At 37.1% G+C, this 70,690-nt stretch overlaps 8 protein-coding genes and 1 pseudogene across 10 annotated transcripts in view; 2 read left to right on the forward strand and 7 right to left on the reverse strand.

The window, feature by feature from the left end:
- Positions 1–2,729: 2,729 nt before the first annotated feature.
- LOC137744517 (plasma membrane ATPase-like) lies at positions 2,730–4,912 on the forward strand. The gene is made up of 4 exons (XM_068484313.1): positions 2,730–2,795; positions 4,234–4,341; positions 4,518–4,622; positions 4,724–4,912. The coding sequence occupies exons 1-4, from the start codon at positions 2,730–2,732 to the stop codon at positions 4,910–4,912; spliced, it is 468 nt and encodes a 155-aa protein (XP_068340414.1).
- A 19,234-nt stretch (positions 4,913–24,146) lies between these two features.
- LOC137744518 (uncharacterized) lies at positions 24,147–29,773 on the forward strand. Its single transcript, XM_068484314.1, has 10 exons — positions 24,147–24,500; positions 24,636–24,702; positions 24,862–24,983; positions 25,044–25,159; positions 25,784–26,351; positions 26,471–27,213; positions 27,276–27,388; positions 28,085–28,567; positions 28,742–29,577; positions 29,750–29,773. The coding sequence occupies exons 1-10, from the start codon at positions 24,147–24,149 to the stop codon at positions 29,771–29,773; spliced, it is 3,426 nt and encodes a 1,141-aa protein (XP_068340415.1).
- Positions 29,774–40,779: 11,006 nt separating this feature from the next.
- LOC137745799 (uncharacterized) lies at positions 40,780–42,894 on the reverse strand. Its single transcript, XM_068485812.1, has 2 exons — positions 42,492–42,894; positions 40,780–41,585 (listed from the first exon to the last, which is right to left on the reverse strand). Exon 2 carries the CDS (start codon positions 41,469–41,471, stop codon positions 41,058–41,060), a length of 414 nt encoding a protein of 137 aa, XP_068341913.1. The 5' UTR covers positions 41,472–41,585; positions 42,492–42,894; the 3' UTR covers positions 40,780–41,057.
- Positions 42,895–44,460: 1,566 nt separating this feature from the next.
- LOC137746137 (transcription termination factor MTEF18, mitochondrial-like) lies at positions 44,461–46,983 on the reverse strand. Its single transcript, XM_068486217.1, has one exon. The coding sequence runs from the start codon at positions 46,668–46,670 to the stop codon at positions 44,868–44,870; it is 1,803 nt and encodes a 600-aa protein (XP_068342318.1). The 5' UTR covers positions 46,671–46,983; the 3' UTR covers positions 44,461–44,867.
- Positions 46,984–50,396: 3,413 nt separating this feature from the next.
- LOC137744519 (probable amidase At4g34880) lies at positions 50,397–51,014 on the reverse strand. The gene has a single exon (XM_068484315.1). It carries the CDS (start codon positions 51,012–51,014, stop codon positions 50,397–50,399), a length of 618 nt encoding a protein of 205 aa, XP_068340416.1.
- Positions 51,015–54,097: 3,083 nt separating this feature from the next.
- LOC137746152 (pentatricopeptide repeat-containing protein At2g29760, chloroplastic-like) lies at positions 54,098–56,439 on the reverse strand (annotated as a pseudogene).
- A 966-nt stretch (positions 56,440–57,405) lies between these two features.
- On the reverse strand, positions 57,406–60,363 carry LOC137745912 (transcription termination factor MTEF18, mitochondrial-like). The gene is made up of 2 exons (XM_068485945.1): positions 58,316–60,363; positions 57,406–57,721 (listed from the first exon to the last, which is right to left on the reverse strand). Exon 1 carries the CDS (start codon positions 60,128–60,130, stop codon positions 58,388–58,390), a length of 1,743 nt encoding a protein of 580 aa, XP_068342046.1. The 5' UTR covers positions 60,131–60,363; the 3' UTR covers positions 57,406–57,721; positions 58,316–58,387.
- Positions 60,364–61,237: 874 nt separating this feature from the next.
- On the reverse strand, positions 61,238–65,690 carry LOC137745957 (UBP1-associated protein 2C-like). 3 transcript variants are annotated; one of them, XM_068485987.1, is made up of 7 exons: positions 65,483–65,690; positions 65,126–65,246; positions 64,811–64,954; positions 62,923–63,119; positions 62,733–62,808; positions 61,594–61,886; positions 61,238–61,499 (listed from the first exon to the last, which is right to left on the reverse strand). In XM_068485987.1, exons 1-6 carry the CDS (start codon positions 65,617–65,619, stop codon positions 61,617–61,619), a joined length of 945 nt encoding a protein of 314 aa, XP_068342088.1. In that variant the 5' UTR covers positions 65,620–65,690; the 3' UTR covers positions 61,238–61,499; positions 61,594–61,616. The 3 variants fall into 3 exon arrangements, with proteins under 3 accessions (XP_068342088.1, XP_068342089.1, XP_068342090.1); XM_068485988.1 differs by having other exon boundaries at positions 61,583–61,886; XM_068485989.1 differs by lacking the exon at positions 65,126–65,246 and having other exon boundaries at positions 64,811–64,946.
- A 2,884-nt stretch (positions 65,691–68,574) lies between these two features.
- The window catches only part of LOC137744520 (uncharacterized), an 8,254-nt gene continuing 6,138 nt past the window's right edge, over positions 68,575–70,690 (reverse strand). Inside the window, exons 8-13 of the mRNA XM_068484316.1 lie at positions 69,527–69,593; positions 69,335–69,411; positions 69,196–69,235; positions 69,030–69,084; positions 68,861–68,930; positions 68,575–68,742 (exon numbers count right to left, since the gene is read on the reverse strand). Of these exons, the coding sequence (XP_068340417.1) occupies positions 68,575–68,742; positions 68,861–68,930; positions 69,030–69,084; positions 69,196–69,235; positions 69,335–69,411; positions 69,527–69,593 (477 nt within the window). The remainder of the gene's footprint in view (positions 68,743–68,860; positions 68,931–69,029; positions 69,085–69,195; positions 69,236–69,334; positions 69,412–69,526; positions 69,594–70,690) is intronic.

Raw genomic sequence — 70,690 nt, forward strand, 5'->3', positions numbered from 1 at the left:
AAATTGCTTTCAAACTACCATCTTAAAAGAGATGATGGAATAGAGGCAACGTAGCGACATGAATGGAGAACACGACTCTCTCTCTCTCTCTCTCTCCATGGGAACCCACCTAAGCAAGCAAAGCTTGCAGGATGAGTAACGACTAACGATGGTGGAAAACAAGTGCGATTACACAGTGTGGCCTGACATTCTTTCCAACATCGACGTCTCACCTTTTCTGACCTCCAACTTCGCCCTCGCATAGGGTGAAACCAAAATAAACTATGCACCGGCATCCTAAGGCGGCTGATTCTGGGGCCGAACCCTCTTTCCCAAGACTCTGCAAGAATTTTTTTTTTGCCTCACTGTCGATTGCAGCTCTGGCAAACTAGAATACTCTGGCAACGGTGCCGCCCAGGTAGCCACTCTCGCTGAGTTCACGTTTTATGGAGCCAATGATGGAAAGTATAACTCCGTGAAATTGTTTTTGTTTTTTCCGTTAACAGATCAACATCTTAGTTTAAAAAAAAAAAAAAATCCAGGTGTCTAATTCTTGTTGGTAGGGAACACCACCTTGCATATGTGAATTGGAGTTCCTAGAACTCTCAAAAATTTCTCCTAAAGGACAGTCACCTACCATACCATCGAGAAATTTTTCGAAGTTCCCGGAACTCCAACACACATATGCAAGGTGGTGTTCTGCGCCAACAAGAATTAGACACCTGGATCTTTTTTTTGTTTTTTTTATTTTTTTAACCGAGATGCTGATCTGTCAAGGGAAAAAACAAAAACAATTTCACGGAGTTATACTTTCCATCGCTAGCCTTATCGAACGTGAACTCAGCGAGAGTGGCTACTTGGGTGGCACTGTTGCCAAAGCATTCTAGTTTTCCAAAGCTGTAATCGATAGTGAGGCAAAAAAAAAAAGAAATTCGGCGGAGTCTTGGGAGAGAGGGTTTGACCCCAGAATCAGCCGCCCCAGGATGTGGGTGCAGAGTTTATTTTGGTTTCGCCCTATGTGAGGGCAAAGCCGGTGGTCGGAAGAGGCAATACGTCAACGTTGGAGAGAATGCCAGGCCACACTGTGTAATCGCACTTGTTTTCCACCATCGTTAGTCATTACTCATCTTGCAAGCTTTGCTTGCTTGGGTTGGTTCCCATGGAGAAAGAGAGAGAGAATCGTATTAGTCATTACTCATCTTGCAAGCTTTGCTTGCTTGGGTTGGTTCCCATGGAGAAAGAGAGAGAGAATCGTATTCTCCACTCATGTCGTTACGTTGCCTTTATTCCATCCTCTCTTTTTAGATGGTAGTTTGAAAGCAATTTGCAGAAGCCCTTAGAACAATGTTGTCAGCGGCACCCTTGGGGTTTCAAAGTAAACCTCTGTTAGTTTGTGTTTGACGGTTGCACTTCAACTTTTAAGAACTTATTTTAATTAAAGGAGAAAGAAAAAAAAAATCCAGGTATCTAATTCTTATTGATGGGGAACACCACCTCGCATATGTGAGTTGGAGTTTCGGGAACTCTGAAAAATTTCTCATCCTTTAGGAGGCCAAGGACCCTAAAAAGTTAGAAAAAAATATGTAGGTATCTAATTCTTATTGATGGGGAACACCACCTGGCATGTGTGTGTTGGACTCCAATGGTGGACTTAATGCCAAATTTCCCCCCACCCCCCACCCCAAAAAAAAACTCTCCAACCCAAGCTAAAACATTGGGCTAAAAGCCAAATGCTAAAGTTGGGCCAAATACCCCCCCTCACCAAAAAATTCCCCCATGTGCGAATGGACTCGCTGGGAATTGGGCAGTCTCGGCCCGTCCACGCTCCAACATGCCCCACGCGTGCACTTGCAAGGGTTTCCCGACAGGGTGGGCCCCTCTATCAGGTCGTGTGTCGGCCACCCACTTGAGCTCCCAACGGCTATAATTACATCCAAGGGCTGTGATTAAAGGACCGTTGGTTGATCCAACAGTCCAGATTCAAATTTCATTTTTTTATAATATGTTATTTTAAAATACATTGAATCCAACAACTAAGATTGAATATAATCAAATCTAACGGTAAAAAAAAAAAAAAAAAAAATCTAACGGCCCAAATTTAAATCCAACGGCTAAAATAATTAAAAAAAATATTTAACTCAAAATTCACCCAAAAACTCTATAAATACCTATGTATTTGTTCAAACATCCACACAAAACTCAATTTTCTCCTACAATTCTTTCAATTTATCTTTCTACCATTTCTTTCCATTTCCAAATTGTTCAACATGGCAAGAAAGCATATTAGAGGTCGTAATTGGACCTATGAGAAAGATGTTGCTTTATACTTGGCATGAGTTTTTGTTAGCGAAGATGGTGCAGTTGGCACAAATCAAAATAAAAAAGTTTTGTAGGATAAAATCATTGTAAAGTTTCAAGAAAACTGCAACAGGGGCGAGCGAGACGGTGATGGTGTTTATGATTGGTGGAAGACTATCAACAAAGCATGCACTTTATGGAAGGGAAGCTTGGAGAGAGCCGTGGTTGGCATGCCTAGTGGAATGAGTGCTGTAGAAATTGTGAGTTTTGTTCTTGATATTTTATTTGTCATGTACATAATATTAGTTTGCAACGAATTATTTTGATGTATTTTTTGCATAGGGTGACAAAGCAATGGAAATTTACAAGACAAGAGTACCACCAAAAAAATCAAGTTTTTAAGTTGCAACATGCTTAGGACATCCTCAAGGATTGTCAGAGGTGGGGAACCAATGTGGACCAACAATGGGGAAGATTATTTCAACGTGAAGGCGCACAGGCAAATGTCGGAGATGAAGGTGTCGATGAAATGACCCCATCTCCTTCTTTTGCAAGGACCCCGGGAAGAGATAAGCAAAAAGAAGCAAAGAGAAAAGTGAAGTCCCAAGATCCGATGAGTTGACACTTTGCTACCGGAATTGCAAAATTGAACGAAACCCATAGCGCTCGCCAAGAAGAAACGACCCGAATGCGTTTGCAAATGAAGGAAATCTCAGATAGGGAGCAAGAGAGGTTTAAAGTTAATTTGATGATGGATGACCTCAGCAAATACATTATAGAGAGGAAGAAGTTCTTATGTGGTAAGCAAAAGGAAATTTTGCGAAAGTTTGCCTCAAGGAGTATGTTTCAAGATGATGAATCCTCTGAACCCTATCCCCCAATTCAATCACGAAGTCTATCACCAAGTGAAGATAGTGGATATGATTATCAAGTTTATGTAGTGTATGAATTATGTGCTTTATTAATTAAGTTTATTAATTGTCATTTGTATTAAGTTTATGTAGTTTATTAATTATGTGGTTTATGAATTATCGGTTGTATTAAGTTGAAGACTTGCTTTGTGGAAAATTTAGTAATTTTTCAATATTTATCGGAATTTAAATATTTTTAGATTAAAATGTTCATAAAATTAATTTACGATAGTCTACATATATATATTTTTAATTTAATTTAAGAAAAAAAAATAGCCTAAGTTAATTCTTTAATAATTCCGGGCTAAAATTTTAAGCCAAAAGAGTTGGAATAGAAAAATTATTTTTGAATTAAAAGTTAAATTTTTCGGATTAAAAAATTTGGTTTTCAACCTAACTATTGAAGTTGTTCTTCAGAGGCCAAGGACCCTAACAGGTTATCATTAATCCCAGAAGCATTGCTTCCTCTTTGGGGGAATCTTAAAGTGGGTTACTCCCGTTTCTCTTGCTATGTTTGGCATAATTGTTTTGTTTTTTAAGGGGACAAAATGCTTTTATCTTGCTGATTTCCAAAAGAAACCATCTTTTCATACAGTAATTTACAAAAAAACAAAAAAAAAAAAAAAAAAAGACTCACTGAACTGGTTCTCTTTCCTCTTGAAGGAATAATACGGTTTGATTATGTAAGAATATTTTTCTTTGCACGTTGGTCACACTTTTCGAGGACAAATTATTACAAAGCAAAATACTGTGATTACTTGTATCTAGGAATCAAGTAATAATATAGCATTTTGACCAATGACAACTAGGGCTGGAAAAAAATCCCAAAAATCCCAAACCAAACCGAAAAAATCCCGATCCCAAACCAAAAAAATCCCAAACCAAAATTCCCGAAAATTTCGGTATGTCATCCCGAACCAAACCGAAATTTTCGGTATGGGATTCGGTATTACATCTCCATTTTTTCGGTATTCCCATACCGAATAGAAATAAATATTATATATATATATATATATATTATTTTTTAATTGAGGTGTTTGCAAAGGGTGTGGAGAAAGATCATGTCATTCTTCTAGCTGCAAGGTCATCCAGAACTGAAAACCAGGATGCCATTAATGCTGCTATGGTTGGAATGCTTGCCGACCCAAAGGAGGTATAAATCATTTCCAACTTTTCTTGTATGCCCTATAATTGATTCTTCATTAATTCTGGGACGGAATTTTCAATGGATATGCTCATCTTAATGAATTCATTTATACGCAGGCCCGAGCTGGTATTAGAGAGGTGCACTTCATACTCACAGACTAATGAATTGATTTCTGTAATTAGATTTTGGACCTCTGCCTCTGCAAAGAAGATTTCAAGAAGAAGGCTTTTACCATTATTGACAAATATGCTGAACGTGGGCTTCGGTCATTGGCTGTTGCTAGACAGGTTTTATGCTCAACCTTGACGTTTTTAGCATCTCTTGCATTTTTTCAGTTTTATAAGAAGTAGAGCACCGGCTTATAATTGTGATTGGTATATGTTTACAGGAAGTGCCGGCGAAAACAAAAGAAGGTTCTGGTGGTCCATGGCAGTTCGTTGGATTGTTGCCTCTTTTCGACCCTCCAAGACATGATAGTGCAGAAACCATCCGCCAGGCTCTTAACCTTGGTGTAAATGTTAAGATGATTACTGGTAAATCGGTTAATATTCAACCTACTTTAATGGGTAGTGGGTAGATTGAAGCTTAATTTTAGCTCAAAAATATAATATGTCAAATTTTAGCCCAAAAACATAATATGTCAAATTTTAGTCCAAAAGCCCAAAAACATTTCGGGATTCCCGATTTGTCCCGAAATCCCGAAATTATTTTGGGATTCCCGAAAATTGGGATTCCCGAAAATTTGGTTTGGGATTGGTATTGAATTTGGGATTCCCAAAAATTTCGGTTTGGGAATCGGGACAAGGGTTTCGGTATGGGATCCCATACCGAACCACCCCTAATGACAACCAAATATGTAGAAAACTATACCTGTACACATTTTCTAACTCTTAGCTACGGTTTGGCACGTGGGACGGGACGGAACAGAGTGGGACAAGACGTTACGTCCCACATTTGGTGCGTCTAAAGCGGGTGGAACGAGCTGTTCCACATAACGAGTTTTAGGTGAATTTTCGTTCCACCTCACCCCCTGGAACGACTCGTTCCACATCCGTGGAACACAAAATTATAACCTCTCCGTCTCCTTCTTCTTTCTCCTTATTTCCATCCGAGGGTATCTTTTCTCCCGCTCCATTCCGTTCCGTCCTGTCCCGTCTCGTCCGGTCCCATTCCGTTCCGTCCGGTCCCGTCTGCATACCAAACGATACCTTATGTACTACTCTTTATTTTAAATTATCAAATTGAATAAATCAAATATTAATTAAATGTGTGTAGGAAACAAAAAAATATATAGATCTTTTAAGTAAAAAAAGAATTAGTTGTGGGATCAACCTTACATCGAATTTTAACAATCCGAATGTCTATTTGGTAGTAAGCCTCGATTCATAGATTATCGTTGCAAAAATTCAATTCAATTCGAAATCATAGGCCTATTTAATTGTTACAATAAAATTTTATTGTTTCTTATAGAATAAAGCATTCATCAAATTCTTTTTACTCAATTAGATGATTCAAATATTTTTGATTTGATTAATATTTTACAAATACAATCTAAAAGGTGTAATTTAAAAAATAAACAATTCACATCATTGAAATTTTATGTAGTTAGTCCCATGAAATTGAGATTCCTTCTCTTAAAAGCATCACATATAATATATAATTATCGTTTTCTTAAAACCTAATGTGCATGCCATATAGTTTTACTTTTGTTGTCACTCGCTTTACAAAGCATTGTCAGTAGGCACCGCAACATTGTTGTTGTCATTTCTCGTAAGAAAATTAGAAATGCAATGATTTTCTGTGCATTACTGCATATCATGTGTCACATGGGGGAGAAAAAAAAAACAGTGAGAAACTTATTATGTAGGAGCACTCAAATTGACAGTCAATAAGTTAAATACAGCGCAATTTATTTGTTTGGACTTATTCTATAAAATAATTTTATGATCAAAATCGTTTATTTTTAAGTTTTTTTTTTTATTTTTTTATAGGTTATTCTTGCAAACATTGGCTCAAATCTAAAACTATTTAGCTTTACGTTTATTATTGTGAACATATCACTATCTATCTAACACTTTTTGTGTCCATCTGCAACTTAATAATTTCGGATTTAAGTGCATTTTTGCATAGTCGATCTTTTAGTAATAACATAAAAAATAATTAGTTCAGATTATGAAAAATATTGTAAATCTAACTTAGAAAAGTGGTTAACATCAAATTAAGTTACTAATTGAGTAACTACTTAGCGTTATTTAATGAATAATATTGCAACTCAATTTCCCCACGTATCCTTAGTGTAAATATAAAACCTACGTACTAACTAGTATAATATACCGAAAGTGGTTTTTCATAACATTTTAAGAATGTTATAATTGTAGTAGACTAAAGCTCAAGTAAGTGAGGATATTCGGTTATAATTAATAGCGGAGCCACATACAATACTACCATGGGCTATAACACAAGTAGCTTCTAGGGAAGAAAACACTCCTAAATGTAGTTTTGCTTATGTTGAATATTGGTCACTCAAACTGATCCTTGTTGCCCACCAAACTAAACCCAATTGGTAGCAACCTTTTTATGCTCTATTTTGTACCGTCGGATAAAGCAATTGATACAGTTAAGTGAGTAGAGTTCTAAACCGTTAGATGAGAAATAAAATCTAAAATCAGAGTTATTTATGCAATTGGAATTATACAAACACCATGAAAATCATTTATCCGTTGGAGACTTCTATTACAATTTAATGATTTAATGGCGACACATGAGTTTATCCATCAATTTGGAAAATCATCTTCCAATTTCGTGGGTTAACTTTTACCTGAGGAGAATGGAGACTGTTTTGATATTATCCCTTTATTGATGTTATCACAATAATATCCCAATAAGCATGAGATAATATAGCCGCTAGTCAGTTGCGTTGTTGCATGCTTTGAATTGAGTATGTGATGTCGACTCGGAATTGGACTTTGGCTACATAAGGCGCACGTGGTATTTGTTGATGACTAAGACATAAAAAATGGAGATTTGATTGGTGAGGTGATATGGTGGAGATATTAATTATTTATCCATTTAAAGGTTGGTGATAATAATGATGGGTAAGTGTTGCCATGTACGTGGCTTGGTGAGATGCATACATGAGATGAAACTATTGATGAGATAAGAAGCCTAGATAGATGGGCTACGATTTTGCTGGTGATGTGATAAAGCCTAAATAGGCTTTCGATTTGTTTGAAAAGTGCTTGACTTTAGCCTCTATGGCACACGGATCAGTCTTCCTTCCTAAAGTTTGAGTTGCAGTTGAATTCTACATCAGGCCGTGCCAAGCAAGAATGTGACTTCTGTAAATACAAGCTAGAAGAATGAAAGAACTTCAACTCAACACACAAATCTGTTTTGTGCAATTTTTCGATTTACGTAAAACTCTTTTATCTTTGAGAAAAAACTTTAACTTTTCTAACATTGTCAAACATATCTTACAAACAACACTGTACTTGACAATCAGCTATATCTTACAGTTTGTATTGAACAACACTGACACCGTAGAGTCAGACAAATGTAGAGCATTTTCCAGTTTGTATTGGATAATATTACTCTACCTATCCAAGTCTTTATCAACAAGAATTCTTGGAGACCTTGTTGGAAGAGGTCACTTCATCTTTCTCGGCTCAGGTTATATTGTTCGGCACATTGAAAGCCGAACTTATTTTATGATTGGATTCACAAGTACATTTCAGCTAGATATTCACAAGTACATTTCAGAGTTCGACATTTCAACAGCCGAACCACATCTACAATCAAGACACTTATCTCCTTTGAGTATTTGTGTCCATATAGTTTGGTACTAATTTGGCGCACTTATATTTGGACAAACATAATTGAAGCAGCCGAGTCTGTGTAGGTGATTCGTAAACTTCAAAGTAACTACCAACCTTGCCTTCAGGCTCTAAAATCCAGAGATCAAGACGAGTTCTTTCCTTGGTCGCAATCGCAAGATACAGAAGTTTAGCACGTTCGACACCACCACTAACATATTCATTCACTCATCGACTGAGCACAGTCGTCAAGTTGGCATGCTCCGAATTAAATTGTAGGTTAAGTTGTTTGTAGACTCAACACAACCCTATTAAAAAATTTGACTTCGCCATTACTTATAGTATTTTGTATTTGCTTCCATTTCTCATAGTCCCACTTGTATCTTTAGTTGGCACTTGGCAACCTTTTTCAGTGGCTGGCCGTGAGATAAAACATATTTAAGAATATCGATCTATGCAAACCTTAAAAGACGATACTAATTTGCACATAAAAGAAAATCCCATTAAAACCTCCCTCGTACTGTCATACATACATTGGAAGGAAATGCTAAAGATATTCTCTCAAAAAAATAAATTTTTTTGTGAACTCTTCACCATCTTATGTTTTTGACATAATTTCCGATGTGATTTAGATTTTTGAATACTTTGTAAAAAAAGTGCAATCCTATATGCCAAAAGCTTCAAAGGAAACATTACACAGAAGAAAAGTTACTGACTTACTAAACAAGAAAACCATTGACAGATTGCTTTAGGATTGGGGTAAAAAAGAAAAAGAAAAAGAAAAAGAAAAAGAGGTAGGTCCTCCAGCATTTTTCAATGGGTCAATCTCAAGCAAGGTATATTTTTGTTCCACTGTAACAGAACACTCAAATTAGTGCATTAGTAATTTTCTACCAGAGATCAAGAAAATGGAGATTGAACATTTCAGTCACAGACATCCATTGACGTACATAAAAGGGCGGAGAAAGGATGGTTGATTCGTTATTTGCAATGGGTGCGAGGAGGCCGTGGTTGGCCCTTGCTACACTTGCAACCAATGTGTTGATCCTTATTTCCCCTACAACCTGATAGAATTCTAGGGTTTATATGAATATTGATCTGAATATTATTCTTCTCACATAGAGGAATATATATAAGATTATACAAATCTCCGACAAACTAGGAAATAAGTATCCTAAATATACTAGGATATCAATTACATAATCTCATACCCAAAATATCCCTACATTCCTTATTCCTCACAACAACACTCCCCCTCAAGTTGGTGCGTAGATATCACCTAGGCCCAACTTGTCAAGTGAGTCCTGAACACACTTTTGACGACACGACATAAGTTCATTAGCCAACTGATCTTCAAATTTCATATATGGAATATTAATCAACTTGACATCTAACTTTTCTTTAATAAAATGTCTATCCACCTTAACATGTTTTGTGCGATCATGCTGAACTGGATTATTAGCTATTTCTCTCACAGCTTGATTATCACAATACAGCAGCATAGCTCCATGTGGCTTGAACCTAATCTCGATTAAAAGGATCCTTAGCCACAACAATTCACAAATTTCATGTGTCATACCACGGTATTCGGCCTCTGTAGTGGACCTAGCAAACACATTTTGTTTCTTGCTTATCCACGTTACAAGATTACCTGCAACAAATGTAAACTATCCTGATGTAGAGCGTTTATCAGTAATATTCCCAGCCCAATTAGCATATGTGCACCCTTTTACCTCCAGATGCCTATGTTTCCTGAAAATCAACCATTTTTCCAGGTGCACCTTTCAAATAACTCAAAATTCGCATTACTACAGCCATGTGATCATCACTAGGAGAGTGCATGAATTGACTTACCACACTTACAACATATGCAATATCTGGTCTCGTGAGAGACAAGTAGATCAACCTTCCCACTAGCCTCTGGTATCTTTCCCTGTTTGCCGAAACTTGGTTAGGATAAATCGCTAGATGATGATTATGAACTATAGGTATTTCTGCTGGTTTACATGTTAACATCCCTGTCTCAGACAAAAGATCCATAACATACTTCCGCTGTGACAAGTAAATACCCTCACAGGAATGAGCAACTTCAATTCCCAAGAATTACTTCAAGCCTCCTAAGTCTTTCATCTCAAACTTCGAAGAGAGATACTCCTATAATCTTTTCATCTCTTTAGTATCATCACTAGTAACCACCATATCGTCCACATAAATTATTAACAAGGTGACTTTTCCTTCCCTGCGTTTGATAAACAAAGTGTGATCCGCATTCCCTTGTTGGTAACCATATTTCTTCATTGCATCAGTGAATCTTCCAAACCACGCACTCGGCGACTGCTTGAGTCCATAAAGAGCTTTTCGCAACCTACATACTTTACCTGTTCTGTTCGGTACTTCAAACCCGGGTGGAAGCTCCATGTAAACTTTTTCTTCCAGGTCTCCATGTAGAAAGGCATATTTTTACATCAAATTGCTTTAATGGCCAATCAAAGTTAGCAGCTAAAGACAAAAGAACTCGAATAATGTTCATCTTTGCTACTGGGGCAAATGTTTCTTGATAGTCTACTCCAAAAGTCTGTGTATACCCCTTAGCAACCAACCTTGCCTTGTCTGTTAATGGTTCCATCTGCATTGTGTTTTATGGTGAATACCCATTTGCATCCCATTGGTCTTTTCCCTTGTGGTAGTGACTCCATGCTCCAAGTCTAATTTTTCTGTAGAGCCTCAATTGCAACTTCCATTGCTTTTGTCCATCAGGGATCTCGCAAAGCTTCTTCCACTCTTGTTGGGATTTTGATTCCATTCATTGTATTTACCATGGCTTGGTATGTAAAGGACAATCAATGCGTAGAGACATACTTTGCAATAGTATATCTGACTTTTCCATCAGGTGAATACTTGTCAGGTGGTTTTTCGCGATTTTGTTTAGATGGCAAGGTATATGTACTTTCAATATTAGTCAAATTATGAGCTTCATTAGGTTGGGATAAACTTACCTCATAAATATCCTCGGGCGCATGGACGGGTACAACAAGATGAGGGTTATTACTGGAAGTGCCTTGGTCATCCAAATTTTGAAGCAATGGTCGCAACTCACTACTACCATGATCTCGTGCACTAGGCTGTGCACCAACCTGTTCTCTTTCTGTCATGCCTTCAAGTCTATTTCTGGACCGGAGCTGATGTGTTGCTTCACAGGTTTCAAAATTGGTCAAGCCCAGATTGGGCTCAAGCTCCTCAATTGGAACTGATGGCAACTGTCGGCCCGACTGGCAGATGCTGTCACCATGGTAGATATCATGCTGGCAGGTGTCGCACTGCTGGGTAACAGAGTAGCCATCTTCCTGCCCAGTTGGAAGATCAATCCAACTGTAATCTTCTTGCATACTTGTCTTCCCCTGAAGGTTATAGTTGGTTTGATCAGTGATAAAGAACATCTCATGCTCGGAAAACGTCACATCCATGGTGACATATGTATGTTTGGTTGGTGGGTGGTAACACCTGTACCCTTTTTGCTAACCATTAAATCCCAAAAAAATATATCGAACTGCACATGAATCCAACTTACTGCGTTGATTCTTATGGAGATGTACATAGGCCACACACCCAAAAATATGTGGTGACAATTGAAGAGAAGATAGTAATGTCACATGGTCAACAAACCTCTATAGGAGTTCGAAAATTGTGTACTTTGGTGGGCATTCGGTTCATTAGATAAACAGAATATCTGACGGCATCCGCCCAATATAGGTGAGAGGCATGAGCACAAATGATAAGTGCTCAAGTGATTTCCAAAATATGTTTGTTTTTGCGTTAAGTAACCCCATTTTGTTATGGGGTTGCGGGCAAGTAGTCTCATGAAGAATGCTACACTCCTGGAAAAATTGAGAGAGTTTTGTACTGAGATATTCGCCACCATTATCTGAGTGGAGAACTTCAACCATGTGATAAAATTATTGAAATTTTTTCTCAACCTCACTTTTATGTTTCATAGTGTAAAGCCAAGTCATTCTAGTGCAATCATCTACAAAAATAATAAACCAACGGACGTCGTGAATAATAGTAACCGGAGAAATCCTCCACACATCATAATGGACTAACTCAAACGACACTGGTCTTGTATTGGAACTCAAATAATAAGAAGCAAGATGGCTCTTCGCTAGAATGCAATCATTACACTGAAAATCAGAGTCTGAAATGCCACAAAATAAAGACGAAAGTAATTTTTTCAAATAACCAAAAGATGCATACCCCAATCGACAATGTCATAACCAGATTGTCTTATTCCTGTTTGGCTAACTACTGCGCACTTGATTCACTTGGCTTTCCGACACATCATCCGTGTAGTATAATCCTCTCCTCTTAGTATCACGCCCAATGATCGGCCGAGTCTGGATATTCTGAAGTAGGCAGAAATTGGGAAACATTGACACAACACAATCTAATTGCTCAGTAACTTGACCAACAAATAGTAAATGATTGGACAACGATGGAACAAGTAGTGCGTTGTGAATGGACAAAGATGGAGTAAGGGAAATAGAACCGGCTCCTGTTACAGGAGCAACATCACCATTGGCTGTGATGACATTATCTTTAGATGGTGGAGTCATGTGATAAAATATTGATGCACCGTAAGTCATATGATTTGTAGCTCCAAAGTCAATTATCCACCCAATATCTTTTTTGGTGGACGATATTAAAACAATACCAATTTCTCTTGAGTCTTCCGAGTTTTCATTCATTGAAATCTGATTGATGAGAGACAGTAATGGACCGGTTTCATCACTCTTGGATGCTATCTCCAAGGCCTGCCTCGCTGGCTGGGCTTCTGCCGTGACAAGGTGGGACAAACTGGGCCTAGGCTGGCCCGCTGCAACAGCTACAATACCCCTAGTGCTATCAGGTTTGTCTTGTTTGACTTTGGGCCCAACTTGGCCTCCTCCACTCGGTGCCGTCCCTGCTGGATACCCTAGCTTGCCGAGCCCGGGGTTGGACACGGTGTGCACGGGAATCAACTCTGCCTTCTGTTCTCCAGCCATCGTAACAAGTCTCTTGGATAGGTTTGATTAGGTTTCTCGCAGCCTTGATGTTTACAAAGGCTGCAATTCGATTTTGTTTTTTCTAACACAATCTAGAGCTCAGACTGTGAGCGAGTTTACTGTGAGTTTGTTGGCTGTCGAAGGCAGGCCTAACCTGCTCTTGATACCATGATAGAATTCTAGGGTTTTCATGAATATTGATCTGAATACTGAATACTATTCTTCTCACATAGAGGAATATATATATATATATATATATATATATATATATATGTATCTATATATATATATATATATATAACTCAGTTCAAACACATCTTTCTGAGATTATTTTCCAAACACTTGTAATACATATATTATTCAGGATGTCTGCGAGCTCCACCTTGTTTACTTGTTTCATTTGCCATTAGGCAACATCAGTTTGTAATCTGCATTGCAGTAAGTTTTCAATAAAACTTATTTTCAAAATATATCTGCATCATTACATTTAATTCATTATTTTGATATGCTACTCTATTTTTATATGTTTTACTTCCGCACTTTAAATTCTATAGACGGCTTTGCCGCCTGCACTTTAAAATTTATGGACGGCTTTGCCGTCTGCTGATGTTAGTTCCGCCCCATTTGGTATCAGAGCCAAGTGGTTGGTAATTGCATTAGCATCTATCTAATCTGTTCATTGCTATTCACATACTTGTATCTTATATGCATTTCTTAATCGTCGGTCCTCAGTTCTTCTTTCTTCCAGCCAAACAGTAAGACGTGGTCCAAACAATAAGTCTCAGGAGAGGCATGAGCGAAGCGCATGAGCGGGGGAAAAGTCTAGACATACGAGGAAGGTGAATCTTTTAAGTCTTGCATATAGTATACTTGTTTTGTGCATATCATGAGTAGATTATTTAGATCTAGTTCAATGGCCAGCACTAGCTCTAGATCCAACTTAGGAACTATACCTGACATTGTCAATGAAGAACAAAAACTGGATTTTCAAACAGACGAAAGTATTGATTTTTCTGACTGGAACATTCCAAAAGTTTCAACCCAAAATATTTACAAGAAAAAATGGTATTTGACCTCTTTTAAATCAGAACATCACGTCAAAACAGTTGAGAAGACTTATGCTCTTAGCAAAGAACATGAGGCTTTTCAATTATTTTCCCTAGAACAAATCAAAGCGCATCGTAAAAATGGTCATAACTATCTTCATATTGGTTTAGTTCAAATCGCAATTAAACCATTAACACGAAAAGGTCTTAACACTTCTATCCTTTTATGTCTACGCGACGCTAGATTTACTGATTTCAACGATAGTATACTTGGAATGATCGAATCTAGTCTTTACAACGGACCTATCCATTTTGATTGCTTTCCCGATCTCACAATAAGTCTTTCAGATCCACATGTTTTAAAAGCTCTTACTCTTAATATCAAAACCTCCGGGTACCAAGTCCTGGAAGGAACACAACCTTTGGCACTTATTTTTAGAATTTATTACAAAGTCACTGGCACAAACATGAATTTTCAAGCTTTGAACAAAAGTTCTCGCGACCACACTCTTTTGATCCAAACAACCCAAGAAAGCGCAAACATAAGAGTACCAAGAACCATTAGGTGGTCAGACATCAGTCTCCCCTCAGATTGGTGTTTAATTAATGAAAGTAAGCCGGTTTCCGTCCAAAACAGTCTTGTTAACCTTGACAACAGTGAACAATATTTTGACGGCACTGTAAAAATCAATTTTGATAGACCAGCAAGAAAATCTTGTGAATCAGTACATTCACACAAATCCTTTACTCCTAGCAGACAGTCTTTTTCTGGATCCACGTCAACCGATAGACTGGGTCGAGATCAAGATTTGATCAAATCGTTAGTAAACAAAAAGTTAAAAGAGCAGGAAGCTGCACAACAAGATTTAATCAATGATTTGCTCAAATTAAAGTCTGTCGACACTTCTTCACAAGTTGCACATCCTGTTTATCACCCTCCAAACCAAGAAGAACCCACTTTGCCAACTGCTTCTGATTTTGAAACAACATCGGTGAATCACCAATTACTTGTTTTAAACAAACCACATAAAATCCGATGGATGAAGCTTAAAACTGACATCGCTTCTGAGGAAAATATTCCCAGAAGAAATATTTTTAGAAAAAAATATTATGATGAAGAAAAGCTAGCCATATATGCCGAATTGAAAGTTTTTGTAGAACAATACCAATTTGAAATATCTTTCTTTGATTTTATTGAAAAACATTATGAAACAAAAAATAAGGTTACGGTTGTTACCAAAGAAAATTGGGTTAAGGAAGACAAAACTTTGATTTCTTCCAGTCATCCTCCCAAAGAAACTATTTTGATTTCCACCGGTAATACCAACATTCCCGCAACCCCTTTCAAAATTCCAAAAGAAGATTCTGGTTTTAAACCTGTCATTGAACAGAATAATTTTACAAACCAAAGTCTTCATACTATTGGAAAACAGTTAGACAAAATTGAAACCAAAATCGACAAATTGCCTCAACCAAAATCTTCTCAAAAAGAAAAACCTTTAGTAAATTTTACTGATACTGCTTCAAGTTCCACTGCTTTAAAATCTATTACTACTTTACAAAAAATTGATCATATTCTCACTGAGCTCAAAAAAGAGAAAGTTGTTGATGTTTTGCAAAACAATGATGTTTCTGTCGAAGAAGAAAATATATCTGATCCAGATACTTCTCAGGACACGGAAACTAGTTCTGCTATTCAAAATATTGAAAATGTTTTTCAAAACATTGATCTTCAACCAACTTTTGATTTAAAACGGATTCGTACTCATTCAGTCAACCCTACTTCTCTTACAAAAAACTGGTATTCCAGGCCAACTCCTCCTGACCTACAATTTGAAGAACGAAATATCCAAAATCAATTTTCAGTTTCAGCTGACAAACTCTATGAATGGAATATAGACGGCTTGTCAGAACAAGAACTTTTAAACAAACTTCAACACATGTCCATGGTTGCTAATAGCTACATTTCCAATCACAATTTTACACAAACACAAATCGTTGATCTTCTCGTCACTGGTTTCACTGGAATGCTTCATTCTTGGTGGGAGAAGCACTTAACTTCTCAGTCCAGAGATGAAATACGCTTTGCGGTCAAAAAAGATGAGGAAGGATTTTCCATTTTTGACGAAACGATAGGACGGGGAATACCCGACAGAGTAAATACTTTACTTTATACGATTATAGAACACTTTATAGGAACACCCAGCAACGTTACTACGCGTATTCACGACCAACTGAGTAATTTAAGGTGTCCAACCTTAAGTGATTTCAGATGGTATAAAGATGTTTTCATATCCAGAGTTATGCTTCGAGAAGATAGTAATCAACCTTTTTGGAAAGAAAAATTTATCAATGGTTTACCAAATCTTTTTGCTCACAAAATTCGAAATGTTTTAGTAAATGAAGAAGGTGTCATACCTTATCATACCCTTACTTATGGTAACATAGTTAATGTTATTCAAAAGGAAGAATTGAAAATGTGTATCGACATGAAGATTTCAAAACAAGTTCATAAAGATAAATCTATTACTAAATACGAACTTGGAACATTTTGTGAACAATATGGTTTACCTCCAATCGCTCATTCGAGTAAAAAGAAAAAAGCTCAACAAACCAGCAAGTTTTCTAAACATCAATCCAGATTTTATAAAAACAAAAGATCTTCCAACAAACCTTTTCAAACAAATAAATTTTATGAAAAACCATCTTCAAACAAAAAACCTTTTCGAAAGTCTAAAAAGGATTTTCAAAATAAAAAGGGAAAGTGTTCCAAGTTTGGTAAATTTGGTCATTATGCAAATGAATGTAAGGTTAAAAAGGTTATTAACCAACTAAAATCTCTGAAGAAGAGAAATTTCAACTTATTCAGGCTTTAGAAATTAGAAATACCGACTCTAGTCAATTTGATAAAAATCCCGATTTTTCCGTCTCCGACTCTAGCAGTTCTAGCGACGTCTCCTCGACAAACATTAAGTTTGGGTGCACGGACACTTGTTGTAATAAAATTTCAGTGATTAACAAGTAAGAAGAACAAGAAGAGTTTTTAATGAAATTAATTAGTAAAGTCGATGACCCTAATTTAAAATTTTTTTATTTGAAAAAACTCAAAAATTTGATTTCTCCTCATGAACCTGGCACTAGTCAAACTTCTTCTCAAAAGATTTCTCTCAGCACCACTTTGGAACGATTTAATAAACCAAAAAAGGATTTAACCGTCAAGGATTTACAAAAAGAGATTAATCAAATTAAATCAGAAATTAAGTTTTTAAAATCCGAAAATACCGAAATTCGTTCACAACTCAGTAGAGTACGTACGCAAGAGCTCGTCCAAAAACAAGATGATTCTTCCTCAAATTCCGATTCCGACGCTCACTCAGCTAAATCTTCTTCTTCAAAAGAACTTGTTTTAAGTCTTTTAGACAAAATAAGAATTCGAAAATGGTATTCTAAAGTTACGATAGTAATCGAAGATTTTCATTTAAAAACCATCGCTTTAATTGATTCAGGTGCAGATTTAAATTGCATTCAAGAAGGGTTAATACCTACTAAATATTTTCACAAATCTACGGAAACACTTAGCGCTGCAAATCAATCCCCGATGAAATTAAACTATGAAATTCCCAAAGCTCACGTTTGTCAACAAAATGTTTGTTTTAAAACTCCATTTGTTTTGATCAAGACTATTTCTGATCCAGTCATTTTGAGACTCCCTTTCATTGCATTAATCTATCCTTTCAAAGTTCATCATAACTGTATTTCTACCAAGGTTTTTGGCCAAAAAATTACTTTTGAATTTTGCATGGAAACAGATCTTAAAAAGTTAAAACAACTTCAAAAAGATAGTGTTTCAAAAACTCTCAACCAGATTACTGCAAAATCCCAACAAATTGCTTTTTTACAGGAAGAAATTCTTCACAAAAGAATTGAAGAACAATTAACAAACAAATATTTATTAGATTCTATTCGCCAGTTTTCTGATAAGCTTACTAAAGAAATTTGTTCCGATCTTCCAAATGCTTTTTGGCACAGAAAACAACATATTGTTAAACTACCTTATATTAAAGATTTTATTGAGTAAAAAATTCCCACAAAAGCACGACCGATTCAAATGAATCAAGAAGTTTTAGAGTTTTGTAAAACTGAAATTAATCAACTTTTAGAAAAAGGAATTATCCGTAAAAGCAAATCTCCATGGTCTTGCCCTGCTTTTTATGTAAAAAAAAACGCAGAATTAGAACGCGGCGCTCCACGTCTAGTTATCAACTTCAAACCTTTGAATGATGTTTTAGAATGGATCCGATATCCAATTCCTAACAAAAGAGATTTGATAAAAAGATTTTCTCAGGCAACTGTTTTTTCTAAATTTGATATGAAATCAGACTTTTGGCAAATTCAAATTCATGAATCTGATAAATACAAAACTGCTTTTGTAACTCTTTTCGGACACTATGAGTGTAATGTAATGCCCTTCGGCTTGAAAAACGCACCAAGTGAATTTCAAAATATCATGAATGAAAATTTTAATCAATACAACCATTTTTCGATTGTTTATATTGATGATGTTTTAATTTTCTCAAAATCAATAGATGAGCATTGGAAGCATTTGCATGCATTTGCTAGGATCATTAGGTCTAATGGGTTAGTCGTCTCGGCATCTAAGATTAAGTTATTCCAAACCAAAGTTAGATTTTTAGGTTACCATATTTACAGGTCTACCATTCAACCAATATATCGAGTCATCCAGTTTGCTGATAAATTTCCAGATCAAATTATTGATAAAACCCAGCTTCAAAGATTCCTTGGATATCTCAATTATGTTTCAGAATTTTATCCTCATCTGCGTCAACAATGTAAGCCTTTGTTTGATCGTCTCAAGGAAAATCCTCTATCATGGTCACAAAATCATACTTCCATTGTCAAACAGATCAAAAATCATGTCAAGACTTTGCCTTGCCTTGGCATCCCAACTCCCGGCTCTCTCAAAATAGTAGAAACCGACGCATCTGAAATCGGTTATGGAGGTATCCTTAAACAAAAAATTTCTTCCGAAGCTCCTGAACAAATTGTTCGTTTCCATTCAGGAGTTTGGAATTCTGCTCAAGCTAATTATAGTACTATTAAAAAAGAGATATTATCTATTGTATTATGTATTAGCAAGTTCCAAGATGATTTATTAAATCAAAAATTTCTGATTCGGGTCGATTGCAAATTTGCAAAACATATTTTACAAAAAGATGTTCAAAATATTGCATCAAAACAGATTTTTGCACGCTGGCAAGCCATATTAAGTATTTTTGATTTTGATATTGAATACATTAAAGGCAGCCAGAATTGCATCCCAGATTTTCTAACCAGAGAATTTTTGCGGGGTAAGAATGGGTACTAATCCTAACCAGCAAATAAGACTTCCAGCCAACTTTACCCAAAACCCAGCACCAGTAAAACAAGAGTCTATTCCCGACTCTCCATCGGCCCTCGCCATTACAAACAGATTTACTCTCTTATTATCAACAGTACGAAATATCCGACCAAATTACCAAACGGCTTTAGCCACCCCTTATGATCCTTACTCTTCAGTACGTTCTCCAACACCTTCACAACCCAAAACACCTAGCTATGCTAAAACATCTCCATATGTCCGAAATCCCAATTCAGAAAAGCTTTTTAGCATCCCTCTTCACATTAACAAAAACCAACCCCCAGAGCGCATTGCCAAATTACTCCTTCCACCAAATTTTCATTTCTTACCAACTGAATCTTATAAAAGCCTAAAATATTACCAGGCTATCATTTCAGAAACAGAAAGTATTGCTATTAAGTCAATTTTCAGTACCACTCATCAAAACAAAATATTGTATCATTCACTCCATATTGAAAAATTCCTTACCGAACTCAAATGGGGAATTCCCCTTTATCACACAAAACCTCTTCATACTCAGCATGTTCTCAACATTTTTCTCCACCAGACAGAAGACTTTAGTCATTCATGGTTTATAACCTTTGATAAGAATTTCAGATTGCGGTTTCCTGCATGATTTCCAGATTGGTGGGCTTCCCATGGCCCAAGCTCTTCTATCATTCCAGATGACCTTCGTCATGTACTCACAAACAATTTCCAGCCCAGTTTTGACAGAAGTCGTTTCGACAACAGAGTTACTATTTTTTCACTGCTCATGGCCAAGTATAAGATCTCATTGATTCTCAAATGGAATTTTGAAGTAGACTCTGGTGGTATTTACAGAACCCGATGAGTAAAATGGTGGGATAAATTCAATCACCAAAAAATTATTGATCTTGTAAAAATGGAATTTCCCCAACCATCTTCTCAGGCACTGCCAATCAAAGTTTCAACTTCGTCCTCACAAGCTTTGCCAGTTCATCAGCATTTTCCTAAGTTGCTAAAAACCCAGGAGCCAATTCAATCCCTATCAGACATTAGTCCGTCATCTTCCCTCAAAGGAAAACCTTCTAAGTCCTCTAGCTCAAAGAAAAATGAGAAATCTGATAAGTCCTCCCAGCTTCTGGACTTGGCTTAACAGCTCATAGTTGAAGCGGCAATGCTACAAAAAAGAAAAGGTTCAGATTCGGACTCTGATGCTTCTGATGCAGGGTCTCAGCCTCCCGCCAATTGGGCTGATCAAGCGGACCTTCAAGACGCACAAGATCCGTTCGACTATTGAACTGCATTTTTGCCCATGTGATTGTGTCAGCCAAACAACATCATCAGCAGTAGCTGCTATCATCTCTTCCGCAAAAGACAAGGCATTATTCTTCAATAGTTAAAAACAAAAAGGTCACTATTCATTTAACTTTTGTAAAAGAATCAAAGCATCTTCACTATTCATTCAGCTTTTGTAAAAGTAACAACGTGACTCCACAGTAGAGGATCATCAGTCAGCCAGCTTTGCCAGCTTTCTTCTCTTGCCAGCGGGATTCCCGGATCAAAATGGCATTCTTCAATCATTCTCCTCCCTCTATAAAAGAGGAACTCATCTTCAGAAGAAGAATATAAGTTTTTAACTCAAGAACTCAGTTCAAACACATCTCTCTGAGATTATTTTCTAAACACTTGTAATACATATATTATTCAGGATGCCTGCGAGCTCCACCTTGTTTACTTGTTTCATTTGCCATTAGGCAACATCAGTTTGTAATCTGCATTGCAATAAGTTTTCAATAAAACTTATTTTCAAAATATATCTGCATCATTACATTTAATTCATTATTTTGATATGCTACTCTGTTTTTACATGTTTTGCTTTCGCACTTTAAATTCTATGGACAGCTTTGCCGCCTGCTGTTGTTAGTTCCGCCCCATTTGGTATATATATATATATATAAAAGCTTATACAAATCTCCTACAAACTGTAAAATAAGTATCCTAAATATACTAGGATATCAATTTGTTTGGGCCCAAAATAATATTGTTGGGCCGAGCAGCAGGTTGTGCTCGGCTCAAGGCTGTGTCAAATGCTATGGGCCGAGTAATAAATCTCGGGCCAGTTGGCAGGGTCGGTCGAGTCCTATCCTAAGAAGTAGTCCAGATAAACAGAAAGAGTCGAGGAAGTCCTGGTGCGACCAGGATTCCTGGCTGGCAAAGAATAAAGCCTCGAAAAAGGGAAAGTTCAGAGTACTAGTGGGAGTAGGTTGTTCGAGATAGAGTTGAAACGGGACAAGGACTCCCAATCCAGATAAGGATCGGTCTCAAGGAATGGGGTGCTATAAATACAAAAAATCATGCAACAAAAAAAGCCCCTTCAATCCAGTATACAATTGCCCTGCGCAAAGCCTCTCAAATACCTTGAGATTTTTTCCTTTTCTTTTCCTGCCGATACATCTTTAGTTTGGATAAACAGCATTGTGGAGGCACCCGGCGAGCACCTTCAGTTTGGATAAACAGCACTGCTGCCGCAGAATCATCCGACCGAGAAGCACTTTCAGTTTGGATAAACAGCACTGCGTCTAGGCCGACCGGTTACCTATCTAAGTCTCGGCCGAGAAGGGTTTTCGAACCCTTATTGGTAGAGGTCACCTTGCTAGCCTCCTCGGCGTAATCAGATGTTACGAATTGCGTTACTCGCTGGTGATAAGCTCATATTTATATATATTTTATATCAAATTCACTTGTCTTTTCTTAGTTAGTTCCTTATATTTTTGAGTTATTTACTTTGTTTTTGTGTTTTGTAGGATTTCTCAAGTAAAGAAAAAAAAAATAACACAAGTGGAATTTTAAGTAATAAATTCGTCAAAATCGTCTGTGTAGGTCAGCTGACTTTGGAAGCAAGTTGCAGACATCTCAGAATGAATTAGAGAATGAGCATTATATGCTTGGAAAGCTACGGATATCTATTTTCTGGAGCATTTCGTAGATTGTTAATATCATTTTTCTAGAAGAAGTTATGGCCGTTCTAACACTGAAAGGTTCCCAGGAGGCTGAGCAGTTTGTAACTGACAAGAAATCATTGAAAGCAATAAATCCCATAAAACTAACAGCCAAAACTGATGCAACCAAGAACAAGCCAGCTAACACCTATTCAAATATCAGAGGAAATGAAAAATTAAGTGAGAGTAATGGGCATAAAGGCTGCCCAAAGAGTTACAATTGTTTTAGCATTTCCTTCCACTTATTGTCATCACTAAATGGCTGTTAGTGGGATGAGTTATGGAGAAAAAACTGTGGCAGCAGAAAAGAAGAAAAGACCTACAGGTTACAGCAGCAAAGGGGGAGAAAAAGTGTGAAAAAAAATATAGAAAAACAAGGAAGGAAGTAAAGGAAGAAGGAAATCTTGACATTCTCTTCTCTCGGTTTTATCTTCTCAAACTCATGTCTTTCTTTTGGTTTAATTTGAGAATGATGTGTAACTAATTTTTAGTAGTTAGGGGCTGTTTTGAAGCCCCGAATATGATTGCAAGTTTGTTATGACATTTCGTTTGAATTACTTTTACGAATGGATGAAAATTGGTTCACTACTTGTCTCATTGATGAATTCTTTTTGTGTTTTCTACGGATGCATACTTAGTAAGCATATCTAGGATTCTAATGCTATGAATATGTGTGTGCCTGCCCTTGTCAAATGAGGACCTACATATGTTCTAGAATAGTACTTGTTAATTGCGATTAACATGTGAATCAATTTCTAGGATAAGTAAGACAACGCTAGTACTTATGATGCCTTGTGATGACTCAAACTCTTTTCGTTCTTAATGATTTCTACTTGTTAAATCTATGAACACACCATTCTAGATTGCATGTTAGGGACTAAGTTAAGTTGAAAACGCCATTCTCTTAACATATTACATAAGAAAGAGTAATAGGTTGGGTTCTAACATTGAGCCAACTTGAGCATCTTCATCCGGAAATGAAAGGAATTTGAATGAAACATAACATGTTTGCATGATTATTTGGTGGTGGATAGCAATTCCCCTAACTTGTTTTCTTAATTTGCGAACAACTCAAAAATCTGTCTCTGTTCTTTTTTTGTTCGATTTAATTTAGATAGCAAATCAACTCCAAAAATCCCAAAAATTTGTGAGTTAGCTCTGTGTGTCTAGTATCTGCATATAAAATTTCGTAGACTTTAGATAAGTGTAAGTCAGTCTAATAATTATTTTTCGATGGCTGGTCAGTGGGGACAGCAGCCCAGTTTTTGTGACATTTTAAGTAGTTAGATAAAACAATCTTCTGCGGGAAAGACCCTTATTTTCATATGCTACAATTGACAAATCTTAGTGTTAATAAGGAAAATCAATAGGACATTTGTGTGCGACTTTGTGGTGTGCTTTTAATCCTATCAAATTTTTGGCGCCGTGTCGCTGGGGATTGTTATTTCTAATTACTTATTTTTTATTGTTTTCTTTTCTTGTCTAATTAGTGTTTTTGTTTTTGTTTTTATTTCAGGTACTCTTTGTAGTATATGCGTACTCGAAGGTCCAAGAGCATTGATCTAGCTTCCTACGATCCTGAGGTTGAACGAACACTTCGAAAGCTTCGAGGAACAATCAAGCAGAAGCGTGCATCGGTGTCTTTACCACCATCTTCTCCACCACATTTGAGTTCGGAAGAGGAGGAAGAACCACAAGAAGGCATGGCTGATAACCGTACTTTGAGGGAGTTGGCAACGCCTAATACGGATCAACAGCCATTGTGCATCACATATCCAAATGCAGAAGGAGGATTTGAGCCTAAGTCCGGCATGATTCACTACTTGCCTAAGTTCCATGGCTTCTCAACAGAGGATGCCAACAAGCATCTCATGGAGTTTCATGTGGTATGCTCGGGAATGAGACCAGCCAATGTGGATGAGGAGTAAGTCAAGTTGAGGGCATACCCATTTACATTAGAAGCTAAGGCAAAGGAGTGGCTTTATAATTTACCTCTAGGATCAATGAACACATGGAACCAGGTGAAGCAAGCATTCTTGGAGCAATATTTTCCAGCCACAAAAGCTGCAAGCATAAGGAAAGACATATGTGCAATCCGACAACAACATGGAGAGCCATTTGGAGATTAATATGAGCGATTCACACATTTGGTTGCATCTTGTCCTAATCATCAAATTTCAGAGCATCTTTTAATACAATATTTTTATGAAGGATTGTGTGGTACTGATCGTGTAATGCTTGATGCAGCAAGTGGAGGAGCATTCATGGACAAAACACCAACAAATGCTAAGGCATTATTAAAGAACATTGCTGGCAACACACGACAATTTGGAGGGAGAGATGAGCTACCTCTTAAGAAAGTTAACGAGGTAAGTGCTAACTCTAGTATTGAATTACAATTAGCTAACTTGACTAATCTTGTGCAACAGGTTATGGTGGCTCCAAAACAGGTGTGCGGTGTATGTTCAATAATGGGACATGCCACGGATATGTGCCCTTCGTTAATGGATCAAGGTGGTCTTGAGCAAGCTAATGCGTTAGGAAGGTTTCAGGGGAAACAAAGACAAAAGTATGATCCATACTCCAATAATTATAACGCAGGGTGGCGCGATCATCCACACTTAAAGTGGAACAATCAAGATAACGGACAACAATCTATTCCCAACAACTATAACCGACCACCTGGCTTCTTTCAAGCAAGACCACATGCACCATTTCAGCCTCAACAACAACAAGCTCCAAGTAAGTCTCTTGAGGATTTAATTGCTTCTTTAGCTAACTCTACTCAATCTCATCAACAGAAAATAGACAAAGCAATTGAAAACCTTGAGCGCCAAATGAGTTAGTTAGCGAGTTTGATGGGGCAACAACACTAACCAGGAAGGTTGCCTAACCAAACCGTGGTGAATCCAAATGCGGAGCAGATGAATGTTGTGATTTTAAGGAGTGGAAAAGAAGTTTTTGAGCAGTCAATGATGCAAAAGAGGACTACAAAAGATACAAATGAGCAAGGGGAGCAACAAACCAAAAATCTTGAGTAAGATGAAGCTTCAACAGAAATTGAAAAGTCTCCTAAAGATACAGAATTGAACAAAAAAGATTCTGATAAGGTAAGTAAAGAAGTTCAAAGTTCATTTAACTCATGTGTCCCTATTCCTTTTCCTCGCAGGTTTATGAAGTCTAAGAAAGAGCAAACTGATAAGGAAATCTTGGATACTTTCCGAAAAGTCCAAGTGAACTTACCTCTTTTAGATGCCATAAAACAAGTGCCCAAGTATGCAAAGTTCCTTAAAGAGCTTTGTACGAACAAGAGAAGATTCAATGATCAAGAAACTGTGGCATTAAGCGAGGAAGTATCAGCTGTTTTGCAGAGAAAGCTACCACCGAAGTTGAAGGATGCCGGTAGCTTTATCATTCCATGTGTAATTGGAGGGAAAGAGTTTGGGAGAACATTGTGTGATCTGGGGGCATCCATCAATCTGATGCCATATTCAGTGTATGAATCACTAAACCTTGGAGACTTGAAGGAAACAAAGGTAGTAATCCAGTTGGCAGATCGTTCAAATAGATATCCCAAAGGCCTATTGGAGGATGTACTTGTGCAAGTGAATGAACTTATTTTTCCTGCTGATTTTTTTGTTCTTGAGATGGAACATGACCTATGCCTACTGCACTTCCTCTTATATTGGGAAGACCATTCCTTAGAACGGCGCGTACGAAGATTGATGTCTACGATGGTACTTTGACCATGGAAATTGATGGAGAAAACATCAATTTCAAAATCTTCGATGCTATGAGGTACCCTAGTGATTTTGAATCTTGTTTGTCTATTGATGCGTTTGACTATTTTGTGCAGGATTGTTTTAATGAAGGTATGAGGCAAGACAATTTAGAGAAGGCATTAGTGCATAGCATTACATATGGAAAACTTAATTATTCTGAGCACATTGAAGAAGAATTAATCCAGACAGTGGCAGCCCTTAAGTCTCTTTCACCAATTCGTGGTAAGTTTTCTTCCTATTTTATTTATCTTCCTACTTCTAACGAAAAAATTCTTCCTTCTGTGATTCAGGCACCCAAATTGGAGCTTAAACCGATTCCTGAACATTTGAAGTATGCATTTTTGGGAAAGGATGAAACATTACCAGTCATCATATCATCACAACTCACAGCAGAAGAAGGGGAGAAACTGATCCGAGTACTGAAGGATCACAAAACTGCCATAGCTTGGAGCATTGCAGATATCAAAAGTATAAATCCAGCTACATGTATGCATAGGATTCTGCTGGAGGAAGGTGCAAAACCTACAAGGGAAGCTCAACGCCGTTTGAACCCACTCATGATGGAGGTCGTCAAGAAAGAGGTTATCAAGCTTCTTGATGTTGGCATCATATATCCTATCTCGGACAGCAAGTGGGTGAGCCCTGTTCAAGTAGTTCCGAAGCGATCCGGAGTCACAGTTGTTAAGAATGAAGCTAGTGAGCTAGTGCCTACACATGTGCAAAATAGTTGGAGAGTCTGTACAGATTATCGGAAGATAAACAGCACCACACGCAAAGATCACTTTCCAGTTCCATTCATTGATCAAATGTTAGAAAGGTTAGTTGGTCATTCTCATTATTGCTTTCTTGATGGCTATTCTGGATATAATCAAATTGCAGTTGCTCCGGAGGATCAAGAAAAGACGACTTTCACATGTCTATTTGGCACATTTGCATACCGGAGGATACCGTTTGGACTTTGCAACGCCCCCGCCACATTTCAAAGGTGTATGGTAAGTATATTTTCTGATATGATTGAGAAAATAATTGAAGTGTTCATGGATGATTTTTCAGTTTATGGTGATTCTTTTGATACATGTCTACATAATATGTCCCTAGTTTTAAAACGTTGTCAAGAAACTAATTTGGTCTTAAATTGGGAAAAATGTCATTTCATGGTTTCACATGGATTAGTTCTAGAGCATATCATATCTGAAAATGGAATTGAAGTTGATAAATCTAAAGTAGAACTTGTTAGTTCTTTACCTCTCCCCACTACTGTCAAGGAGGTTCGTTCTTTTCTTGGACATGCAGGTTTCTATCGTAGGTTTATGAAGGATTTCTCAATGATTTCTAGACCCTTGTGCCGTTTGCTTCAAAAGGATGTACATTTGATATGAATGAAGAGTGTGTGGTAGCATTCAACAAACTTAAGGAGTTGTTATCCACGGCTCCTGTGATCATGCCACCAGATTGGAATTTACCTTTTGAGTTAATGTGCGATACTTCAGATTATGCTGTCGGTGCAGTTCTAGGATAGCGTGTCAACAAAGTGCCACACGTCATCTATTATGCATCACGAACACTCAATGATGCACAGTTGAATTATTCAACAACAGAGAAGGAGCTTCTAGCTGTTGTATTTGCTTTAGAAAAATTTAGATCTTATCTGATTGGAACTAAAGTTATTGTGTTTTCTGACCATGCAGCTTTGAAGCATTTACTCACAAAAAAAAATGCAAAACCGCGACTCATTCTATGGATACTTCTGCTTCAAGAGTTTGACTTGGAGATCAAGGATAAGAAGGGGAGTGAGAATGTTGTAGCAGATCATCTTAGCAGACTTGTGCACTCAAACACAGAGGAAGATTTCATCCCTTTATGTGAGAGTTTTCCGGATGAGCAATTGTTTTCATTAAAGGTTACTAACCCTTGGTATGCAGATATTATCAATTACAAGGTCACCAAAAAGATTCCGGATGATTTTACACGTGCTCAGAAAGATAAGCTTGTCAAAACCGCCAAATACTACGAGTGGGATGATCCTTATTTATGGAAATATTGCCCTGATCAATTGATTAGAAGGTGTGTCCCCGAATCTGAGTTTAAATCTATTCTAACTTTTTGTCATTCTTATGCATGTGGCGGCCATTTTGGAGCAAAGAGGACAGCCCTTAAGGTGTTAGAGAGCGGTTTTTATTGGCCTAGTTTGTTTAAGGATGCATACGAGTTTTAGGCAACATGTGATCGTTGTCAATGAACAGGTAACTTAGGCCCAAGAAATCAAATGCCACAAACCTCTATTTTGATTGTTGAGATCTTTGATGTATGGGGCATTGATTTCATGGGACCTTTTCCATCTTCAGATGGTTTTCTTTACATTTTATTGACTGTGGATTATGTTTCTAAATGGGTGGAAGCGAAAGCCACCAAAACTAATGATTCAAAAATTGTTTCAAATTTTATTAAGACTAACATCTTTGCAAGATTTGGGACACCTAGAGCAATCATTAGCGATGGAGGGAGTCACTTTTGCAATAGAACATTTGAAGCGTTGCTTAGGAAGTACAATGTCATACATAAGGTGTCTACACCTTATCATCCGCAAACTAGTGGTCAAGCAGAAGTATCAAACCGTGAGGTGAAACAAATTTTGGAGAAAACTGTGAGTCCTAGTAGGAAGGATTGGAGCATGCGCTTGAACGATGCATTGTGGGCATATAGGACTGCTTATAAGACTCCTATTGGAATGTCCCCATTTCGGTTAGTTTATGGGAAACCATGTCGTCTTCCAGTAGAATTAGAACACAAAGCTTATTGGGCGATCAAAGCCTACAACATGGACATGAATATTGCTGGACAGCAGACGAAGCTTCAATTGAATGAGTTAGATGAAATCCGGAATGATGCATACGAGTCTAGTCGAATATACAAGGAGAAATCAAAGGCATTTCATGACAAGATGATATCAAGGAAGAGCTTTGCCATTGGACAAAAAGTTCTTCTATTTAATTCTCGCCTTCGGTTATTTCCAGGTAAGCTTCGTTCTCGATGGGTTGGTCCGTTTGTTATAACTAATATTTTTCCTCATGGTGCAGTGGAAATCCAAAGTGCAAAGACCAGAAACGTGTTCAAAGTGAATGGACATAGACTCCAACCATATTACGAGTCTTTTGCCGAGCATGATGTGGAGGAATCTTTGGTTATGTCCACCCTTGGAATTGATTGCAGAATTGAAGTTTGGTGGTCATCACTTGATTTTACTGCAAATTGGGGAAGTTTTCAGTCCAAATGCTTTATTTTGTTTCTTATTATTTTATTTTATTTTTATTGTATGCATTATTGTGTTTTCTGACATTGGGGACAATGTCCAGTTTAAGTTTGGGGGTAAGGATTGAAAAAATGACCAAATTGAAAATTTTCGTCCCTTTGACTAAGAACTAGTTTAATTTGTTTCCTTGTTGTTGGTTTTTGTTTTCTTAATTAGTTTTGTTTACCCTAAAAATAAAAAAATTAAAAATAAAAACAACCCAAAAGAAGAGAAAAAAAAAATTTGAAAATCCAAAAATAGTCTTATTTTCTTTATTGTTTTGAATTAGATTTTTGTTAGTTTCCCGGCCCAATGATATAACTGGATTGAATTTGAACCACGGTGATTAAGAACTTAGTAAGCCTGTATTGTGTGAAGTTCCTTATTCTCTTGTTAGCCTTGTACATGTTTAATCATCTTTGAAAAACCAAATGCACATAGCCTTGTTGATGTGAAACTAAAGCATGACTTAAAGCTTCATATGTGAACATAGTGACCATATACAACCTATGTGAGTTTTTGAGCCTATTGAAAGTGTGTGCATTTTTCATACACTCATATTCTTTCATGCGTGATGAACTTATGTGACTTACATATCTAGAACTTGCGTAACGATCTTTCGAAATGTTTGTCATTGATTGCATGAACTTGAAAAGGATAGAGGCATTAGGTTTATCACCATGGCCCAAATAAGCATGTTTCCTAAAGAAAAATGATATCATTAGATTGCCAATTTGAGCCGTATATGTTAAGCATTTTATTTCTTATCACCAGATATGTCTACCCTTATACCTGAAGTATTTTTTCCTTACCCTTTCCAAGCTAGCTAGTGAGCAATGTGAGATTGTCTTATGAGAAATGTTTGTGAAGTACTTTGAAGGAGTTTGGCAAAAGAATAAGTGTGGGGGTATTTCATGTTTGTATTTAGTTATGTGCGAAAATTGGTTAAAAAAAAAAAAAAAGGAGAAAGAAAAAAAAAATTGTATACAAAGAAAATAAAAAGTTTAGGAGTGTGATTGGAGGTATTAGTAGAGTGGTTGGAGAGCTTGAGTTCTTATAAATCTCAACAAGAGAATTGCTTGCAATGTAACTTGGAACTTGTGTTTACCTATCCTTTCATTTCTATAACCCTCTCCCTAAGCCTCATTACAACCAATAAAAGTCCTCTTGATTTTAGTTTTGCAATTATGATTGTGGAAATGAGATCTTTATGCAAGCTTATGGTAGATCTTTCACATTTGATTCTTTGAGCGAAACACGTTAAACTAAACATATGTGTGATTGAGTGTATGTCCCGTGAGAAGGTCACTAGTTTGCATGTGGTGTTTTAAAACAAAACTTGAAATTGTGTTAGCATGGCTATTACACACACTACACTTCAAGGATGATTAAAAGGTAGTTGTTAACATTTGCATAAGGAAGACGAGCTTGGATTAGCTTGTTTGATGCTAGCTAAGGTTCTTGATGATTTGTTTTCTTGAATAAAATTCTATGAGGGTCACATAGTGGGGAGCTAATGTTTTTCATGTTGCTACTTTTTCATGTTTTCTTTGTTTTGCTCGAGGACTAGCAAAAGCTAAGTGTGGGGGTATTTGATAAGCTCATATTTATATATATCTTATATCAAATTCACTTGTTTTTTCTTAGTTAGTTCCTTATATTTTTGAGTTATTTACTTTGTTTTTGTGTTTTGTAGGATTTGTCAAGTAAAGGAAAAAAAAAATAACACAAGTGGAATTTTAAGTAATAAATTCGTCAAAACTGCCTGTGCAGGTCAGCTGACTTTGGAAGCAAGTTTCAGACAGCTCAGAATGAATTAGAGAATATATGCTTGGAAAGCTACGGATGTCTATTTTCTGGAGCATTTCGTGGATTATTAATATCATTTTTCTAGAAGAAGTTATGGCCGTTCTAACACTGAAAGGTTCCCAGGAGGCTGAGCAGTTTGTAACTGACAAGAAAGCATTGAAAGCAATAAATCCCATAAAACTAACAGCCAAAACTGATGCAGCCAAGAACAAGCCAGCTAACACCTATTCAAATATCAGAGGAAATGAAAAATTAAGTGAGAGTAATGGGCATAAAGGCTGCCTAAAGAGTTACAATTGTTTTAGCATTTCCTCCCACTTATTGTCATCACTAAATGGCTGTTAGTGGGATGAGTTATGGAGAAAAAACTGTGGCAGCAGGAAAAGAAGAAAAGACCTACAGGTTGCAGCAGCAAAGGGGGAGAAAAAGTGTGAAAAAAATATATAGAAAAACAAGGAAGGAAGAAAAGGAAGAAGGAAATCTTGGCATTCTCTTCTCTTGGTTTTATCTTCTCAAACTCATGTCTTTCTTTTAGTTTAATTTGAGAATTATGTGTAACTAATTTTTAGTAGTTAGGGGCTGTTTTGAAGCCCCGAATATGATTGCAAGTTTGTTATGACATTTCGTTTGAATTACTTTTACGAATGGATGAAAATTGGTTCACTACTTGTCTTATTGATGAATTCTTTTTGTGTTTTCTACGGATGCATACTTAGTAAGCATATCTAGGATTCTAATGCTATGAATATGTGTGTGCCTGCCCTTGTCAAATGAGGACCTACATATGTTCTAGAGTAATGCTTGTTAATTGCGATTAACATGTGAAACAATTTCTAGGATAAGTAAGACAACGCTAGTACTTATGATGCCTTGTGATGACTCAAACTCTTTTCGTTCTTAATGATTTCTACTTGTTAAATCTATGAACACACCATTCTAGATTGCATGTTAGGTACTAAGTTAAGTTTAAAACACCATTCTCTTAACATATTACATAAGAAAGAGTAATAGGTTGGGTTCTAACATTGAGTCAACTTGAGCATCTTCATCCGGAAATGAAAGGAATTTGAATGAAACATAACATGTTTGCATGATTATTTGGTGGTGGATAGCAATTCTCCTAACTCGTTTTCTTAATTTGCGAACTACTCAAAAATCTGTATCTGTTCTGTTTTTGTTCGATTTAAATAGCAAATCAACTCCAAAAATCCCAAAAATCCCAAAAATTTGTATGAGTGTAGCTCTATGTGTCTAGTATCTGCATATAAAATTTCGTAGATTTTAGATAAGTGTAAGTCAGTCTAATAATTATTTTTCGGTGGCTGGTCAGTGGGGACAGCAGGCCAGTTTTTGTGACATTTTAAGTAGTTAGATAAAACGATGTTCTGCGGGAAAGACCCTTATTTTCATATGCTACAATTGACAAATCTTAGTGTTAATAAGGAAAATCAATAAGACATTTGTGTGCGACTTTGTGGTGTGCTTTTAATCCTATCAACTGGACGCCGAGTGATTTTATGATTGGATACTCGTAAGTAAGTTTCAGGGTTCGGCATTCCGACGGCCGAACTACATTTACCATCAAGACATACATCACATTTGAGTACCTGTGCCCATATAGTTTGGTCTCAATTCGACGTGCTTATACTCTTACGAATATAATCACAGTGACCGAATCGGGCTCCGACGATTTGTGAACTCCGCAGAATTAGTAGCCTTGTCTTCAGGCTATAGAACCCAGAGACCGAGAGTGTTCCTTCCTCGGTCGCAATCGCAAGATAAAGAAGTCAACGACGCGCTCAACGCGACATCAACGAATTTTACTCCTCGGCCGAGCTCGGCCGACGAGTTGGCACGCCCCGCATTCAACCGAAGGACGTAGTTAGCTTGTTAGTTACTCGGCCTGCGCGCCACGTAGGTTTTGTAATTTTTAGGGACAACACAATTACATAATCTCATACCCAAAATATCCCTACATTCCTTATTCCTCACGACAACACAACCTCCACAAAACATGTGCGGAGCTACCCCGTGAGATCCGCCACCCTATCCACCGCAAACACCCCCTTAAGCTCCAATGTTACAAAGATCCTTTCACAGTTTACACTTGTGACTCCTGCGACCAGCCTTGCCGAATAGCCTACACTTGTTCTGATTGCGAGCCCAACCTCGACGTCAAATGTGCCTCGAATTGGCGCCTCATTCTTGAGGATCGCCGACACGTGCATCAGTTCACTGTCCTCCGGAAGAAAATTCCATTCGATTGTGATATCTGCGGCGGAACATGGGATCATGTCTCGTATCTTTGTACCGTCTGCCACCTCTTGGTCGACAAAGCATGTGCTCATACGTTACCACACCGCATTAGGATCAGTGCGCACGAACACCGCCTCACGCTTATTTGGTACCTTGAGGATGCCTACCCGAGGGACCAGTTCTGTAAAATCTGCAATACAAACACTGATAGTTGCCGCGTTGTTTATTACTGTCGTCGGTGTGGTTACGTTGCTGACACTCTATGTACCTTCGAGGAAATAACCGACACCTTTGATGATGACAATGCCGACGACGATGGTGATCTTATACCTGGTCAAGAGAAGTGGAACACGGCGGATGACCAAAGAGAATCAGCGGCGGCACAACAGATCAAGCATTTTAGTCATGATCAACATTTGTTAGTCCTCAGCGATGCAGTTAGAGATCTTGATGGTACAATTACTTGTGACGGTTGCATGCAACCCATCACCAAGAGCACCGGTGCCTTTTATAGTTGTTGCGCCGAAGAAAAACAATGCCGTTTCTATCTACACCAAACCTGTGCTCATTTACCTAGAACAAGGCTTCACCCACTTCATCAACACCAGATCACACTCCTCTCGGCAGCTCCTTCATTTGACAGAGTCTTTAAGTGTCATATGTGCCGAAGCCTTAGCCAAGGCTTCTCTTACTATTGTAACAAATGCGACTTATACCTTGACCTCCAATGCATTTCTGTTTCAAACCCTCTTAGAATGACGCTCATAGGCACCCGCTTTTCTTCAACTTTCATCCGAACAAAGAAGATTGCAAGGGTTGTGGTATTTCTCTTATGGATGTACGCTTCAGTTGGATCCAGTGTAACTTCCATTGTTGTGTTGCATGTGTTAAACTACCTCCTACTGCAAGGTACAAATACCTCAATCCTACTCTCCTCACCTATCATCCGGTTCCAAACGAACTAGGTGAGTATTATTGCGAAATATGTGAAGGAGAACGAGATCCTACACATTGGTTCTACTCCTCTACAGATTGCGACTTTGATTACCATCCTCATTGCCTTCTGGGGAGGTATCCGCAAGTCAAGTTAGGGAGCAGTTACAAGCATAATGCTCATCCACACCCTGTTACTCTTGTTGATAAGAGAAAGAGTGCCATTCCTTTGGATAAGCGAGAGAGCATTCTTGATTGTCAGTTGTGTGGAGAACCTTGTGAAGGTTTGGTGTTTGAATGCGCGGAGTGTAACATAAGTATTCACTGCAAAGGAAACTGTAATTCTCTAGTCTCCGAAGAAGAATAAGAAAATGCCATTTCGCTTATTGAATTTATTCATTCCGGTTTCGAATTAAATTTCATTTCTAGTCCAAGGTTTTCTTACCCATGAAACTGTTATAAGTTCTAGCAGATGTCGATATTTAGTTAGCCATAGATCATAGAGAAAATAATTCTTGATGTCAAAATGGAAATTCAAAAAATTTAGTACCCGAAATGTGGTCCCTTATGTCGAAGGATCTTACTAGCAGTAGTATGTAGACCTATACTACTTACAATCTGATAACTTTAGATAACTAGACCATTTGATCCATGTGCTATGCTTTCTGTAGAGTCAAATTTTTTTTTCCTTGTGAAAATGGTTGCCAGAAAACAAACAATATATTCACAGAGATGGAAAAGTGTTGTTTTTCCTATACCTTTTCACAAGAAAACAAACAATATATTTGACAGGCTTTAGTGGCTCAACAGTGTCGTCTCTCGAAACTTGCATACCTGAATCTAGACGACACGAACAATGCAGCCTGGGCTCATTTTAACGACATCGAATGTGCTCCTATCTGTTGCCACCTTGACTTATTACAACAGGGGATCTACAAAAAGCATACAAAGTTTATTGTTTCAGAACCGTTAGCTATATTCTTATAACTAGTTATTACGTACTCCAAATTTCACACTCATTTAACAATATCATTGTTTCATCGAAGTTTTAGAAGAAAAACAACGCAGATCAACAATAAAAGAAACACATGTTGGGAGGAATTCACTTCTTGTTTGTCAAATAAGAGCTGGAAAAGTGTTGTTTTTCCCATACCGTCCCCACCAACAAAGCCTACTTCCCTGAACCGGTCATCACTTCCTTGCTGGAAAAGCAACTTTTTCATTGAAATCACATCCTCATCAAATCCATAAACCTTGGAAGCATCCACTGAACGAGTAGTCCACCTCAAAAGCTCTCTGTCCTGTGAGCTTGCTTGGCCATTATTAGGTTGTGGAGCAAAATTTGCATGGGGTGATCTAATTTATGTGTTATAACCTTGAGCTCCCTCTTGATCTTGCTTAACTCCCTCCTGATTCTGTTTATGGTCAGTAGCTCCTGAGGGGAGTTGAAATCGTGTTTTCTCGAGCATCTGGCACTCGGTTTAAAAAATTGTTGAGGTAGTAAAGTTTGTCCCTGGTGGATGATTCTACAGGCAAGTCTGAGCTGAAAATTTCTTCAAGCAAAGTCTTTATTTCTTGAAATTGATTGTACCGGGGAATCTTGGAGATACTTTTGTCTTTCCCATCAAGTCCATTCCGGAACTTATCCATTAGATAATGTTCAGTTTCTTGAGCCATTGGAATAACCTCTGCAACCCTCTTTTATTTACTCAAAATTGTAACGATAACTGGCAAGAAAAGAAAAAAATTGGGAACTTGTACATCAGGGTTTGGGTTTTTCTTTAGATGCATTGAAATTTGAAAGGGCATGTGGATAAAAATTTCATTTGGGCACCCCAACCAATATATTTGCCAACATCAGAATGTGTATAAGCATGCGTGCGCGAGCGTGTTTGTGAATACGAGTACACTTCATCAAGGATCATAAAGCATGCCGGAAGAAAACAAACAATGTATTCACATGGAGATGACTGTTATCAAGCTTCAAGGGAAAGACATCCATGACTTAACGGGAACATATAATTAGACATAAGAAAATCAAAATAAAATCTGTTAACCCTTAAACTCATCTGATTTTCCTTTGTTCAGCAGCTATCAATTGCGACAAGTGTCAACATTGAACATCTGTTAACATGTTCATAAGAAGTCAGAGTACGATGTTATTCATTTGCTGTTAGAGAGTTCATGGAAAACCATCACAAGGGTCGCATCTCTAGTTCACATGTCCAAGGAATGTGCAACAAATCCATTCAAGACTTGTAATCCATCACAAAGGACATATCTTTATTCAAGACTTCGGGTCTACAGATCTATCTCCAGCTATAAGTTTCCATTTTTCGTTATTTTGAGTAGCTTATGTTCACATTCATCACATACATATGCCCATTTTTATTTTCCTTTTCAGGCAAAAAAGGAATACACGCAGAGAAATGAAGGCATTTCATCTAATTTCAGAAAACGAAGTTGGTTAGAGATATTCTTTTGGGACGTTTTGATATAGACGCGCAACGGGCTCTCCGCTCCTAGTCACTAAATAGTGCTATTCTGTCCTAAAAAACTAGCCTTGGGGTGCGCCTAAGCGGCCTTGAAGGCTGGACGGCTGGATTTTTGCCTCTGTTTTGTGGAGGCGGGCGTAGGGCGGCGTCGATACTCGCCTAGGAGGCTGAGACGCTCCCAGGCGTTCAACTTCAATGTTTTTCCCTTCAAAATTCATGTCTTTTTCTAAAATATAGGAGGCTGTTCTAGTTTAAACGAAGAAGGAAGAGAGAGTTTCTCTCTCCAAATGACAAAGTCTAACTCCAACTCTAACTCTTCCTTTATTTTCCTTTGAATTCCTCATAATAATTGCTCCACTAAGCCTTTATTTCCTTTTAAATTCCAATATAATTTCTCCGCTTAGCCTTTATGTCATTTAAATTCCCTATAATTTCTCTAAACGACCTTTATTTCCTTTTGAATTTCCCTATAATTGTGACATTCAGCCTTTATTTTCCTTGAAATTCCCTTTAATTGTGACCACTCACCCTTATTTCTCTTAAAGTTCTCTATAATTGCTTACTATAAAATAAATAATTACAACATTTCAAGACTTTATGACATAGTTTCTAAGTACAACTAGACTTAGTAATGAAGAAGATGATATTATCCGTGATTTAGTTATAATTATATTTGTTTTACAAAGTATTATATCTATAAAATATGAAGTGTGATATTCACACACCCATTTTTACTTCTCACGCACCCTTTTAGTTTTCGGCCATCGAATTGGATGAATTGAAGAAAATCAAGGGACATAAATCAACAAGAGGAGTGTGAGAAGTAAAAAGGGGTGTGTGGATAGCATACCCCTAAAATATAATTATATATGTAATATATATTAAAATTTTAGGTAGCGTGAGATTTCACCTCACGCCTCACTCCTAGGCGGGGCTATCCATGGGAGGCCTTCGCCTCTTAATACATTGCAGCTAACAGAAAGCATGTCTCTGGCCAGTTACAGAAGCAAAAAGCATGGAAAAAACGAGCAACTTTTTCATTGAAATCACATCATCATCAAATCCATGAACATTGGAAGCATGTACTGGACGAGTAGTCCACCTCAAAAGCTCTCTGTCCTGTGAGCTTGCTTGGCCATTATTAGGTTGTGGAGCGATATTTCCATGGGATTATCTCTTTTTATCTGTTCTTGATCTTGTTTAACTCCCTCCTGATTCTGTTTATGGTATCTCCTCTGGAGAGTTGAAACTTGAAACCATGTTTTCTCGCTAGCATCTGGCACTCGGTCAAAACATTGTTGAGGTAGTAAATTTTGTTCCTAATGGGAATCTTGGAGATACTTTTGTCATTCCCGTCAAGTCCATTCCGGAACTTATCCATTAGATATTGTTCAATTTATTGAGCCATTGGAATAGCCTCTGCAACTCTCTTTTATTCATAGGGTTTCAGACAAATAAAGTTCCTTGGTGTGCAAGAATTAATACAAAAAGACAAGGAATATAAACCTGATTCCAACTATAGAAAAGGAAACAAAAAAAGGAAAGGAATTGGAGCCGAGGGTGCACCATGTTGGCCGCATTACCGATAGGGGAAGATAGGGGAAGGAGGCGGTGGCGTTCGGTATTTACCCAGAAATTTCATACCCTTTTTTGCTCTCAACTTTCCTCACTCACTCCCAAGTCCAAATTCGTGTTTTAATTACTCTTTTTCTATTTGTCTACTACTTGCTTATTTTCTCTTTAGTCATGGCTCTGAGAAACATTGTTCCCGTGAGTTGCATCGTCATGATCGTTTGCTTTGGTGCTTGTTCCGCTACTGTTTATACGGTTGGCGGCGATGAAGGGTGGACTTCCAGTGGCACGGTCGATTATAATGAGTGGACTTCGTCAAAATTATTTCATGTCGGCGATGAATTCATATTTAATTACAAACATGAAGATGATTTTGTGACGTTAGTAACTGAAGTAGATTATGACCATTTCACCATCACTTGCCCTATCTGATTACGGTGGCTTGACCACCTTAACTTTTAATAAACCAGGCACCTACTATGTTATTTGCGGTGAACCGGGTCACTGTGAAGCCGGGCAAAAGATTAAAATCAAGATCAATGCTGCTGAAGTGGAAAACTCGATCTCAAGTCCAAGACCCTCTCCTTCTCCATCATCACCATCCGGTTCTCCTTTTGAAGCAAGGCCACCAAGCTCAACCCAGATGATGGCTCTAATTCTTGATCTTTTGATGATTGGGTCGGCTGTTACCGGTCTTGTTGTTTTAGTGTTTGTGGTTTCATATTTTTTCTACCGTCTTCGTTTACATGGATCTCAAATGCAGGAGAAAATTCCTCGGGTAGTTTGATTAGGAATGTAAAAGTAGTAAATTAATTTGTACTAGCTAATAGTTGAATTTATTATATTCGGATTGATTATAAATGAATTTGTATTATGTTTAATTAATTTTAGTTACATATATGCCAAGATTATTCAGATTACATGTATATATATACATACATATATGTATGTATGTATGTATGTATGTATTTATTTGATTTTTACGATGAGATCAGACATACAGAACAATATAACAAACTGCAACAAAACAAACAACTAGAGCAAGCTTTGGCGTCAAATCTAAATCTTTAAAAACCAAAAGGTGGTTGTGGCCAAAGGAATTCCCGACATGGAGGCGTCAACAACCATGGACGAAGTCGAGGCCGAGGACGAGGTAAAGAAGATTCCGTGATTCGGGTCCCAACCATGGATTCCAATGTACAAGATCTTGTTGCACTTACCAATGAGGCCCTATCGATTAGTATTACACAGAAGAAACTCCATCTCAAAAGTAATGAGAAATGCATTTGGTGTAGGAAACAATTGACATGAAAAATGGAGTGATACAACACTGCCAAACTTTCATCCTCATCTGCGAACTTATGATTGTCATCCATGATACTGGTTTAGACTACTGACTCCTACCTGAAGGCCAATTCATCTTTCATTGGTCTCTAGGCCGTTCAACGACCAACGTAGACTTCGAGCAGATGTCCGTGGTATGCCAAAAGTTGGGAAGAAGTAACAAAATGCTTCTAAGTTCTAGATTTAAATCTTGTGTATGCGAAGTAATTTTGCTTCTTATCAATCAGAGGCACGTGTTCAGTTGGCTAACTTGGCTTCTTGGCATCTCAACCAATATATTCCGAAAATAGGAACCAGAGAGGAGAAGCATAGAACCCTTCTATTTTGAAAATGTTGTTTTTCGTTGTTTGCCAGCATACCAGAATGTGTATACGTGTGTGTGCGCGTGAGTGTTTGGGAATATGAACACGCCGGAAGAAAACAAACTAAGTAACCAGCAATTTTTTTGCTGCGATAAGTAAAATGGACAACAACATATATTCACATAGCTATGACAATGTTATCAAGCTTCAAGGGAACGACATCCATGACTTAACGGGAACATACAATAACATAGACTTAATAAAATTAAAATAAAATCTGTTAACCCTTAAACTCACCTGATTTTCCTTTGTTCAGTATTTGAGTATCCTCAGCTATCAATTGCAACAAGTGTCAACATTGAACATCTGCTAAAAAAGGAATATACGCAGAAAAACAAATGCATTTCATCTAATTTCAAAAAATGAAGTTGGTCAGAGATATTCTTTTTACAGCTAACATAAAGCATGTCTCTGGCCAGTAACAGAAGCAAAAAGCATGGAACAAACAAACATTGTTATCGGAATCTCACAATCAAAATCATCTGCTAGCAAAGAAGGAACTCAGAAAAACATATAACGAAGGCAGTATAAGGAATGATATGTGAACCAACAAGGAGGTGAGCAAAGAAGGTGGGCAGCCATCACAACAGCAGAACTGAACTCATTGGCACTCAACACCAGCTTCAGCAGCTCGGTGAGGCTTATTTTTCCGCCTACTCCCATTTTGTCGGAATCCAACAGACTTTTTCGGGTCATCGAGACTTGATTTTGTTTCAATCATTTTATCATCTTTGACTGATTTTACAGTTTCTTTGACCTGAGCTGACCTCTTCCTTTTCCTTCCATTCTCTATGGCAGATTGGCCTTTCATGTCTTTGCTCAAAACATGACTTTTCGCATCCTCGCCATCTTCTGTCTTCAGAGCCTCTTCTCCTTCTACAATATCGTCCTTCAATGTCTTTTGTGGCCTTCCTCTTCTCCTGCTTGGTAGAATCCTTTCCTCTTCACCACTTCCAGTATCCTCACGAGCAGCAATAACATTTTGTTTCTTTGCTTTTCCTCTCCCTCTACCCATAGCCAAAAACCCTTGTGATGAAATTTCCAAACTAAAGGAATTTCTGCAAATGCAAACCGATGATCTTAGAAGCAAAAACTACACTGTGTAGCTGAATGAACTCCACCTATCAACCTGCAAAGTTTGTTTGACAGAATGCAAACATAAGCCATCCACAAGCAGAAGACGACTGAAGGAAATCCGCCAATGATAAAGTTAATAATGAACCAGTTTAGATAAAAAAAATTGAGTCAAAACTGACACCCTTAAGGGACAGGACATTTCCCAAACCTTTACTAACATCATAAGGAACTACAAACAAAATCAGAAACTTCAAGTCGACCATGCAAATCAGCGACCGCTTAATTCCTAGCACTCTCTTTGGTTTCTCTTGAATTCAATTAAGAAGAAAGGAAAATGCCGGATCAAATCCTTGATCTCGATAATTTCAAATATCCAAAACCAAAAATGTATCTTGATCCAGCCAACAGGTTCCAACATCGAGCGACTGTACTGACTCAGTTTAATCATCTTAGCATAGAGAAATCGAAGGGGAAACGTACGGAAACACTAGAAAACGGTAGGTATGTATCACAAAACAGCTAAACCCGTTGTGAAATTCAACCCGAACAACTTATTTACAAGTAACTGCAGATCAACAAGAAAGACCAATCCTTTTTGGATCAAAAACCAATGGCAAAGCAAACATTCTGGCTTCAATCTTAAGTATAACAATCCAAATCCTAATCCCAACTTGGCTGCAGAAAAAAATATGCAAGAAAGGATCCATAGATTTGAACCTTAAGACTTATGCTTTCAGTTTCAGATTATGATGAACTAATTCCACCCATCTTCAAAATTTTCAGGTCTCAAACTATTAGAAATCCACGATATCAAAAGCAATTTATTTTCTTTTCACTATCATTTATTTTCACATAACAACGCAAAAGCATTCATATGAGAAAATCAAAAAAAAAAAAATATATATATATATATATATATATTTGCAACATGGAGAAGATAGAAGAAGGAAGAGCTTACCTGAAAGAAAATATCCACTTTCTGCATCTCATTCACAAAAATCCATTTCTCAGAATCTGATTACACCAATCAAGAAACTAACAAAAACCCATCAACCAAAACAGGCTTGTTTTTTGTATGAATGGTTTTCCAACAGTGATGAAGTTAGCAGAAATATCCAATTAAAATTGAAAACTTTGATCCGAAGAAACAAGTAAAGAATACCCAGATCAGAAAACGATGTGATTAGAGAGAAAGGTTAGCAGAAATATTGGATGCTGAAGGGATTAATCAAAAGCAATAAGATTTTGAGAGCTTTTAAAGGGAGGAAGGAGGCAGAGGGAAAGAAGTTGAATAGAGAAAGGGGAGAGGGGAAACTGGTGAGAAAGTAGCGAGTGCTTTTTTGTCGTGCTCTTCTAGTCCAAGTGTCATTAAATATTCAGCAGGTTTTATGTATCCGGTACTGATGCTTACTGCTTAGGTCACAGTCGAATCCAGTTGGGTATCACTTTGCACTTTTCCCCCTTTCTTAAGCAAATTTGTATTTTTTTAATACGACGAGAAACAGTTAATGTTGAAAATCAACACGCATGCCATGCTGTACAATTTTTTCAATGAAATAGTCAACATTCTCTCGATGAGTATTAGCACAAATTTCCAAAGCATCAATGTTGAAAATCAACATTAATGTTTTTAGTAGTAGCACAAATTTACAATGAAATAGCACAAATTTACATCTCGTAAAGGAAACTGTAAATGAAGAGAATATCGATGTGTTTAGTAGTAGCACAAATTTCCTATGAAATAGTCAATATTCTCTTGATGAGTACTAATTAATTCTTAACTAATTTATTTATGGGTATTAGATAAATTAACATTAACATGATCTCTTTAGAGCATGTCCAGTACGAGATGTAAATTAAATTTGATGTGTTACATCTTTTTTTTCTCTATTTATTTGTTCCAATCTAATATTAGAGACACTAATTCGCGCGATCTTTTATAAATATAAAAATTAGTAAATATATAGCACCATTTTCGTTACCAAAGGTTTCTTGCTTTAGTACCAAAACAAAAGCACCTAAACAAGATATTAATGACTTATTTGGAAATGCTTTTAAAATGACTGCAAACGTTTTTGATGAAATTGATTTTGGATTCCAAAAGTGCTTTAAGTGCTTTGTAAAAGAAACACCAAATATGTGATTCTTGCAGGAAGTACTTACTGTGCTTTTGAAGGATCTACTCGAATTGATTTCAAAAACTTTTCATCAAAAGCGTTTGCAGTCATTTAAAAACCCTTCTAAACGAGCCCTAATTTCTTAAGAACTAGATGAGCAAAAAGTGAACGAAAAACTAAAGCACCATTCAACTTCTCGAAGGCATACTAAAAATTCCAAAATGTAGGATCAAGCAATGTTTGATCTGCAACTATTTCATAGAACTTCGCGGTGCGTCAAGCTTGGGATCAAAGACAGAGTTACCTGCACGCCCGACGCTGGTTTTAATTGCTCTTAGTCATTCAACAAGATAACTCCGATTTCTCGAACTGAAACAGTGAAAATGTTTATGAATGCTTTAAAATGCTTTAAGACATGAACAAAATCTGTTGAGCAGTAACTGAACTACCAGCACGCCAGTTCCAAAATCCTGTACACCCTCATGAGTGCGATATGTACTTCAAACAACAACAACAACAAAGTCTTATCCCACCAAGTGAAGCGATATGTACTTCCAAACTTAAACAAAATCAGAAGAAACAGGCGAATGCATAACTCTTCATATGGCCCAGTAAGTTTCAACAAGCATGAGCCACCATAGTTTACCTTTCATCCCTTTTCTGAAACGCACACACAAGAATTTCAAATTTGTTTAGAACAGTAAAACCTCGGTTGAGGCAGATACAGCTTAAAGTCTGATAACAGGAGTCAAACTGAGAAGCTTTCAGGCTCACGACGATAAGCCATTTTAAACTGGACTACTACGGACTTGGAAATGGCAATGGTTGTGTAAAGGTAGAGTGGAGACGCACTAATGAATTCATAACCAACAAGATCAAGAGAAATTTTCACATCACGAGAAAAAGGCAATGAATAGAAAAATCATTAGATTATAGGGAAAATTATTATATCACTTAATAAACTAATTTAGCATCTATGCAGAACATGAACAATTACTCGAGTCCAGAAGTACCCGCACACATGCACATAAACTTACAAGTCACGCTAATCCGGTGCTAAAGAATCTTTGCTTATATTTACCCATATGTGCCATCTTGCCTGTTAACACTAACAAAAATTCCCCCCAAGTAAAAGAAAACAGAAAGAGGTTTGTTAGTATCAACTTAAGGAAACCAACAATGCAGAAAGAACCATAACAGTAGAGGCAATAAATAGCTTAATTCTTGGAATAAATTCCATTCTTCAAATCCTCCCACACTTGAGGACCACTAGGATGACGATTTACATAAGAACTAACAAAACATTTATCTGAGCAACAAATAATAGTGCTAAGGTTAAGCCGAGGATCAGCTGTTCCATGATCCTTGAGCCAATTGTACATCAATGTCCTAAGCTGGACCCTTTCAATCTTATAGGAAAGATATCTTGGGAAGGTCACCAAAGTCGAAATGGGGTAACCCAATTGATTTACAAGAAAATCAATCTTCTCTTCAATGATATCCTTTGTCTGGTTAAGAATTTGAGGGCTTATTTTAATCATTGTACAGACATCCTCTGGACTTAAACCAGCTTTAACAATACAATCAAATCTTTCCTGAAGCTCCATTCCCTTGCCGCGAAATGCTTTCAGTGCTTCTTTAATATTGTCTGAGTTGTCTACAAATCCTGCATCCAACAAAAACTTAATCTTTTGTATCTTTGATCTAAGGTCGTCTCCCGAGTCTGGAATTCGCTCAACTCTTTTACCCAAAACCCAATTCTTCAATACTTGTGGGTTCTTCTGGATGCATGTACACAATCTTTTCTTCCCAGCGTTCAAGTTTGAGAGTAAACTGACGGTTTTTTTCAAAGAACAAGAACCGAGAAGCAGGGGGTGGGAATGGACAATCTTCCCAATCTCTGCAACATTCATGTCAATCTCATTCAGGAACAAAATGCATTGTCTTAAATTTGAAACAAATTTCACAACTGGAATCTGTGGAAATTGCAGAAATATTGAACACAGCTGGCTTTTTGTGGATCCAAATTTCAGTAAGAACCCAATTAGTGAAAGCGTCCTTTCACCAGAACCATCAAACAAAATATCTGGGTGCTGACCAATCAATTGACCCAACTGTTCGGTACTGCAACCCATCTCACTAAACAAACTAAGAACTTCAAGCATCCGGCTCCAATTATGAGAACTATCTGCTGACAAATTACCTTCAATCCAAATGGTTTTAAATCCAAAACTCTGCAATTTTTCCAAAACCTTAACAAATTCAACATTTACATCCCCAATTAAAAGACAAGGAGTAGCAACTATAAACTTACCAAAAGTAGATTGGCTAAGACCTAGTTCTTCATAAGCTTTAAGTTTCGATGTTAAAACCTCAAAGTCATATTGAAAGACTTCTGTCCATTCCTTGTAAATCTTTCCTATCTTACTGCGTGCAATTCCATAATCACATAGTACAGTATAATTGTGCACTAATAACTTATCATCAGTCAAAAACGTCAAACTGCGTGGAAGAAGCGGAGAATACTCAGAAGGATTCAAACCCAAGCTCTCAAAGAAAGGCTCAAATTCGTTAATAGGATGGTACCGCAAGAACCGCGCAATTGCCCGCCCAATATCTTTCTGATTATTCTTCTTTGCAAGAATTTCTTTTTCAATATCAACCTGTCTCAGAAGCTTGTCGAGAAAGCGAGGCGAGTTTTTACTCATATTCTCTGCATCCGTGAACTGCAACCCTCTAGTACCATGCAAATAATCCAACAATGCAGCTTCCGCTTCTTTTCGAATGGAATAAGAAATTCGAACAGCATTTCTTCCCTTACCACTCGAAGTTTTATCCGAACTTTCGGAATTCTCATTTGCAGAAGCTCCATTGGTACTGTACGTTCTAAAGGTTGGGGCATTGCAGAAATACCCAATTGGCTGAAATGGGATTAGAGGTGATCTAACACGGTTTTCGCAACAATTCAACGAAACCCATTTGCGAACAGATGCTAATCTGAGTTTCTGCAAATGGGTCATGACAAATTTGAAGAGATTCCAACCTAGTAATTACTATATGTGCCTAAAACGCCCAGATTTTCAGGTTAACACAAATAAATATGGAGTCTCCGTACGAAGTATTACCTTGGGCTTTTGACGAACATCAGGCATGGGACCAATACTCGGCGAGATTTTGCAGGAGCTTCTGGTACCGATGCCGATTGAGTTGTTCTCTGACTCTGCCCGAAGGGTTTTAGCACTTTTTTGTTGCGGGGTCAGGGGGTCAGTAGGGTTTTAGAACTGAACGTGCCCACTCGAAGGAAATATTTTGGGGGTTTTTTTTCCGGCTGTCTGAGAACCAAATCTCAGGTGTTTTCGGGCTGATTTGGTATTGCTGGGCTTTTATGTGCTGTGAGAATAAGCAGCTGTGAAATAAAGCAGTAGAGTGTTTGGTAAACTTTTTTGTAAAAGTGCTTTTGAAAGAAAAAAACAGTATTATAGTGTTTGGTAAACTTTTATGTAAAACAGATGTGAAAAAAAGCCGGTTTTTCAAAGCTAGGTTTTGCAGCTTCTTGTTTTTGGCTTTTTTCACCCAAAACTGTGAAAAAAAACTCAAGCAGAATGTTTACCAAACACAAAAACAGCTCCCAGCTTTTTTTTATACCAACTTTTTTCAGAATCACCTCAGTACCAAACCAGACCTTCCTACCCTCTCCCGTGACCTCTAAGACGTTTTGGGCCAAATCATAGTGGGTACACTTTTGTTTTTAAAACTGGTGGCCCTATTACCTTTTAAGCCCACTCAAAAGGCGGATAAATTTCTTTATGGTGACTTTTATACACAATTTTATGTCTTTCTGGAGCGTGTGTTGAAGATATTTTTTGAACCACAGCGTATTATATTTGATTTAAACGTTTTAAATGTATTTATATGCTGAATTGCTTCAATAATTTTTTTTATGACAAAAAAAAGTCAAATATTTGAAAAAAAATGAATAATATTCGACCATACTAGAAGAAACCGCTCATAAACCAATCAAAGCAGCTGAATCCACATAATAAAATCGGTCTTTCAATTTCCATCTACATTCTATTGAATTTATATTAAGAATACAGAAAATAGTATTTAATGAACAATTGATTGAATTACATTATTGCTAAACTATTGTGAGGTTAAGCTCACCCCCTCCCCTTTAGTATAGAAAACATCGTTTGTTCAAAATAAAAAATAAAAAAACGATCATTTGACAACTAATTGAATCACATTATTATGCACGTCGAAAGGCTTTTTTTTTAAAAAAAAAAAAAAAAAATAGTACTGCGTGCCTTTTAAGTGTTTAAAAAGAATACAACTAATTGAATCACATTATTGTGCGCGGTGAAAGACCTTTTTTATCACTGGCGGTACGCGGCTCTTAAGATGTTTTGGACGTGTTTAAAAATAGAGAAAATAATATTTAATAAACAACTGATTGAATTACAATATTGCTAATCCAATGTGAGACTAAGATCACCCCCTCCTCCTTAGTGCAAATAATATCGTTTGTTAGAAAAAAAAAAAAAAAACAATCATTTGACAACTAATCAAATCACATTATTTTGCTCGTGCGAAAAACCTTTTTTTTATAACCAGCACTGTTCTCCTCTTGAGATATTTTGAACGTGTTTAAGGGATAGTTTGGTATTGTTGTGCTTTGAAAAAAAAAAAAAAAAAAAAAAACTGTTTCTGCTGTGCTGTGAGAATAATCTCATTTTTGCTGCTTCACGTTTTCAGCCTTTTTTCACCCAAAACTGTGAAAATAAGTTGTTTTTAAGTGTTTACCAAACACCTTTTTGAGCTCAGTTTTTTTTTTTTTTTTTTTTTTTTTAAGGAAAACTAATTAAAATGACTTGAAAACTTTGAGTTTTAACGATAAGGACAAAATAAAGGGTAAAGTGAATAGTACAAGGATTTTTTTTAGTGTAAAAATGTGGTTTTTCGTTAAAGTGAACAATACTGAGAGCTTTTCGTTAAAGTTCCCTTTTTTTATATCCACTTTTTATAAAAACACCTCAGTACCAAACCAGTACTAAAAATAGAGAAAATAATCTTTAATAAACAACTAATTGAATCATATTATTGCTAGTCCATTGTGAGGTTAAGCCCACCCTCTTCCACTTAGTGTAGATAACATCGTTTGTTCGAAGAAAAAAAAATCATTTGACAACTAATTGAATCACATTATTATGTACATGTGAACAACATTTTTAATCACCGGCACTACGCGCTTCTTAAGATGTTTTGAACGTATTAAAAATAGAGAAAATAATATTTAATAAACAACTGTTTGAATCATAATATTGCTAGCCCATTGTGAGGCTAAGCTCACCCCCCCTCTCCATTAGTGTAGTTAATATCATTTGTTCGAAAAAAAGAAAAAAAAACAATCATTTGACAACTAATTTGTCACATCCCGGCACGGGGCGAACCATTTCCCGGCCCCGCTCCACCACCGTAGCACGATATTGTCCGCTTTGGGCCCCGATCACGCCCTCACGGTTTTGTTTCTGGGAACTCACACGAGAACTTCCCAATGGGTCACCCATCTTAGGAGTGCTCTCGTGCGCTACTCGCTTAACTTCGGAGTTCCCATGGAACCCAAAGCCAGTGAGCTCCCAAAAGGCCTCGTGCTAGGTAAGGATGGGAATATACATATAAGGATCACTCCCCTGGATGATGTGGGATGTCACATAATTGAATCACCTTATTATGCTCGTGTGAAATACTTTTTTTTTTATAACCGGCACTACGTGCCTCTTAAGATGTTTTGAACATGTTTAAAAATAGAGAAAATAATATTTAATAAATAATTGATTAAATTACATTATTACTAACCTATTGTGAGGTACTAATTATACAAAAAATAATATAAAATAAAGATTAAAAAAAAAACTTTACCAAAAAAATTGTACAAAAAGAATTAATTATTAAAAAAACACTGTTTATATGACGAAAATACCCCTGCATTATTTTGGATTGCTTTTGAAGTTTTTTGTTTGAGAGGCATTTCTGTCCAAAAAATATTGTTCATTGGGCTGTTGGCTTTATATATAAGATTTTTTTTAGTGAATCTTGTGACCCAAAAAAATATTGTTCATTGGGTTGTTGGCTTTATTTATAAGATACATCTTTTTTAATTTTAAACATAGATTTTGTCTAGTTTATTTAATTCGGTGGCTACAAAGGTAGGGTGTGCGAGAAGCGAAAAAATGTATGTGTGAAAATTGCTTCTCTTTCTTATAAGGATGATGCTAGAGAATCCACATTTTGTTGTTCAATCGAAGTCATCTCTCTAATAGAAGTGGGGTCCCCAATTAAAGTAGGTCTCACCTTTATTAGCGCAATAGTTTAGATGTGATCTACAAAATGTGATCTCTCTAACATTTTTTCTTTCTTATAAACACCCCAATATAGGATTATCGTCATTCTAAGGGCCTGTTTGGGAGTGAGGTGATTAAAAAAAAAGCTACTATGAAAAAAAGCTATGAAAATTTTTGGTGTTTGGTAAACTTTGAAAAACAACTTTGTTTCAAAGTTGAGGGTGAAAAAAAGCCCAAAACCAGGAGATGACAAGAAGCTGCAATTTGCAGCTTCCAAAAGCAACTTATTTTCACCCACACACGGGTGAACAGTGTACATGTTTAATGAAATATGAATAACCCAAAACTGCCCTCCCTTTCCCTTCACCTACGCTCTCACCTTTCCAGAGCTCTCTCGCACGCTCTTCACCTCAGAGCTCTCTCACATAATCCGAACCAGAGCGATCTCTCTCCTTCTCTCGTTCTCACCACACCCTGGCCGCCTCTGGCACTCCATCCGTACGGCGCGGAAAACGACCGGATATACGACCACTCGCTCAAGCTACCCTTCCCCAGAATCACAGCCCCAGAGCTCCTCAGCTTCGCCACAACCCCAACATCCCTCGGAACTTTGGAACCCAACAGCGCAAAGGAGCCGACGGTGGTGTTAAGTTTGTCCTTGGTGCCAATGTTGTCCTTGAGCAAAATGGGAATCCCGTGCAGCTTCGGCAGTGCTCTGGTTCTGGCTGATGGGTTCGATTCCCATTTCCGGCGTTGTTCGTCGGCGGAATCGGCTTGGGAAAGCGCATCTGGGTTCACCTCCAGGACCCCTCTAAGGTGGCTATTGAGGGTTTGGATTCTGTCCAGGTAGAACTGAACCAGTTGCCGTGAAGTCAGAGTCTTGAGCTTGAAAGCGATCTGGAGGTCGTCAATGGTGGATTCTTCAATTGGGGTTTCGGACCCAGATGAGATTTTGGATTGAAGAATTAGAATAAGAAACGAGAGGAGAGAGAAAAGTCTCTGCCTTGAATTGGTGGTAGCCATGGAATTGATGAAGGCTAGAAATTGATGGGTTTTTTTGCCATTTAAACGAAGGTTGTTTGAAAATCAATATTTTTGCGATTTCATTTGTTTATTGTTCCGGGTTAAACAAAGTAGTTTGTCATACTAATTAATATTTAAGATAAAGTTTATAAATATTTTTCTTCTAAAAATAAAATATATTTAGTAATTCACTTTTATTTGTTAAGAAAATTAAATTAATAGCACATCTAGTAATATACCCTTTTTGGTCATTTCACACAGTCACAGCTGTTTTACAAAAAAGTTTACCAAACACTATGATACTGCTTTTTTTTCCAAAAGCACTTTTACAAAAAAGTTTACCAAACACTTTGCTGGCTTTATTTCACAGCCGCTTATTCTCACAGCACAACCGCTTATTCTCACAGCAGCTTTTTTTCAAAGCACAGCAATACCAAACCAAGCCTAAATGTGCATCACATGTTAGTAACTTAATGATGACTAAAAAAAATAATTTCTATATGTATAAAAAATATTACGATGAGAAAGAAAATCACAAAAGTTTAATTACAAAGGTAATTGTACGTATATAATAACTCATGGCAAAAACTAACGAATTTGTTACCATGAACATAAATTTTATTACGATGACCAGGGGGAGACTGAAATGCCTCTATGAGTCTTCTCGGCATTCGAAAAGATGGACTGCTGTGTCGAAACCACTAGCTAATCCTTTTTTTCTTTTTAACAAAAACATAAATTCTTCTATTGTTATTACTACCGTCTACCGACAAATATCCTACCGTAAATATTTAGTCACAGGCCTCCTTATTTATGAATACAAGTATATTGCAAGTGGAAAATTGTCTAGATAGATAGGACCTCCCATGTCATTGCACTACATCTTGGGTTCGAAACCTTTCCTCACGGTCATGGTTTAGATTATGCAATTAATTAATCGAATTAACAAAAACGTAGTAAACCACATCTTTTTAATAATCCACATCATAACGTGAGAAGAGATCTGAATAGCATTCATATGTTTCATTTGCGAATTAAATATGTGGGCAAGTTACCCTTTACCATAATGGTGAAAATGCATTGAGCCCTTACATGATAGCGTGGGTTAAAACTCCGTTAGTATTAAATCTAACATCTAATTACAAAATTTATCGTTTGACAAAAATAAATATGTGGAAAGTTGGTAATCAATATCAGTCCTATATAAACTTGTCCCATGCCCCATGAGACCCACAACCGAAGCAACAATGCGGAAGTTGTTGGCAGTTGTGGTTATGCTTGCGGTGGCTACAGCCCGTGCCGAGGAGGCCCACTACGGGCTTTGTGTCATCGGCAGGGATTCTCCTTGCAACGGAAAACAATGGCGGAGGCCAGCAGGCTGGGATTACCGTCATTTGAAAAATCCTTCTGTCCTAACGGGTGGACTGCTACTATTGATTCTGAGAAGTACAACAATTTTCATATTCCAAAACTACAAACCCCATCCCACATATGATCCACATCTTCCAAACCAATGCACCAAGTTTAAAAACAAATTTTATTTTCCTTCTTTTTTTCTCGAGTCAAGATCTCGAACGATTTTATTTTATTCATAAGAGATCATGGAATGCATTACATAATAAAAAGAAAAGAGAATTCATAACACATTGGATTCGAATTCCTCGAGCGGTCCTGGTATGTATTTTCAGTCACAAAACCAGAGATACTGATAAGCAACAAACCAACAACTGGACTTTTCCGGAGAGCTTATTTTGTCACAAACTTACATGAATGTTGTCGCGCTGTACAAGGATTTCGAGCTGTGCAGGAACAAGAACTCCTCCGGCTTCATACCAAAGCACTAGGGTTTCAATTTGTCATTCAAACCATGAAAGACTGCACCTGTATTCCATAGATTAGCTTTCAAGTTCTCGGAACTTAGCAATATTGTAATTTTGATCAAGTTTAGGAGATCTTCGTAAAATGGAAACAAAATACACACCCTTTCAATAATCATATTATCTGAACTTCAATAGCATACGATGCTGACATCCGTAAACTGTTACTAAACAATTTCAGATAAGACACCAATCAATCCAAACACAACACCAGTGTATCTAACATAATCATGATTATCATTATAAAAGAAATCCTAGTTACGATTATCCTTCATCCATACTTTATAAATAGATTGGGTTCTTGGTTTTATGCAGAGACCATCAATCAAACCATTATATCCTGGCAAGTTATATCAAGCATGACACAAGCCACTTATGCAGGTTCCTGTTTCACCTTGTCATCAGTTTCTTGTCGGTTTCACGAGGGCAGTTAAAGGCCAAGAGTTTCAATAATAAAATGAGTTGTAAACTGATAACAGATCAAAATTATTCAAACTTGCACGTTACTTCTATAGTTAACCTCATGCAGAAAAACCTAACTAAAACGACTCTGGTAATATCACTGCAAATGCACACAATGAACGCCAAGTGCAATACAACAAGGCTTCGTGGCCATATACTTGTTTGACGAATTGGGTTTCTTGAATCAACTTGGTTTTTGATTGTGAGACAAGCATGACGTGCAAAACACAACGAGCAATGCACACAAGGAATCTGAAGAAGTATTCACCTTTCAAAAGTTTAATATCAGTTTTATTACGAACTCTTCAATTTATTTTGGCAATTAAAGGCCACCAGTTTCAATAATAGAAAGGAAATAGTTGGAAAGTAATTTTACCTGATAATAGCTGAAAGTCATTCAAAGTTTCAGTATCTCAAAAAGTTATCCTCCTGCAGCAAAACCTAATCAAAGAGACTCTGGGAAAATTGCCACAACCACAAACAACACTGCAACCCAAGCTAGACAGATGTCGAAATGAGGAGATAAGTTTTCAGAGCAATGAGGATAGTTTATGAGGTTTATCCTTCCACAATGAATGTCCAAGGTAAAATTTGCAATGTCCAAGTGATGCAGTCATAGCTAACCAGTTTGATATCTATTATTATGTTTTGCTATAACACTATTGTTTGAAATCTTCAATAGTTGAAAAATAATAAGTTAATAAGCAAATAAGGGGGAAATTGTTTAAGTACAATAGAGCGGAGGGTCAACAAAATGACACTTCTACTTATATGATGGCTCTGTGATTATACGAATTACAATATGTTGCTAGGTCTATACAAATAATAGAGCCACAGAATAACCGATTTAGATCGTTTTGTGGGGTTATGGGGTTTAGCGTTTAGCAAAAAACTTACATTTTCACCAGTAGTCATTACATGAGCAGTGCCCATCTTTGAAATGATGAAAACGATATCGATCTCTCAGCAATATCACCCTACCATAAAGCTTCGATATGAGCTTAGCAACTGTGTGGCAGTCTTCACAAACACAAAGATAATTTCTCACTGTGAAGGATTAGGGCATGATCCTTCATGTCTTCTTCCTCCAAAAAATGTAGTAGATGTGATTTGTTTGGCACATACCCCACCAACTTCAATCTCCCTGCTATCTCATCCAACTTTGAATAGATTTCTTTGCACATAGGGTGAAAGTTATCACCAACAAGAAATTCATGAACATTACCGTTGGCTTCGATTGAGCTACAGCCTCGTTCTTTCTTTATTCCCAAATCTCGCACAAGCTTCCTTAACCCGGACACTTCTTCCCATTTCCCTGTTTTAGCATATATATTTGATAAGAGAACATAATGTCCATGGTTTCTGGGATCCAGCTCAAGCATATGGCTACAAGCCTTTTCAGCAAGCTCAAAACTCCCATTACATCCACAGGCCCCAAGAAGAGCACCCCATACAGAAGCAGTAGGAGGTATTTTCATTTTCTCTATCAGTTCTACAGTTTCCTCCAGATTGCCTGAACGACCAAGAATATCGACCATGCAGGCATAGTGCTTTACTCCAGGCACAACACCGTAAGCTGGCTCCATTTGATAGAAAAACATTCTACCCTCGTCCACCAAACCTGCGTGGCTACAAGTGCATAAGAGGTTGGTAAATGTCACAGCATTTGGGTTCACCTTAGCTTCTAGCATTTTTGAGAAAATATCCAGTGCATCCCTCCCTTGCCCATGCATCGCAAAACCAGAAATCATGGCACTCCAAACGAACACATCTCTCCTCTCAACCGAATTAAATACCTCAAGTGCCTTATCTAGATCCCCACACTTTGCATACATGTCGATAAGTGATGTTGTGAGGTGACAATTCATCTTAATTCCCTGCTTCTTCATGTAAACATGTATCCGCCCACCAAGATCAATCACTCCCAGTTGAGAACAGGCTGCTGGAGTACTAACTAGAGTGACTCCATCAGGTATCGGACTCTTGCTTTTCTGCAACTCATTGAAAACAGCCAAAGCCTCCTTCGGCTTACCACTTTGTTCATAAGAAGAGATGAGTACATTCCATGCAGCAATATCTTGACTAGGCATCGCATCAAAAATCCGCCAAGCCTTATCATAATTCCCCGACTGAGCATACCCATCAAGCATAGTAGTCCATGAGACAATATCCTTCTCTGGCATCCTATCAAACAATATTTTTGCCTCTTCAACGCTCCCACATTTCACATACATATCAAGCACAGCATTATTCAAAGTCAAGTTCTCAGTAATTCCATTCCTTGCAATATACAAACAAATCCACCTCCCAAACTCCAAATCCACCTTCTGCCCACAAGCCGACAACACGCCAACCATTGTCACATCATTGGGCTCCACATTCTCTGCCTCCATTTCCTTAAACAACTCCAACGCCTCCTCAGGACAATTCCCCTGCGCAAAAACCGTGATGACAGAATTCCAAGACACAACATCTTTCTTAGGAGTCTTCACAAAAACCCTACGCGCCAAATCCAAATCCCCGCACGTTCCATAAAAATACACAAGCGAATTAAGAATGTAAATATCCGAACCAAGCGATGACTTTATCGCCATTCCATGAACAGCTCTTCCGGTAAGCAAAGCTCGTAGCTCCGAAGCCGCCTTAATCACAAAAGGGTAAGTATACTTATTAGGACACTCCGAACACCCATAAAGCATGTCCAGAAATACAAAAATGCTCTCAACCGGGTCTGCGCTCGACGCGTAAGCCCGAATGAGGGTGTTCCAAGTGTATAGATTTGGGTGGGGAATTTGATCGAACACTTGGCGAGCATAGTCGACGCTCGAGAACGAGGAGAGAGAGCAGGCGCTGATGAGCTTGCTGGTCGAGTAGGGGTCGAAGAATAGGCCTGTACGGAGCATCTGGGCATGGACTTGCTTCAGCTGAGCTATGTTGGTGCATTGCTCAATTTGTGGTATAACTGCTGTGTGGCTTGAGGAGCGAAGGTCGTTATTGACCGTTGTGGGGGACGAAGGGTTTGGGTGACGTGGCAGAGAGATGAGTGCGGTGCTCAGAGTTGCCATCTCTTTTATGGTCACACTTGCATTAGCACATATGCTTGAGAGTTTTCTTTTGTTATACTATATGATGATAAAAAAAAAATTATATTATTTTTCTTGTCACACATTTTAGTCATTAATAATTATTCTTTTAAGTTTTTAATGTATGAGAGTGTGTAACTTGTGATAAAAGATATGTTACGCTGAATTGTATAAATTTCTGACCGTTGATGCATGTGAGACTCACAATGCATCAACGGTTAAGTTTTGTCTACTGTATGAAAACGGTAAGAATAACTTTTTGGATCTCTTCTTTCCAAACTTGCGCAAGTTTTTCTCATCAATTGGTCTAGCGACATAATTCAGGTGTTTTTGGGTAAGAAAATAATGTCATTTTATTGTTGAACTTTCATGATTTTCAGCATTTAAGGAACATGATCATCTGTTAGTCTTTTGGTGTTGATCTTATGCTTGTGTATGCATTGATTTGGCAAGTGATGGATTACTTTGGTGGTTTAGGGAACATGATCATCTGTTAGTCTTTTGGTGTTGATCTTATGCTTGTGTATGACATCAATTTGGCAAGTGATGAATTGTCTTGATGGTTAAAGTTTTTATCATCAACACATTGAGCCCCGAGTTCAAACTCCATCCTCTTTAGTGCAAGCTAGTGTAGATCATCGCTTTGTGTTGTACAAAAAAATGACATCTATTTGGATCTTGAGAATCCAAAATTTTGGGCTTAAGAATTTAACAAAAGTACTCTTTTTATCAAACACAAGATTACAGAGAAGGAAAGTCAAAAAATTGTCTCGACGTCATTTCTTGGAAAAGACCTATTTTTCTCGCCGTTTATGTAAGTTGAATATGAGATATTTCATTTACAAATAAAGAATTATAGCACTAGGTCGTATTATTAGTTTATTTATTTTGTTTAAATCATGATTATCTATGCATAATTGTTTAATTGTTTATTGTGACTTGGTCTTCTTTAGTTCAATTGTTCCATAGTAGTTTTTTTTTTTTTTTTTTTTGGAAAACTGGTACAACAGAGCCAGGGCTAAGAAGCCAAACAAACAGAAAGCCAACACAAGGTAAACAGCAAGCATAAGCAAGACAAGCCTTGCAGGGGTTTACAAGAAAAGAGACGCGGCACCGCATGCCCAGGCGTCATCCCTGCAAAGCTAAGAAAACAATTTGGCTGTACATATTATGTAATGTAAGGGAGTACGTCCTCCATCCTCTGTTACAACAAGAGTATGAAAGCAGTGATGTATCAGTCTTCATCGCCGTCTTCTTCTTCTTCGGAGAAACTTGATACTCAAAACTTAACCAAAACAAAAAGACGAATACCATTATGCTATAGATGATATTATAAACCATTTCGTTGCCGCAAAGTGCAGACATGATGGATTCAATTAATATCGAAAAAGAAGACGACGAAAGCAGTGAGGAGGTATCAGTCATCTTTGTCGTCTTCTTCTTCGGAGATAAATTGATACTCAAAACTTAACCAAATCGAAAAGAAGAATACCATTATACTGAAGATGATATCATAAACCATTACATCACCGCAAAGTGCAGACATGATGGATTCGATTTAATATTCTCATATGTCATCTTAACAGAACATGTATAAAATGCTGAAAATATACACTTACTGCCAATCAGTTTTCTGTAACCTACTTCGGGTTTAACATTGCACCCCAATAACAATTTATCCACGACCTATCCTTAGATATACATAAAATCGATGGAACTATACCCTTTCCAAATTGGTTTTGGTCCGATGCAACTTTAAAACATTTCGCATTACACTTAAAACACGGATGACTAATACAAAAAAGCATATAACCTGAGTACTGTTAATGCTCAATAAAAATCTCACACGTAAAAGAAAAAGGAACAAGTATGTTAGTACCTTAGCGCTGAGTTGGGATCGCGAAGCAATGCAGATTCCAGAACCTTAATAGTAGAAGAAAAGACTTTTTTATTATGAGGAATAAATTTTACTCTTGAAATCTTCCCAAACTTTCGGACCAGTAGGATGAGGATTTACATATAACCTTAAAAACTTAGCATCTGACATTGCAATAATGGTGCCCAAGGCAAGCTTAGAGTCTGCTGTTCCTTGACCCTTGAGCCAATTGTACATCGATACCCTAAGATTGACCCTTTCAATTCTGTAGGCAAGAAAAGACGGAAAGTCCACCAAAGATGATACAGGATAACCCAAATGATTTACAAGAAAATCAATCTTCATTTCTAACACATCCTTTCTCTGGTTAAGTATTTGCGGGGATACCTTAATCATTTCACAGACATCCTCGCTTGTCAAACCAGCATTGACAATGCAATCGAATCTTTCTTTGAGCTCCGTTCCTTTTCCTCGAAATACCTTTAGTGCGTTCTTCATTTTGTCTGAGTTCTCTACAAAGCCTATGTCTAACAAGAACTGAGTCTTCTGAGCGTTGTCCCCTCTGACATTTGGAAGTGGCACAACTCTTCTACCCAAAACCCAATTTTTTAATTCTTCTGGATTCTCCTGTATGTACCTTGACAGGCGCTTCTTTCCGACTTTCAAGTAAGCAAGTAAGCTGTTAGTTCTTTTCATAGAACATGAACCCAGTAACAAGGGATGAGAACGTATAATCTTCCCAATATCTGCAGCCTCCATCTCAATCTCATTAAAGACCAAAATGCATTTTCTCAAATTCAAGAAAAATTTCATAACTTGAATTTCTGGAAACCGTAGAAACACTGAATATATCTCGCTCATTGTGGATCCAAATTTCAGTAAGAACCCAATTAATGAAAATGTTGTTTCCCCTGACGCCTCAAATAAAATATCTGCGTGCCCACCAATTAGTTGACCCAATTGCTCATTGCTGCAGCCCATCTCACTAAACAAATGTAGAACTTCAAGCATCCGACTCCAGTTATAAGAATGTTCTTCCAATAAATTCTCCACAATCCAACAGGTTTCAAATCCAGAACTCTTCAATCTTTCCAATACCTCAACAAATGCCGCATTCACATCCCCAATTAAAAGATAAGGACTAGCAACAATGAACTTAATCAAAGCAGATTGGGTGATACCTAGTTCTTCATAAGCCTGAAGTTTCGATTCCAAAACCTCAAAATCATATCGAAAGACTTCTGCTGCTTCTCTATACATCTTTCCGATCTTATTGCGTGCAATTCCATAACGCCACAGAACCGTGTAATTATGAAGCAACAAACCATCATCAGTCAAGAACATCAAATTCCGCGGAAGATAAGAAACATACTCGGAAGGATTCAAGCCCAGGCTCTCAAAGAAAGGTTCAAACTCATTGATAGGGTGGTAACGCAAGAAGCGGGCAATTGAAGGACCAACTTCCGTTTCATTATCAACGCAGTTAAGAAGCTTCCTGAGAAAATGTGGGGAGTTTTTACTCATATTCTCAGCATCCCCAAACTGTAAGCTTCTAGTACAATACAAGTAATCCAGCAATGCAGCTTGCGCTTCTTTTAACTGTTTTCCATTGCCAATCAAAGCTTTATCCAGGTTTTCGCGACTTTCAGTCACACGAGGAGCCCTTTTGGTGCTGTAAAACCTAGGGTTTTGAACATTGAGGAAAAAGTAATACCCAATTGGGTGAAGTGGGGTTGTTGATCTAAGGTGGTTTTCATCAAAATTGGAAGAAACCCATTTGAGAACGGATGCTGTTCTGAATTTTTTCAAATGGGTCATCACCAGTTTGATGAGATTCCAAGCCTAGTGATTACTACAGAAGCTCAAATGCCAAGACTTTCTGCCGAATGAAATGGAAATATCAAGTCTTTCGGAACGAAAGGGTTACCTTGGGAGCTTCGGCTGCAGAGTTTGCTGCACTGAAGCTGATGAGTGGCTTCATTCAAACTGTAATCCCAATTCAGTTCTGTTTGAATCGCCGCCGGGAAGGGTTTTTGAACTTTGGTTGTCATCCAAATGCAGAACAAGGAAAACCCCGTATGAGAAGGTGTTGAGTTTGAGGTTAATTACACCTTCTACCCCTGTAATTTAAAATCAATAACAATTTGATCCCTATCTTGTGAGTTGTACGATCCATTTGGTGACACATTTATATTTATTTTTCACTTTTTAATCGTAATGGTTCATGAGATTGACATAACTTTTCATTTTAATCCCAACAATAAAATTTGATTAAAAAAAATGGTTTCTGAGTTTGTTCACCTAAATTATTTTGGTCATTCTGTAAAAAAATTTCCATTATTCTCGTTAAGTGAAGAGGTTGGTTTGACAAAAATACCTTTAAAAACGTGGTTACGTGGTCGTTTATGTGACAATTTAGCGAGGATATTAAAAGATTTTTCACGGAATGACCAAAATGATTTACAAAAGAAACTCAAGGACCACTTCTATCGTTTTTCATTATCAAGAACTAACGTAAGAAGTTATGTCAATCTTAATAAGCATTTTGAATAAAAACATATTTTTGTTTTTTTATTTTTATACAATCGATATATTTATAATTTGTAGACTCTGTATTAATTTAGGTGAATTCTTTCAAAATTTCAAACACAATACTATGCAAGTCCTCAAAATCTGACAAAATCCTATAAAATCAAAACCCTAATTAAATATACATAAAAATTTATAAACTCTTTTAAAGTCATGATTGTACACACCCGGTTTTCTATAGACCCATGACTTGTATAAACTTCTTAAAATCCTGATTCAATACCTCCGACTTTCATAGATTGGTTTGAAGGTTGCATCGATGTTTACTCATTGAGAAAGTGAAAAACAATGAGAGAGAATTTAAAAACTCCAATTTTGAAATAGAAATATCTTCACTTTATTTAACTTCTGAAAATTTCAATTTCCATTACGATTAAATTTCATTGTTTAATTTTAAACTCCATCAACACATGTAAAAAAGCTATGCAAGAAGCAACAATTCTAGTTGAAAAATGAAAGGTTTTCAACTATACATTACAAGAAGAAGCAACATTTCTAGTAAGACACCACCATTCCAGAACCATAGCTTCTATGCCGTCGATTCCCGAAACGCATTATCGCCGCACAATTTCCTGAAGTGCAAAGCTAGATCAGATGCCTGCAAACCAATGATGTCCCACGAATGAGAAATGCAACCACAACTGCGGTATTTGTATTATCGGAAATGAAACGAAAGCGGACCTGAATATTACCATCTTCTGAAAATTGTCGTAAATCATTGTTTGCCAATGTAATATGGGTAGGGAATTTGTGACTGTGCCGGGTATGGTGGTTGGGGAGGAATTGGGTAAGAAGAATCGGGGTATGCCGCTATAGTTTGAGGATAGCCGTAACCGACAGGGGTGGTGCCAGCATGTGCTTTTCCAGGCTGCGGATATCCAGGCGGCGCTAGAGGTAAGGCCATCGGAACCATTGCTGGGGGTAGCTGTGTTTGTACTGTTCTGCCCTTGTGTGAATCTGCAAGCTTCACAATGATATTTCTCCCCTGCAACCACCATACAATACTTTAGAAGATTGCTTCCCCGTGCTTATAGGAATTTGATTGCGAGCGACTAGAAATCTTATGAGTGGCATGATCTCAAAACTTTCTAATATAACCACAATTGAAAATACATTGAAAGTATTAAACTAAGCTATGTCAACTGAATCTGATAAATCAGGTTTCATATTAAGGATGAAAACAATAAATTAAAAAACCCGAATAAGGTATGCGAAGCATAGGAACCAATAAACTTATAGGCAACACATTACAATTAAAACACCATCAGTGTCCAATTGAGAAGAATTGAACTACAGGAGTGTCCAATCTGCTCCTACCAACTAACATCCATTTCCTTCCTATTTTCTTCACATATTCGAGTAGGTTACCATTAGTTTAGAACTCATAAAGAAACACTCAAACTCCAAAGGGTATTTAGAGGTTCATTCCGATGAAACTATAAAGGTATGTGTTCGAGCTGGAACCCCAACCCTACACAATGTGGTTGTTACTTCCACAACTATTCCGACAATTTCCCCTCATGATAGGGGCACTACAGGTAACACAATCTAAAATGGTTCTTAAAGAGTGACGGGTACCATACTGGATTTGGTGTAACCCATAAGAGAAAAAAGATAAACACCATGTTAAGAAAAGAAAGTACATTCAAAATTTAAATTCAGGACCGTTATAATCAAAGAAAACAATTTTCACCATAAGATATATTGCAAGTCCAACAAAAGAAAACTATTCTGGGCATAAGCTGATTCAGGACCTCTATAATCAAAGGGTCATGCTTTTAGGAAACAGAAGTAAATGCTATCAATACGCATAAGGCTTATCATCACTAACCCCAAGGGTCTTTTGTGGATCATCTATGGCCTTCTTTGCAGCCTCCACCATCCTGTATGTAACAAAGCCAAACCCACTACAAAGAAAAGAAAAACACAATAACATTGCACAGTTTGCAGCATATTGTGGCAAGGACAAGGACAAAATACGCAAGTTTTTTAACATAATATGAAAAGAAATTTAATTATACCGTGACTCATTTGAATCTTTATCATATGCAACTGAACCTTCTTCTATATCACCATGCCTGCCAAAAAAGTGGAGAAGCATCTCACTTGTGACATTTGGAGACAAGCCCCCAATGTAGAGTTTCCTCTGGGTAAGATCAAGTGTAGCAGGTGTCCCACTTAACCCCTCAGCTGCTAGATTACAAACAGCAAGGCGACCCTAAAATAAAAAAAAAAAAGACATTTTAGCTGAAAGAATATAGAAGTGAAAACAAAACCCTTATGGTACAACAAGAAGGAGAACTATTAGTTGGACCAGCTAGGCCTAGTAGACTATAGCCAGCCAAGTCTTTCTTTAAATAACGATAAATTACATGTTAAAAACTAAATTTACATATATTTGACATATCCAAATGAGCAGCACTTCGCCCCAATTAGGGCCATCACCCATCCCATCACTCAGTTCTCAACTCACATCCCACTCAGTTCTCAACTTAGCCTTGGCCCACCCCCAACAAATTTCTTTTAGCAATGCTCGAGCTCACAAAAGTGGTCATGAAACAAGATGAAACCAGAACTGATGAAAATTAAAAAGTAGTAACAGGGTACGATAACTTGTGTATTTTTTCTGGAAATGAAAAAAAGGTCAATGTAATGCTTATCTCATATATCTAACTTCAGATTGTTCCTTGAAGGGTAAGTGATGGCTAGATAAACGTAACTTAAGAAGTACCAATCTGAAGTAAAATGCGTTGCTTCTAGTTGTTGACACAGAGTAATATAGGCAATGCCTAATTTTATTTCTACTTTTATAGGAAACAAAATTTCATTGGAAAAAACAAAATAAACAGGGGACAAGTAGTCCACTTTAGCTAGAAGATGCAAGCTAGACTAAACAAATAAGACAGCAAAGCAGGGCTAAAAAATGTACGGACGCATAGCAACAGGCCAACCAAAAATTGTTGTTAGTTGGTAATCAACCCATATAATACTTACACAAACTAAACTTTATCATATTCACTGTTAGGTTCCGTTAAACAACTTAAAATATGGTATGTGTCCTTATACACACTCTTATATATGTATAACTTGATGTGTTAGAACACTTGTACCTTTGTTTTTCTGAAACTACGACGTTTTCCAGTTTATTTTTCCTTTTGTTTTATAGAAAGCTCTCCCATTTAAAGATGGCTAGGAGACATCTCTTGTTTGTTATTGGTGTATAATACTCTCTATTTACTTAAAAACATATATGTAATTACAATTTTTGTAATTAGCATTTATTTAAGTAACCTTCTATGTTTAAGATTTAAAAATTCTATCAAATCAATACTTCCTACTAAACAAATGCCTACAAGTAACAACAAAAGACCTTCTAACCGTAAAATTTATACAGCAAAAAACTGCTTAAATTTGAACCATAAAAAACATACTAAGCCAATATCCTCTAATAAATGCCTACAAACAACAACAAAAGACATTTTATTCCAACCACAAAAGAATGGCAATAACACTGTTTTTGTTTATTTTAACACTAATTATCTTTAAATTAGAAAAAAAAAACTGCTAATGTTTGACAAGTACTCAACTGCACAAGTACCAGCTACCGCAGCCGGATTCTATAATTCAAAGCATTCGAATTAATTCCATTCCTTATTCTAAAAAATTATCCTCCAGTTTCAAAAGAAAGAAAATCAAGTTCAAGGGTTAAAAAATAGACCGAAAGACTTTAAAACCATTTTACCCTTATGTCTCTACTTTGGTCTTATGTGGGTCTACCATACGCACCATGAGAATATGCGGTCAACGTGCCTACTGAACTGATCAAGACTCCACTTTATATTCACTATTCACGGACAGAAAAACTCAATGAAGAAACGAAATTAGACTTCCAATGTGTTACATGCTTACATCAATCAACTTGCTAGGTGCTCTGAGCGCACACTGAGTAGACTCCATGTGCTTGTAAGTAATAAAACCATAGCCACGCGATTTCCCACTTGCTTTTTCATAGATGACAGCCCCTTCCTCAATCTCTCCATGCTCACTAAATGCCTGAACAACAACAAACATGGCCTTTCAACGAATGTTCAGCACAATGCAACAACTGTTTGTGCTCATTATACATTTACATAATCGTTTTACGAATTGGGTATCTCTAAGTCAATACCATATGCGATTATGAGACAAACATGACATGCGAAACACAACAGGCAATGCACTCACAGCACGCAAGGTTTCGGAAGAGGTGTTCCAGGCCAACCCACGAACGAAAAGCTTTCTATGAACAGGATCTGCACTAGCAACACCCTTAATTTCTTCTGCAATTGAAGGATATTGGGAACCTCTATATAACATGCAATCAAACACCACATGCAGAGAGTCAATCACAGCCACACAGTTCCCTCAGGGAACACCCATTGTACACCATACAAAGCATTCTCACATGCAATATGGAGTTCAAGATTCAAATTCAAGAACCCATTATTCAAAATCAACAGGAAAGGGGTAAAATTTGGAAAATTCACAGAAATTAATGAAAACCCAACTCAGACAATTCAAAATTTAAAATGCCTAACGCACAGTTTAGCGAGGAGATCGACGAGCTGGGGTTTGGCAAGAGGTTCGAGCAAGGAGCGAAAGTGGTCCTCCGAATTTCTTGAGATATCGTTATCGTTGCCTGAAGCATCTTCGAGCTTTCTCTTCTTTACGTCCTCCATTTTTACTTTGCTTCTTTTCTCTCTCTGTGTATCGCGGCAACGGAGCCGCTTGGAGCGCCTGCGGTTTGTACTTGTAAAATTAGACGTTTGGTTCTAAAAAACAATATAATTACGGAATAAAAAGATTGAGTGCTGTAACTTAGAAGGGCTGGGTAAACGGGCTGGACCAGCAGATCGGGGCGGTTCAGGACGGTTAAAAGACAGATTCAGGGCAGGGCCTTATATTTGATACACGAAACGGAGCGGGGCGGATCTAAATAAATGATGGGGCAGGACGAGTCCAATTTCTGATTACATGGGCCCACGCCACGGACCATTTGCACATGCATTCAATTTTTCTCCCACACCCACATAGGTCTCTCTACAAATTCCTTTGTCGGTTTCTCGGTTTCTCCTCAGATTGTCTTCGTTGAATCTCGATCATCTTCGTCGATTCTTAAAATCAGAGACTTTCCTTCCTCTTGATCCCTCTCTCCCAGATCGTCTTCATTGATTCTTAAACTCAGGGACTCTCCTCCCTCTTGATCTCTCTCTCCCAGATCGTCTTCGTCGATTCTTAAACTCAGAGACTCTCCTCCCTCTCGATCTCTCTCCACCAGATTGACCGACTCTCAGACTGACTGAATTCTAGATAGCTGAGCCCCCTTCTCAGCTCCTCTCAACTTCGACCACCACATGAAGACCCATCTTGAAATTTTCAGTGTGTAATACCTGCTGTTGTATGAAGCTCGCTTAGATCAAAATTGATTTTTTTTTTATTTATTTGGGTTGAAGATTGCATTATTATGTATGTTTTTTTTTTGAGTTCTTGCTAATTTCGTAGCTAATTGGATATATGGGATGGTGTTATTTGCAAGAATTTGAGCTGAAACATACAGGTAGGACGCGGAAACTTGAAATTTCATGAAGCTTCATAGCTTCATTTGTTCGTTGTTTGTTGTAGGTCAAGAGAAGCACAACAGGCAGGAATGACCTGGGGACCCCTAGGAACCAGCCCGTTTTAAACGGGCTGGGTTAGGTCCGGTTCCAACTTTCATTTTTCTGTTCTCTGGCTCGACCAGCCTCGTTTTATTTTCCACCAGGTCCGGCCCGGCCCGTGCCTAGCCCTATCTGGTGGTATTCTTCTTTACTTGTACTAGAGAGGTTTTAGGTTCGAATCTTGTGAATGGCAAATTCGATACTAAATTAAGCTGACCCATTATGTGACTTAACCGAACTTCCCCTCCCTTTAATGTAAAATATATTTTTGTACTTAAAAAAAAAAAAGTGCTGCTAATGTTAACCTATAGTCTTACTTCCGCACACCATCTTATATTCTCACTCACAACTAAAAGTTAAAAAATAAAAATGCTCTTTTCTCACGCACCTAATTCCTAAAATAACCTTGATGCATTTTGTCTTTGATACAAAACAAATAAAATAAAACAAAAAACTGAAGGTAATCTCAAAAAACCTAGCATCTGTATCTGCTACCTTGCGCGGCGATGACAAACACCCTCTTTTCTCCTAAGTTCCGGACGAGGGGGATTCAAATTCTCTTTCTACTCTCTCTCTATTGCCTTCCCCTCTTCTCTCTTGCCTGCATAATGATTTTTACCAAGAACAATCGCACATAGACGGTGCCTCGTCTTTGTCCTCACGAGGTCTCCTTCCCCCGGTTGCTCTGTGATGACTGTGTCGTCGAAATCAAGGAGATTTGCACGAAAAGTTCAAGTCTGGAATAGTGGGAAGGAGGAATCTGGTGCACGATTGCAGTTTACTTGGGCGATTGGATATTTCTTGGTGTCATTGAGTGTTCTTTGGTCGCTTTGCCAACAAAAATGGTTGGGTGAGTACTTACAGGTCATTTTGCATGAGATTAAATTTGTCAAAAAAAATAAAATAAAATAAAAATTCGCATTCAAGTGATTGGTAAATAAAACAATGGGTGGGCATGGCACCACCAAAAAAAATTTAAGATATTTTTAGTATATCGATAAATGAATATTTATTAATTAAAAATAAAGATTATTTTCTTCATTTATTCAATTATTATTTTCTAAATCTATAATGGTAGAGTAAAAACGTTACGTGCTACTGATCAAAGGGAAAAATCCGACGTGAAGTGATGTGGAATGTGGACATAATTTAAAGCTTCAAGCAAAAGTATTTTTACTTAGCATGTAAATAGCAACATAACAACATTATTCCTCATCCTATGAAAGTTGTAAGAACTGCGAATTTCGTTTGCTTCTCTCTCATTTCTGGTTGCGGCATGAGCTCTTATAATATTATGAGTAGTACTTCAAGTGGTTTGAGAATTAGTTGTGATCGTAATCATATGATGCATTACTATAATTAGTTGGTCACTGCTTTATTTTTTTTTATTTTTATACAAAGATAATCTAATTTGCAAGGAAGTGAATTTGATTGAAAGGGATTAAAAAGATGGCAATATGTAATGTGTGCACAAGATCGCAAGTGTCAGTCTCATAAAAGTTAAATCATCTTAATGAGTCTTTTGTAGCACCAAAAGCTCGAATTTGTGTCAAATAGTCTTAATCGATTTCACACCCAAAAAAAAAAATTGTAGTACAAATAAGTCATTGTTGCAATATTATTGTCACACAAACTTTATGTAAAGACTAAAATACTAAGTATGAACAGACTAAAATATTAAGTAAGATACATGAATCTGTTGTGGCCTATTTTACGAAAGGAGAGATGGCAGGGCAGAGAGAGATGGAGAAGGGTTTAAGGAATTTTGTATGTTATCCCTCATGCCTTGTGCCTTTATTTATAATGAACAGGATATGATTCCTTGTCTTGCACTTTTCTTGCAAGTATACAATCATAAAGGATAGGCTCTTCTAGTATCCTAAATACAATTTACTAGTGATTTACATAATCACACATGTGCTATAAATAATATCACAATAGAATCCATTCACGTCTGAAGACTTAGCTTATTCCCAATTATGTATTAATAGACAAACCAATAAACTCGTCATCAAGACTACTTAATGGGGCACCTTCGTAGAAGGTGGTGTCCGAGTTCTTGAGTTGCAGGTCAATTAGCAGCTCACTTATATTCTTGAGTTGTTTCCCTTGTTCTTCAATTTGCAATTGTAAATTTCGTTGAATCTACATACAGAAAAAGTTAGTTAATGTTAGCTTGTTATACAATTAACAATTTTCTTTCAGAATTATATATATGTATATATAATTTGAGAAGACACTAAAAAAGATCACATGAATGTACCTCTAACTGTTCGTGAAGATGTTGTTGGACATCTAATTCAAGTTGGATTGCCTTTTTGATATGCAAGCCACTATCAAAACAGTTCACATCATGTACAGGTTTATAAGAAGCTATAGTGAACATAACAACGTGAATTGAAGAACAAAATAACAATCAGGTTTAGCATTACGTTTCAACATCGAGTTGGGATTCAACATTCGAAGTAGTTCTTTTCTCAGATTTTCCTGCAATATACAAAAAGTGTCACATAGATCATAACTAATGGTAAAACAACCTAAACCCTAACTAATGGTAAAACAAACACTAAACCTAAATTTTAATGATCTGATATTTACCTTTTGCAGAGCCGGGTGGGAATGCCGCATTTCGGAATTTCTACAAGATGAATCAAAAGGAAAAGAGAAAGATGAATCACACTTTTGGAGAGCTTAAAATAAGAACAAGAAATAAAAGATATTAGGAATTGCTTAATACCTGCAAATGACTTTTGACATGAAAGATGGTTAATCCATCTACATTCATCAACTTTAGTATTGACTTGGGTGGTGCTTCTACAATGAATCAACAGATAATTCAACATTTATACATCAATTGTCATTTCATAGTAAATTACACAAGACCATACCAAGTTACTTACTGTAAGCACCCCCAAGACAATTCACACACTCAACGAATTTTTGGTGAAGATCTTGAGTCCATCGAATTCGTGTTTTACTCGAGAGTACATGTCTACCTGAAGGGGAATAACCATAAGTAGTGGAAACAAATTCACTGATATAGTCATGGCTTTGTTGAATTCTTTCTTGGAAATCAATCTTCTGCTCATTCATTTTCAAGGGAAAGAAGTTGAAATCAGAAGATTCAAACACCTTAATAAAAATAACAAGTAGCAATTGGAGTCCTTGTACTTAATGTTCTTGCCCAACAACAGAAAACCCTATAAATATACAATTTTTTTCAGAATACAAATACCACCGTTTATTCCACAAGACTCCAAGTGTAAGATTTGAATATAAATATACATAGTTGTATTTTAGTCCATTTGATTATTCTTAAAAGAATATATAGATACGACCAATGCTTATTGATATAACCAAAGTTGAAAAAAAATTGAGAAAATAACAACTTTTCCCATTATAAACAAATGTGCGAATAAGAAGAATTTAGAATCATGACGTTTTTCAACTTTGGTATTGTCCCAATAACAAAGTTAGAATCATCATGTTTTTCACTGTTCATTTTTCGAACAACTTAGTAGTTCCAAACTATTAAAGAAAAATTAGAAATTAAGATCCTTGAAATTACCAGAAAGGTTCATGTAAGATTGTATTAATCTAAAGCCAGAATAGTTCGTATATTTTTCTTGTAAACTGAGTAATACTTTTATCTAATAAAAAAAGGGGGTACTTTGATGTAGGCTCAAAAATTCGACTGTTATTGGATTTAGGCTCAGTTTGGCATTGCTTTTTTTCTCTCAAAACTGCTTCACTTTAAAGTTAAATAGTAAAAAAATGTTTGGTAAAAATAAAATATATTGCTTATTTTAAAAGCAATAGTCTCCAGACAGCAGCTTTTAAAAGCAGCCTATAGGTTGCTTTTAAAAGCCGCTTTAATAAAAAGTGGAGTTGAGCCTTTAGAATACTTTTTAAATCATGTAATAAGATCATTAATTTTAAACAATTACATTATTTATCCTCCTAGATATTGCTTTTACACTGTTTTTTATACTCACAACACTTTTCAAAATACAGTTTATCAAACATTCAACTGCTTTATTTTATTTTTTAGCTGATTATTCTTAAAGCACAAGATAAGTAATTTATTAAAAAA

The sequence above is a fragment of the Pyrus communis genome, chromosome 9 (assembly GCF_963583255.1).
Source record: "Pyrus communis chromosome 9, drPyrComm1.1, whole genome shotgun sequence".
NCBI lineage: Eukaryota > Viridiplantae > Streptophyta > Magnoliopsida > Rosales > Rosaceae > Pyrus > Pyrus communis.

Bases quoted from the DNA above. Each gene is read 5' to 3' on its own strand.
- LOC137745957 (XM_068485987.1), bottom strand. From the start codon at position 65,619: ATGGAGGACGTAAAGAAGAGAAAGCTCGAAGATGCTTCAGGCAACGAT. The intron at 65,247-65,482 runs GTGCGTTAGGCA...CATGTTATATAG, and splicing joins GTCGATCTCCTCGCTAAACT to AGGTTCCCAATATCCTTCAA. The intron at 61,887-62,732 runs GTTAGTGATGAT...TGGTGGTTGCAG, and splicing joins ATCCACAAAAGACCCTTGGG to GGGAGAAATATCATTGTGAA.
- LOC137745799 (XM_068485812.1), bottom strand. From the start codon at position 41,471: ATGGGTAGAGGGAGAGGAAAAGCAAAGAAACAAAATGTTATTGCTGCT.
- LOC137745912 (XM_068485945.1), bottom strand. From the start codon at position 60,130: ATGACCCATTTGAAAAAATTCAGAACAGCATCCGTTCTCAAATGGGTT.
- LOC137746137 (XM_068486217.1), bottom strand. From the start codon at position 46,670: ATGACCCATTTGCAGAAACTCAGATTAGCATCTGTTCGCAAATGGGTT.
- LOC137744517 (XM_068484313.1), top strand. From the start codon at position 2,730: ATGTGGACCAACAATGGGGAAGATTATTTCAACGTGAAGGCGCACAGG. The intron at 2,796-4,233 runs GTGTCGATGAAA...GTGTTTGCAAAG, and splicing joins GGCAAATGTCGGAGATGAAG to GGTGTGGAGAAAGATCATGT. The intron at 4,342-4,517 runs GTATAAATCATT...TTCTGTAATTAG, and splicing joins TGCTTGCCGACCCAAAGGAG to ATTTTGGACCTCTGCCTCTG.
- LOC137744518 (XM_068484314.1), top strand. From the start codon at position 24,147: ATGCGTACTCGAAGGTCCAAGAGCATTGATCTAGCTTCCTACGATCCT. The intron at 26,352-26,470 runs GTACTTTGACCA...TATTTTGTGCAG, and splicing joins GAAGATTGATGTCTACGATG to GATTGTTTTAATGAAGGTAT. The intron at 29,578-29,749 runs GTTATGTCCACC...GACAATGTCCAG, and splicing joins ATGATGTGGAGGAATCTTTG to TTTAAGTTTGGGGGTAAGGA.
- LOC137744519 (XM_068484315.1), bottom strand. From the start codon at position 51,014: ATGGCTACCACCAATTCAAGGCAGAGACTTTTCTCTCTCCTCTCGTTT.